The sequence below is a fragment of the Vicia villosa genome, linkage group LG1, assembly GCF_029867415.1.
Source record: "Vicia villosa cultivar HV-30 ecotype Madison, WI linkage group LG1, Vvil1.0, whole genome shotgun sequence".
Classification (NCBI taxonomy): domain Eukaryota; kingdom Viridiplantae; phylum Streptophyta; class Magnoliopsida; order Fabales; family Fabaceae; genus Vicia; species Vicia villosa.
In genome coordinates, this window is record NC_081180.1 from 185,713,363 (window position 1) to 185,785,451 (window position 72,089).

General features: G+C 37.8%; 4 protein-coding genes, 1 non-coding gene and 1 pseudogene across 5 annotated transcripts; 2 read left to right on the plus strand and 4 right to left on the minus strand.

The window, feature by feature from the left end:
- The first annotated feature begins 2,921 nt into the window (after positions 1 to 2,921).
- On the plus strand, positions 2,922 to 4,667 carry LOC131661106 (uncharacterized; annotated as a pseudogene).
- A 3,374-nt stretch (positions 4,668 to 8,041) lies between these two features.
- On the plus strand, positions 8,042 to 8,144 carry LOC131645295 (U6 spliceosomal RNA). The gene has a single exon (XR_009296926.1). It is a non-coding gene; the product is annotated as a U6 spliceosomal RNA (small nuclear RNA).
- Positions 8,145 to 11,358: 3,214 nt separating this feature from the next.
- Positions 11,359 to 14,999, minus strand: LOC131644734 (exocyst complex component EXO84B-like). Its single transcript, XM_058915308.1, has 7 exons — positions 14,549 to 14,999; positions 14,351 to 14,448; positions 13,253 to 14,276; positions 12,629 to 13,129; positions 12,343 to 12,525; positions 12,042 to 12,166; positions 11,359 to 11,862 (listed from the first exon to the last, which is right to left on the minus strand). The coding sequence occupies exons 1-7, from the start codon at positions 14,738 to 14,740 to the stop codon at positions 11,391 to 11,393; spliced, it is 2,595 nt and encodes an 864-aa protein (XP_058771291.1). The 5' UTR covers positions 14,741 to 14,999; the 3' UTR covers positions 11,359 to 11,390.
- Positions 15,000 to 19,294: 4,295 nt separating this feature from the next.
- Positions 19,295 to 23,036, minus strand: LOC131644735 (protein NPGR2-like). Its single transcript, XM_058915309.1, has 5 exons — positions 22,579 to 23,036; positions 22,245 to 22,497; positions 20,463 to 21,679; positions 20,198 to 20,351; positions 19,295 to 20,044 (listed from the first exon to the last, which is right to left on the minus strand). The coding sequence occupies exons 1-5, from the start codon at positions 22,774 to 22,776 to the stop codon at positions 19,725 to 19,727; spliced, it is 2,142 nt and encodes a 713-aa protein (XP_058771292.1). The 5' UTR covers positions 22,777 to 23,036; the 3' UTR covers positions 19,295 to 19,724.
- Positions 23,037 to 38,580: 15,544 nt separating this feature from the next.
- Positions 38,581 to 41,591, minus strand: LOC131661117 (uncharacterized). Its single transcript, XM_058930541.1, has 3 exons — positions 40,482 to 41,591; positions 39,204 to 40,358; positions 38,581 to 39,093 (listed from the first exon to the last, which is right to left on the minus strand). The coding sequence occupies exons 1-3, from the start codon at positions 41,589 to 41,591 to the stop codon at positions 38,581 to 38,583; spliced, it is 2,778 nt and encodes a 925-aa protein (XP_058786524.1).
- Positions 41,592 to 41,984: 393 nt separating this feature from the next.
- On the minus strand, positions 41,985 to 43,328 carry LOC131661125 (uncharacterized). The gene has a single exon (XM_058930554.1). It carries the CDS (start codon positions 43,326 to 43,328, stop codon positions 41,985 to 41,987), a length of 1,344 nt encoding a protein of 447 aa, XP_058786537.1.
- Positions 43,329 to 72,089: the final 28,761 nt, after the last annotated feature.

Consider the following 72,089-nt stretch of genomic DNA (forward strand, 5'->3'; position numbering starts at 1 on the left):
CCATTGTTGATAGTTGTATTAATTTACGTTGTGATTATGAAGTATATGTTATTATGTGCTTGAATGACATACTTGTAAACTTGAATACATTGTTATAGTTGATAGTTAACATTATTATTGTGATGCAAATTGCTTATATTGAGAAGTGGTGAATTGTGTATGATTTTATCTTTGCTATATGTATTATCATACTTTCCTTTATAATGTTTGATATCTCACCCCTTCTGCTGATGTTTCCCCTACCATGGGAAATGGGCAGGTACTCAAGTATAACTGTGGAAGTTTGTAGATTCATCGTATCTGGTTGGTGTGTCGCTCTGATACGTAGCACTCGGGGGTTGTCTATATTGTTGTTTCTATGTTGTTCATGTTTTAGTTGTTGAGTTCCAAATTGGATAATGAGAAGTACTATGATGTTTGAAGTTGTTTCCGATTAAATAAGATGATTTGTTTATAAATTCGAATGTTATGATTCCGCTGCATATTAAAATGAAGTTGGTTTGTCTAAGAGCTGTTATAAGTTGTTTTGTGCTTCTCTGAGATTAAAGTGCTATGTATCTGTTTATGAGTTGTTTATAGGAAGTAAATGTGATATCCCAAATGCTTGTTGATAGTTTTTAAAATACTCTGATTTCTCGCATGATATTTTTGGGTAGAATTTGGGGTGTTACATCCTCTACAAGCCACTTTGGAACATATTTTTCATTTGGGGCTTTTATCTTGATCATATCCCCTTTGACAAAAAACTGCTTTTGGAGGATGCCTGAAAAGGACCTGTAATCTTTTGCACTGTATCTCTCAAATGAATCATTTCTAGCCCTGGCTTGTGAGAGACAAATTTGTAGGTAATCCAATTTCCTTCAACATAGGCTTTGAGTGGGGAATTTTTGATGTTCCATGTGAAAGTTACGCCCAGTCAAAGTTGGGTTGACTTTCTCCTAAGAAACCCTAATTTGAACCTTTTTGTATTTGTTCATCTCTGAGTTTCTATTAATGGAATCATGATCAATCCTTGATCAAATGATAGTTATACTTCACATACTTGATGTTGACCAAAATTGGGAAGCTTTGACTATGGATCATCTTGGACTTTGGAGTGAGTGATCTTTGGGACTAAACCTTGAGCTTTGCATCATTGTGAATGGAATATGGGAGGGCAAATTTTGGGGTATGACAGCTGCATCCATAAAAGTTTCGGACAATGGCTTGCACTTCAGGGACTCAAATGCCCCATTATTAATGGCCATTTGAATGCTGATGGAGGCTACATGCTTATATGGATCCATGCACCCATCGAACTTAGCCAACAATGGAGGCTTAAAGTTCTCTTGGACGGGAACCTCCCATATATCGTCAGATAGTGGGTTGGGAATCCAATACTTCCATTTCATCCACCATATCAGTTTTATACTAGCGTTGGTGAATATGAAGAACATTATCTTTCAAGGTTTGGTTATGGCGACGGAGGTCGTCCATAGAAGCGAGCATCTCCAATATGAAACTTCCAACGCTGTCATATTCTTCGGTTGCCAGAGTAGTCGTATTCTTGTTCACCATGATGTGGGATAAATACAAAGACAATAATCTGGTTGAACGTTGTGAGGCTGGCCGAGGCCAATTTTATCGGGGAACCACAGTGGACGCCAATTGTACACTCAATATCATTATACTAATGTATTTATAGTTCTAGAAGTCTGAAACAGAGTATTCCAAGAATGTAGCAACCATTCTAGGAGTGAGTGGTTGATTCCTTGAAATTTAGAAAGTGAGGTTCAAGCGCTTCGTATACTTCATTTAGCGCTTCATAGGTTCTATTTAAAAGTGTTATTGATTTAGTATAAATTTTAAGAAAATGAAATATGGATATTTAAATGGTAATTTTCATATATTTAGTGGATTGGTCTTCATAAATTGCATTTCTTTAATATTTAAAATTTGTTTACATACAGTTTTGTTAGCATAGAATTAAAATTGAAGAGTGAAGAGTTGAACAAGGACATCTTCTACTACTCTGGTGGCGCGGGCATTGCTTCCGTTCTCCAGCTGAATGATTAAACATGTATGCTATAAAAGACCAAGATTGTGGTTATTATAAACAGAAGTAGGCATAAAATTAATGCCCACTCCTAAATCAAGCCTGCAATTCTCGAATTTACTATCCCCGATGGTACAAGAATAGCAAAAGTTCACAGATCCTTGCACTGTTGTGGCAAGACCTGAGTTAGAGCAGAAACAATTTCAGATGATGGATTGGGCTGAATGAAAGCAAAAATATTTCTTCCTAAGTTGACTTTATCATTTCCCTTTAACCTCCTCTTATGTGTAGACAAATCTTTCAGAAACTTTGTGTACTTCAGAACCTGTTTATTCACATCAAGAAGCAGAATGTTTATCACAACCTTTCAAAATACAATCGGTATCTCTCTTTCTTTGTCTCCCTTGTTAATCCTTTTATTTTTCAATACTCTATGTGGGAATGGGACTGGTGGTACATACTCATTTTCCTTATTTTTTCAGTTTCTACCACAATAGAAGAAGGTTCAGGTGAAGAAGATTCAGGTGTTGCCTCAAGATTTTTTTATATTTTTTTTGGGTCCGATTCTACAAATTTTTCGGATCTCAAGGAAATTGCACTCACATTAGGGTCTTTTGGATTCACAACTATTTGGGCAGGAGTTGGTTCGATCCTTGGGCTTGCTGCATGGCATTCATTGAAGTGGCAAGTTGTCCAATCTGTGTCTGCAAGGTCTGAATGCTAGAATCAGTTCTTTTTGGTAATGGAGAGTGTTGACATCAATTTGCTTGACAAGATCCTCTAATGAAGGTCCGAAAGGTGCAGGGGTTGTAACTTGGGGAGGGTTTTGTTGTTGGCTAGACTGCAGATTCCCATATCGAAGGTTCGAAGGGTTCATCCAATTGGGATGGTATTTGTTAGTGGACAGGTCAGGAGTGTTATACCTGTTATGATTGTTACCTTCATTGTAAAGGTTTGCAACATAAGCTTGAGGCAACTCAATGATAGACTCATCTTATAAAATAGGACATGTGTCGATCAGGTGCTCAGGCGAAGTATAAATACCACACAAGTTTGATGCTTGAGTCTTACCTACTGCCAAATGTTTCACTAAAGAAGTAAGCTCGTCAATTCTTGTTTCTAAAGCTTTGTTGGAAGAAAAAACCTGAATCTCATGCACACCCTTGGATTAGACATAATTGTTTTGAGTGTACTCTTTTACGTTTATTTTTCCATTATTGAGAATACATCAAATAGTTTTTTATCCATGGAAAATTCTATCTCTCTTCCGCTGACAGTTGTCAACACAAACCAATACCCAAGTCCCAAGATAACAGACAAGAGGTTATACAACAAATAACTCATTCAAAACCTTACCATAAAACCAGTGAAATAAAACCATGATTAAAGGGAAAAGAGTGTAATAGCATACAACAAACTTAAAAAATTTCATGACTACCAAAATCTAAAATGTCATGACTAACAAAATATAAGTTTAATTTTTCACGGGATAATGTTTGGAGATTTAAAAGATATAGTAACCTAGTGGGACCAATTTAATCTCCCGGTGAATTTTTATAATACGACATATGACATCCATGGAAAGCCATTGACCTCCAAATATATAGGAGGAGTATTTTGTTGTAAAAACAACTTCCAATGCAAATTGAAAAAAGGGTTTCAAGCACCAAGGAGAAAGCTTGCTCTAAAATACAAAATAACATGGGTTGATTGGGACAAACATCAAATTCCAATTAAATTCTATATATTAGATTCCACTGATCGAGTCATAATAAATGGTTCTGAAACAATCCATGATTGTATGGTAAATAAATTATTTAATTTTTTAATTTCGTGGTTTATTAAATTATCATGATCAAGATATAGCATATGTGATTTAGCTTAGTCATAATCAAAAAGAAGTTTAAGAAAACTCTTGTTATTATCATAATATACTAACAATCACTATTTTTGTGTACAATTAAACTCAACTGAGTTCTAAGGTCTTGTGATAATTGTTTTTAATTACCTTTTACATCCAGAGAAAATGATTAACAAATATTTTTTAATATGATACAGACTGAATATACTATTCTAGAAAATAAAAGCAGTGACCTTGTCCATGTTTAGAAAGCAAGCATCCCTATGAAAAAAGGTGATTATCTTTTATACGGCACTGCTCATGCACATACTGGTGTTGTTAATGCAACACTATATGGACAGGTAGAGCTGAATATAAATTTGATTGAGTTATATTAAAATTCATTATGTTGGCTTAACCTTTTTCTTAAATGATATTTATTTTTCATGATTTTGTAAATAGACAAATTAATCTTGTGATAATGTATGCATGACTACTATTTATTAAGTCATTTATTTTTTCGATTAATAAATTAGGATTGAAGGACATTATGTACATCAACACCAAGATACGGAACGGGAAATGAAGCAGGAAATGAGGAAGGATACGCTGTTGGAATGTCTGTATGTTATCCAAAACCAGGTTCAATCAAGATTAATGATGGGGAAATTGTGACAATGGAATCCAGATATAAAAAATGAATTTCTCACTGGAGCTATGGGGCATATGTACTTCTATTTGGCTGATCGACTACCACATACAACACATACATCATTTTCCTATGATGTGTAATTGTTTAATTTAGAGTTCTCTTTATGATATATATTTTATTAAATGTGGCTTGTTGGCACAAGGTGATAAAACATTCCTCAGTGGAGATTGGCTCTCGCGCTCAAAACCCTGTACTATTTTTCATGAGCCTCTCTAGACTTTTCCTTATGTTAATAAAATGCAATTTTCTCCATGCATTAAAGAGGAAATATAAAGTGTTCAATAAATGTAAAGAATAAAAAGGAGCATACCTTATATTTTCAAGATAAAAAACAAGTGAATTGAATTTTTTATGCAACTTTTATCCTTTTTCAATTATGATTTTACGATTAAATTCAAGATACACGTGCAAAAATGCATGTGGACAAATTCCCCATTAAAAACAAGATTACTCCAAGACCCCATCCTTATGTTGAGATACTTAATCATAATGGTGTTTGCTGAAACATTGTCAACCGTTATAGTCAAGATTTGACTCAACCCTTAACTTCTTAAGTAATCGTCAACATATTTCCCAATCAAGTGTCCCAAGTGCCCCGTGATTTGACAAAAGTTGATTATTTTTTATGCATCTTCCACTCACTGTCCACAAAATGTACGGTCAAACTCATGTAACTTAAGTTTTGAGTTGAAGTCTAAGTATCAGTGGTCAAACAAACTCTTCCACAATTTGACAAGATTTTTTTTTAATTTCTCCTTTTCTTCAAGGTAGAGCACCCAAATATCACGCCTCAATGTAGATCGTGATGGGATAAAAAAACCGAGGCTGCAAGGTGATTAATAGCTTTGTAAACATTTCATTCTCCACAAAACAAAATGGAAGCTCAGCACACACAAATTTTTTCACAAGTAGCGCTCGAAATTTCTCTTGATCAAATTTAGAATAGCTTGGCGAACAAACTACTTGCCCTTATGTAATGGTTTTTCTCTTTTTGGTTGCTAGGGTTGCTTGGGTTTTATCATGATCATAAGTAGTGCATCTACTTAGATGAGTCAGCATACCACTTGTTTCATTACTATACTTCCTTTTTGTAGCCCTTGTTGTAACTTTCATAGAGAGAAATAAGGAGTCGTGGCTTCATAGAGAATTATTCGGGAAGTCTCAGCTGACTGGAGATAATCTAGGGGAACTAGGCTTCGTGGACTTAAGCTTGAACGAACTGGCTTACGTGTAAAAACAGAATTCTGGAGAACAAAGTTGTGGCGGTGGCCACAACATGTGTGGCGAGGGCCACACTTACTTTTATACAAGGCGAGGGCCACAAAAGTAGTGGCGAGGGCCATAGTCTTCTGTATCGAAAATTTCTTATCTTTTCTGCCAGAATCCAATTTTTTCTCATTTCTTCGCCAATTCCTATTCTTTTCTCATGCATGCTTAGTGGAATGGAAATACCTGAAACACACTAGAAATACCAACATAATATAACACAAAGAACTAAAAACGGTAACATAAATCATGCAAGTAGAGTCGAATATGCGATGCAGTTTCGTGTTATCATGACACATATTGGTTCCTTTGCAAACTGTCTGCATCGAGAGTGTGCTTCTTTGCACCACGGGCCTTCTTCTCATCATTACTTTCCTCTCTCTTGATATAACATTATGCTCGTCTTACTACTTTAGCTAAGGACGTCACTATTCTTTGGGCGAAAGATTCGTTGAAGTGTCCTTCCCCGAGCCCGTTCTAAAATGTTGATATTAATATTTCCTTGTTTATATGTACTACCTGGATTGTTGCTTCGTTGAAGCGGGCGAGATACTCCCTCAATAACTCTGATGGGCCCTACCATATATTGAACAAATTGGTGGCAATCAGCTTCTGGTGCTTTCTTGCGCCGAATTAACGGACCAGCTTCTTCACCAGATCTTGATAACTGGCGATGGGGAGTCTGGGGATACCCACGTACCGTACTAAGGTTGCATTCCTAAAGGTGTCGGAAAAGCGCTTGCACTTCAGGGACTCAGGTGCCCAACTAATGATGGCCAACCTGAATGTTGATGGAGGCCACATGCTTATGTGGATCGTTGCACTAATCAAACTTAGCCAACAATGTCAACTTAAAGTTCTCTCGGATGCGCACCTCCCATATATCGTCTGATAGTGGGTCGGGAATCCAATACTTCCATTTCATCCACCATATCTGTTTCCTACTAGCGTTGCTGAATATGAAGAACATTATCTTTCAAGGTTCGGTTATGGCGACGAATGTCGTCCATAGCAGCGAGCATCTCTAGTAAGAAACTTTCCTCGTTGTTATATTATTTGTTGGCCAGAGTAGTCGTATTCTTGTTCATCATGACGTGGGATGAGTGCAAAGACAATAATCTGGTTGAACATTGTGAGGGTGGCCGATGCCAGTTTTACCGGGGAACCACGGTGGACGCTAATTGTACTCTCAGTATCATTATACTGATGTATTTATAGTTCTAAGAGTATTAAACAAAGTATTCCAAGAATGTAGCAACCATTATAGGAATGAGTGGTTGATTCCTTGAAATCTAGGAAGTGAGGTTAAATCGTTCCAACACATTTCACGCACGACCGCATGCTATGAGCGGATACGTTAAAATTAAGGCGAAATATTAGAACAACGAGCGTTCGATCCGAGAGAGGGACACTCGAACTAATGAAAAATGCGACTTGAGAAGGGTGGAGGGCTTGGAGTGTGCTTTTCGCCCGCCCTAGAGACCTCTTTCATTTATACCACTAAAATTTATAATAATTTTTAATGAACATTTTATTTTAAAAGTGTTATTGATTTAGTATAAATTTTAAGAATAAGAAATATGAATATTTAAATGATAATTGCCATATATTTAGTGTATTGGTCTTCATAAATTGCATTTCTTTAATTTTTTATATTTTGTTTACTTACAGTTTTGTTTTGTTAGTATAGAATTAAAATTAAAGAGTGGAGAGTTGAAATGAATGTCACGAAATTAAATGTTTGTTGATTTAGATTTTAACCAATTAAAAAAAAGAGTTTAATTGCTATGCACTATCAATGTAAAAAGTTTTACACCATCACTGCATATGATCATTCAAGTATATACATTTAAAAAATAAATAAATTAAAGTCAAACATTACTATTTATTAACGACTGTGATTAATTGATTGTGTAAAACTTATTTACACTTTACACTTGAGTGCATTCTAATTAATTGTTAAAAAAAATGTTGATAGTTTAATAAGTAAAATAGAGATAGTTTATAAATAAAAATAAAAAAATAAAAGAGTGAGGAAGAAACAAAACTTTAATTTTTTATTGGTTTTTGGGTATAGTTAGTGATTGTGATGGCAATGCATTGCACTTGAGTTGTATCAGAAGTCCCACACCGGTTACATTTGCAAGTTCTTTAGTGTTTATATAACACACACAATCCACTTTTTATTGTCCCTTCGGGGACATCCGATAAAATTGGAACGATACAGAGAAGATTAGCATGGCCCCTGCGCAAGGATGACACGCACAAATCGAGAAATGGTCCAAATTTTTTTTGATTCTTCGTTTTCGTTTTACCTTCTTCCTTTCATGTGATGATTCTTTTCGCTGCAGGTATTGATTTGTCTATTCTGTGAATTTTTGTCACTCTTCAAGCTTGCTTATATGTGGAAGGTAACATTAGGTTTAGGGTTGATCAAATTCTGAAAACTTATGTATTTATTTGCTTAACATTAGGTTTAGGTTTAGGTTGGTTGCAAAGTTTGTTTGGAAGGTAATGTAATTATCCCAAATAATTGATAACTTTTTTTTGTGACTAGTCTTGTAATCATTAGGTATACTAAGGTTGTATGCACTGAAAACTTTACTCTCAGTAATTTATTTCGTGATCACTGCATTTCATTATACACTTTTGTGTTTTCCTTTCTCCATGTTTGTTTCTCTCACTAGTTACTTACTAGTGCTTCTGCATATCCTTTACCTGATTTAATAGCTGTAGCTTGTTTTTCTGCAGGTTCGAAAGCACATCATCATCTTCAAGTCCTCTCAGCTTTTAAAGCCAATAATCCTCAAACCTTGTGTTACTTTTCATCTATGCTTTGGCATGCCCAATATAAACCAGATTGATGCCACCATAATCCACACTCCAATGCTCTTTCAATCTTTCTTTCAGGTATTATTACTTCTTCTTTTTTATCGCAGATAACTAACTCCCTAAAAACTTTTGATTACCAAAAACTATGAACAACACAACAAGTCATTAACACAATATCTGAAATTGTTGCATTATTAGGTATAAGGTCGGTTGTAACCTACTCCAAACTTGACATATTTTTAAGACTGTGAGCAATGAATGTGGTTCGCCCATCTTGTAGCGTTCTTACACATAAGATTACAAGGGATGGAATTCATGGATGCAGATTGATAAATAACCCAATTGGCGGTGGCTTGAGCTGAAACGAAATTTGTGTATAGAATCAGAAATGTGATCATTGCCACTTCTATCTGCATTTCATTTGATTTCTTTGTACACCATATTTCACTGACTAGTAGTGTTTCTCCATATCCTGTACATGATTCAATAATTGAGTCAACATCTCTCCAAACCTCATCTAGCTCACTACCTATTCGCAATTAGAATACTGCAGCATCTTAAAAACTCTCTCGCCAAAGGCCTTTTATATCCTGCATCTTCTGATTATATATTTTCTGTTGTTGCAGATTTTAATTGGGCTACTGTCCCTACTTTTAGAAAGTCTTATACTGGCTACTGTACCTTTATTGGATCATATCTAATCTCCTTGAAACCATTGAAGTAATCTACACTCTCTAGATAAAGTTAAAGAAGCTCAAAACTTGTCAACTCGAATGGCTCCAATTTCTATTTGGAGATTTCCGCATTACTTTCGACAAACCTACCTCCAACTTCTGCGACACCAAATCACCAGTCTCCAAGCTTTATCTCTCAGACATCCACAGTCCAGCTTGTGGGGAAGTATTATCATTAGATAAAAGAGATTTAGCATGGTAATCAATTTGATTTCTGTTGGTGTGTTTTGGTTATCATTCTTCTTTTCTCCTTTGTAATGTTCTCTCCAGCTCTGTGCTTAATAACACCACTGAATATTTTATCACAAATTTGATTAGGAAGTGCTTGCGGCTTTATTTTGAGTCAAACTTAGTTTTAACTAAAACCAACTGATACATACATAAGCGTGATCTAAAGAAACTGAGGATGTGTTTGGTGAATCTGGTTCTTCATCAGAACAACCTGATTATTTCCAGCAGACTTTCAGTGGCCGTGGCCGGACGGATTTCACACTATTACAAGTGTGTTCATTGACAGAGGTTTTTTCATTGTGATATTCTTAATACATGTATAACATATGTCTCTAACTCTAAGCAGGCCATTATAGAAGATAGTTCTTCTTTAGTTTCCCTTGAAATGGGAAGTCTAGTCATTAGTTGACTCAATGGCCTCTTCATTGAGTATACTATCATACTTGAAAGAGCCCTTACTTAAATTATGAAACAGATGCATTAACATGGAGCAAGATAGATAGTCTTAGAATCAAGTTAGCTCAGTCACTATCACAACAGGTTTCTACTTTATAGATGGTGATATGATTGGATCATTGATGTTAGCCACTACTACAACTATTCAAAAGCTGTTGGAGATTAAGAAAACAAGTTTACATCCAAATTAGTCTATATCTAGGACATATGCGTTAACACACATCCACACCAGATTCTTGATTTTGTGGACACTATACAGAGAGGCTAACCAGGTAGCTAATAGTTTAGCAAAGCATGGCTTGGGTTTGGACTCTAGTCTCAAATATTTTTTAGTTTGTTCCTGATTCTGCTTGATAATACCTGTTTCTGCATGAATGGCAACTTCTGACTAATTCTCCTCCATGTCTATGTTATCCTTTGAAGATTTCATGTCATCTTTTTGATACCTCAGTGAAAGTTGTCCAATTCTCATCAAATAGGCGTTTCGTGTATATTCCACATGTTGGAAAGCACAACATCATAGCCAATCTTTTAATGTCAATAATCCTCAAAGCTGGTGTTCCTTTGGCTGTATATTCAGGTATTGCTTATTTTCACAGATAACTCCCTGAAGACTTTTGATTACTATGAAATATGAACACAAGAAGCGGTTGAGACAATATTACAGTTCAATGGATTCTTTATGCAAGTTTTATTTAACTTTGCAGCATGATGAAAGCCTCCTATTAATATTTTAGAAACTGACACAGAAAAAAGTTGGTGCTACATGTGGAAGAATCGGTAAACCTGAGTGTTTTGAAATCCTCTACTCTAAGCAATACTTAAACTGTTAGAGACACCCCATAATTCAGTATCAATAACTAAGCAGGGGTAAAGCTTTTCGGCAGCTATTTGAAGTCTAGGGATACCTTTATTTTGAGGTGCACAACACCATTAACACTGTCATTTAAGAGATTGTTGATGGAAATATATGTTTGTAAGTAAGATTATGATACTTTCAAATGCTGAAAATACAAGTCAAAGTTTTCTAACAATTATTTTGGCTTGTGTTAGACTAGTCCTTGTTCTGCCAGAGGTATTGAGTTGTGAGATTAGATGTGATGCACATATCTTTATTAGCACGAAGGCATAAAATATATCAAATAGGCTTTAAACCAAAGTGAAAAACTAGATTTAACTTTAAAAAGTAGCTGAAATCTAATATTATATATATATATATATATATATATATATATATATATATATATATATATATATATATATATACACAATTATAGGTCACTTCTATGATTTTGAATCAGTTTGATCAGAATTCTGTCCTACCACACCCAATGAAGGCATGAGAGTCAATTCATCATTTCCTGCATCTGTTATCTTTTCAACATCAGTATTCTCTAATTGCACATAGCTGATACTAAGTTGTCTCATATTTACTTTCTCTATATCAACACAATCTCTTTCTGCTAAGGATCCCTCCCTAGAACTAAATGTTGATGAATAATCTGTTTCTGCATCAATAGCAACTTCTGACTCATGCTCCTCCGACTCTACTTTATCCTCCAAAGAATTTTTATCATCTACCTCTGAAAAATTACACTCATATGTGGATTGCTTAATTTGGTCTTTGTGTTCATGCAACTCGTCTTTGATGGTATGTATAGGCTCTTTTGGGTGTAAACTTGTTTCCTCAGTCTCCAATAGATTTTGAATTGTTTTTGTAGCAATATCTATAGCCCAATCATCACTATCTGCATCTCTGAAATTAGTCATGTAGAATATGCTTTGAGATTATGATCAAACTGTTAACAGAACTAAGACTCATGATTTTAAAAACCAAACCGGACGGTTTAAGAACCAAGACTTGCCAGTTCGGTTCTTAAAACAATACTAAGAATAAAAAGAAATTCTGAAATTAGAAAGCGTATTATGCATTACTTGAAAGGGTCAAGTCCAGCTGAGTTAAAGGTTGATTTCATGACAGTTAGAAGGAGCAAAGGATCAGTGGAGAAGTATCCGCCATACATTCCAATTTCCACTAGGAATTGCACATCCAAAATAAACTGCTCAAGGAATAAAGATACAGAATCACTTTAGATAGATAAAATCATGAATATTTGCACCAAATCATTTAGCTATATGAATTTGATCACACATTGTGCAAATTAGTTGCAATGTTGCTTTTAATCTGTCATAATGAAGGCCAAAAGAATAGACAGACGTTCGGAAAATTAGAAACCTGTTTGGCCTCATTAGTTTGTAAGAGAACATGCTCTTCTGGTGTTTCATCGATCTCTTTGTTCTTCGAAACCAAAATAAACATACACACCATCACCTCCCTCAGTAATTCCATCAACCAATTCACTTCAAGCACATTTTCTTCTTCAAGTTTTTCAATTTTCCTCAGTTCTAGAAATAAAACCTGTCCATGACAGAGAAAATCAGAAGCATATATGGATGCAAAATCAGAAGCAACTATTTGCTCACAGGTATTTGCTCCATCTTTTTATTTGTGGAAACTATACCTGAAATATTGCAGAGGGCATTGGATTGTGGATTGTGTTAGCATCAAACTGGTCATTGTAGTGAATAGCTGAAAATATTTCATGGTTGCTGTAAGTAGACAGCATTCTGAGAATTAATTGCTGGCAGAACACATTTCTTAACTTAATGGAGCTCTCTTCGATAAATAACAGGAAATCATCAAGTTCTTGATGCCGATGAACACCTGAATGGTTCTTCACTACTTGTGGATCCATGTGGTTACTGCTTCTGCTGCTAAAGATACCTTTAACCATAGTAGAGAGAAACTGCACTAATGTTGACAAATTAGCCAATATAGAAACCTGTTGTGTCAGTGACTCAGCTAACTTGATTCTAGGACTATCTTGCTCCATTTCATTTGTTTCATAAGTAAGGGCGCTTTCAAGTATGATAATATACTCAGTGAAGAGGTTCTTGAGTCCACTAGTGACGAGATTTTCCATTTCAAGGGTAACTAATGGAGAAATATCCTCTGCAATCGCCTGATTAGAGACACTCAAATGTGTTATGTACTAATACTAGTATTGTGAACACGTGCAATGCACGAGGATACATTTTTCAAAAGAATTTATGTTAGTTACACAATATATGGTCATTGAACAAACCTGCAATAGTGTCTGAACCTTCCTGCCACTGGAAGTTAGCATGCAATAATCAGGTTGTTCTGTCGAAGATCCATCTCCACCAAACACTCGAGACACAATGTAATTCTCTAAAATCCAAGAATCATTTACTGAGAATATAGGAATCACTTTCTTAAAGTGGTTTATGTGTGTATTCAAAACCTCTTCCATGCAAGGGTAGAGATGCTCTACCAGGTATGGCAGCAGCACTAGTTTCTGGTTTTTACCGAGTAAAGAACAATACGAAAATGCAAATTTCGCAGCCTTTATGGCGGAGGACAATCCAACACTAGCTTCTGATGTGCATTTAACAAATTTATCAAAACAGTTAATAAATGACATTGTTTCTTCATATGACCATAACACAAGTTCTGAGGCATAAGGAGAAGTTTCTCCGCATAACATCTCAAAGCTCTTAGCCGCTTGTGAGATCATCGAAAACACAAACTTTGCTAGCTTTCTGATATATATCTCATTTAACAATGAAGTTGACCACTGCAGATTATTTGTTCCAGTTACAATACGCAGATGGTAATATTTAAGCAATAGATGAATAGCAAGTTGAGTATCACCAAGCCTGCAAAGTGTAGTTAGTGCACTTTTTAGTTCGGGCCCTTCTATTCTTTTATTCTCAACTATCTGTATCAACTCTTGTATAATCACGGACTTTTTCTCCGAAATCATCGTGTTATATAACTGTATCTCATCATAACTATTAGAGAGGGCTTCATCTTCATATACAGATTCTAGAACTTTAAGGGCTTCATCTACTTTGTTTTCTGACATAAGAATATCCAGCTTTTCTGAAACATCATTGATATGAGCTTCTAACTCGCTCGGCGGGGATGGTACAACAAAATCTAAAGATTCTTCCATGGTTAAGTTTATAGACAATATCTTAGGATATATGCGATCTTTAAGATCCTTGACCAACATTTGATGTGATAAAAAGTGGTTTTCTAGTTGCAGAAGCTCATTTTCCACTCCTGTCACTTCCTCTAGTATTCTACACATATGAGGGAGAAAATAATAAGCTAAATTTTGTAAAAATAGATTATAGAACTTAATAAATTACCTTACCTAAGGAATGATGAATAGTTAGCACATATATTTTTGTGTAAATCCAAATTTGCTGCTTCCTTGAGTTCTTGAAGTTCATCACACAAATGTTTGATGCCCTATCATATCATGAAGTCAAAACATATGATGAAACATGTTGCAGTGATGAATGTCATGAAAATATAAAATGAATTGAAGAGAGTGTGTGAATGGAAGTACCCTTCCAGTGATGGATTCAATATCAAGTTTTGCATTCTCGTCCGGCTGATTGGAGATGATAGAATTAGAGAGTGAGACGACGGAAACAACGTCGTCTGAGCTCGGCTCGGAAGAGTGTATCGAGTTTCGAGAGACCGGGAGTGAGTGGTCTCGGAAACGGAACTTGGTAGCAGAAGAAGATTCCATTTGCATATTGGTAATGAAGTGATGAAACAAATTTGTTCATTCATTAATATATAGTTTTTTTTATGATACTAGGTTGTTTTGGACATGGGAATTTCCGCTGAGGCTTAGTCGTTTATTCATCTAGAACAATGGTTGTGAAACCTGCTTCATTGATATGTTCGCCAATAAACTGTGTTTTTGTTTTTTGATTCCACAGAATCTGCTTCGGCCTCTACCACTGTTATTGTTCTTTGTTTTATTTTACGTTGCATTTTGTACTCTAGTCATGCGTCTGTCTCATTGTTTGTCTGCATGAGGATATATGGAATGTTTGATAAGTTAGTCCGAAGAAACTTCAGAAGATTTTCTGCTAGAGTAAATCAGCATTTTTGTCGTTTACCAACAAAATATCAACTTTTTTTCCTTGTAAATTTGTGGTGTTAGTTCGTAAATTAACTTATCCGTCCTAGATAGTTGTGAAAATTTTAAAGGGTTAATACCTATTTTTCCAGTCATATAAGACTCGTTTGAAAAATCTTCCTGTATAAAAAAAGGTTGCATGAATTTCCTCATATTAAATTTTGTAAAATTTTTATTTTCAAAACCAACCTTGACACTTGAAAGACTCTAACATTTTGAACCATGTAAATTATTATTTTAGTAAAACCAACATTGCCCGTCATATTGCAGAAGGTTTAAAATGACATAATCTTCAAGTTTATAGGGTTTAAAATGACCAAATCTTCAAATGGCAAGATTGGTTTTAAAAACAAATTTTTTATAAGGTTTAAAACGAGAAATTCTTCAAATGGTAAAGAAATTCATGCAACTTTTTTTTGCAGGAGATTTTCAAACGAGCAGATTTTTCAAAAGAGCCCTATATGACAAGGAGAAATAGGTATTAACCCAATTTTAAATTATTCTCATTCATTACACACCTAAGATTTTTTTAAAAAAAAAAATCAAATCACTTATAGGGGATAGAAATATCTGAACTTACAAAAAAAAAAAAATCTTTGAGTAACAACTAATACGCAGCAAAATTTAGCAATTGAAAGCTTGTAAAAACAATAAATTATTACTGCCAGGAACCTTTGGAACTAATGATAAAAAAATTCGGTCATCAAGACAAAAGAAATAGTTTTATTATGAGGTTAAAATTGAAAAAGAATTACAAGTGTGAATAGTGTGAGAAAGTCCCGTATTAGTTAAAAACGTGGAAACTTAGTAATTATAAATGAGAGAACTCACACACCTATCACCGTAAAATTTTGGGTCAGTATCTGGTGTGTCTCTCACAAAATATGTTGCTCTTAAAAAAAGATACCTCAAATTAAAAGGCTTCCTCGTGTTGATCCTCTCAAATTGTCCCAACAGAAAATAGTGTCAACAATCATACAAAACAACAAAGAGCAGGAAAAGAATGAGAAAACAAAAAATTCTCAAAAATCTGATGCAATGCGAATGTAATATCTTTATTCTTAGACCTTATCTCGACGAATGCAATGGTGAAAATGTAGCACCATGTCTTAAGAATCTCAAGCATAAACATTAGTCTGATCCAACGATTAACAAATTTGGAATATTTATTTTTCTTAGGCTATTTTGAGAAAAACAAGAATGAATTTTTTCACTAGTAATTGGTTCTCTCTCTCCACACAGAGAGAATGACTCTTTATTTAGGATAAGTGAGACACATATGAGCTAACAAATTTAGATCTTTATTTACATAGGAAGGGAGCTCTCTGTCACACCTATGCGAAGGTAATCACTAAAACGGTGATATCACAACAAGTTTCAAATTCACTTTTGGTAGCGCTTTAGTCATCATAACAAAACCATTATCCTCGCTATGAATTTAAGCTCACGCCAATAACTTAGCATCCAATACATCATGTATCCAATGATATCTTATATCAATTTGTTTGGGACCACTATGAAACCTTGATTTTCATCTCATAATTCCCATGCAAATTTAATCAAGTAGCCCAAAGTTGACTTTCCGAAATCAATATCTTTATTCATATCTCAGTCGGACTAGTCCACCAAAATAGGATCCAACACCGGATCCAGCTCCCGCTCCCTCACCAAGCTGAACCACGACTCTGATACCACTGTTGGTGAGTCCGCAAGAGTCGAAAGCACCAACGGGACCAATGCTTCAGGATAATAAGAGAGGGAAACACCACATTTCAACCCAAACTGAGGTTCATGGGATCACCGCCATTTAATATGGAACTTCCCTTAGATTCAGAGTTCTCACTGAGCACTATGAGATTTGCAGGATGCAGATAACTACCAAAGGAATGAATGACATTCAATAATTATAGTCTACTATCTTTGTGTGAGATAAGACGTCGCCTACAATGTTGCCATTGGATATATCTATAAAATTTGCATATCCATCTCCTAAGTTGGCCATTTTGAAGAAGAAAGAGAAGGAAACAACACCAGTAAACAAGAGAGATAGAAATGGTATCTAGAAAAACTTGAGATATAAAGATAAGGAGGATATGATGAAATATCACTAAAAAACGCGAGAGATCAAGTGAATTGAAAATTTTGGAAAAGAAAACAAACTAGTAGAACAAGATATCCTCGAAGCTCGTGGAAGGAAGATCGGAGTTGGTGAGACAGAGAGAGAGAGAGAGAGAGAGAGAGAGAGAGAGAGAGAGAGAGAGAGAGAGAGAGAGAGAGAGAGAGAGAGAGAGAGAGAGAGAGAGAGAGAGAGAGAGAGAATAGACACTTGGTGAGAGAGAGAGAGAGAGAATAGACACTCTGTACAAAGAGTGAAAATGCAACCTGAAAGAAGAAATAACTTTTATATAATGGAGCATGGTAGGGAAATCGACGGTCCAAAACAAAGAAAGGTAGGAAGACGAAAAGTCGACAAATGAATTCACCTAGAGATCACAGCGACACTCGAGTGCACTTAAGCACCCTAAAGTGCAACCTCACATCCTACCTAAAACCAGATGTAAGAATGATCCTAGGTAGGGTGTGAGGTTGCACTTTAGGGTGCTTAAGTGCTAATTTTCAAGGTCACTTACTCCCTTTCGCCAAACCTCTTCCACTTCTACAAAGCAAGAGTTTGTCGTGAAGACCGCGGTAGCGACCTCGTACTCTAAAATCTTCACATTACTATGTAATTAAAGAATTTGGGGACAATTGTTCTAGACCGTAGACCGGTTATAGGCCCAATGAAGGAGATGCTCAATCACAAGAAGATCCAGTTTTGTAGTGCACCCATTAAGGTGCTAAAGATCCCGTACACCTGCAATCATGAGACCTCCATCCAATCTTTTCATCTAGATGATCGCCCATTGTTACATATAATCAGACGGTCCCCGCATCGCATGACGTGAAACAATAAGCATTAGGTGGTTCTATCTGCAATTCTTATACATTACTTAACGTTTATATGTATATTCTCATCATTACTCATTTTACCATCTCTCTCCCATTTAACTTACAAGAATATTTGAGTAATAATTTTAAAAAATAGTACATTCTATATCATATCTCATATCCAAAATAGACCATAGACAACATCATTTGTTTTTCCTGTTTAATTGATATTTATGGTTGATTATGTCGTGTATGTGGTGGCAACTGACAGCATTAGTGGCGTAGTGATAAGGTTAGAAGTGCAAGCGATAAAAGGTGCTATTTTCTTCCTGCTCAAAGTTCACGGATCCTTACCTTTCAAGAACCGATCTCAAAGTATATTATTTTTTGATTCTCTACAAAACAAATTTCAAACGTAAGTTATACATTCAATTGTTTTGAAGAATCTAAAATAAGATTTTATTCTTTTTCTATATGGAATAGTTTTTTCAAAACACACCAGGAATCTTCAAACTCTTGGAAGAGATTGTTTCCGTACAAAAGAACAATTATTATAAATAAAAATACAAGAATGTCAAAACATATTCTTAATAATCCAAAAACCACACCCTGTCTTCTTTTTCCCTTTGCTTCTTTTGTCACATCACTATTCATATTGTAAGAAGAAAAATCAACTTTGCATTTGTTTTGGCCTGAAATTGTTCCGAGTGATATTATTCGCACTACTGAGTATATTCTTGATTCAACAGATAAAGTAATAAATCAATCAAACTTCATCATGGTCACAATAGACTTCTACCATTGTCTTAATGCCAAATATATTGTAAAGTAAGACACTTTTTTATATTTGAAAATGAAAATGAAACAATTCTAGAAGTTTAATTTTTTTGTTTAATAGTATAATGATCGGATTTTATCATTTCAAAATGAATAAGTGAAATATCATAGAATTCGCATCTTAACCGACATGAGTTTGAAAAAAAGGACACAAATTGTATAATTATTAAAATATTAATTTCACTTTATGCTTGATGGTAAGTTCAAGGGGGGAAAACATTAGAGTAGGGAAAAGTAGTTCTGGAAAATTCATCACAGAACAGTCATACTGTATGGTCCATATAAGCCATGTGGACCTAAAACTCTGTAATTGTTCCAATATTTATGAGAAATGCATGAAAATAGGAGCACATTTTTTATATGAATATATTTTTTCTTGCTAAAAATTTTAATGAGTACCTACTTTTCTTCACTTATTAAATTATTTCAAGTTTGCTCTGTCTTCCATCAAATAAATAGTTAAACTTGTCATTGTTAATTGGTAATACTTCTCTTTCATGCCACCTTTGAAGCCTTTAGTTTACCTTGATATCATGTAATGGGACCACAATCATGCAATTTTGATGGAAAGTTATAGTTGCAATTTGCTTTTCTATTACTTTAAATATTCCACAAACAAAATTTTATATTTCTTTGGCACTTATATAAAATTGTTTGCTTAAAAATATTTGACAAATGCTATGGTGGACCACCTTATTATTTTTCTCCTTTTTTTTTGTTTTCTAGATTGACTTTTGATAATTATACATGAATATACTTGATGTAAATTAAATGGTGACATCACAAAACTGCTTGTTTAATCCACCTTGAGGTTTTTTAGAATCTGTCATCTGAAAGGTTCAAGTGGAGCAGATTCTTCAAGAGACTGTGCTGCTTGAAAACATTCTGCAGCTTCAACCAATGATGATATTGTACCCTCAGCTTTGTGAAAGAGACCAAGATTATACCAAGCAGAAGCATTCAATCTATCGTGTCGTAGTGCATCCGTCAAAAAACTTCTGACTGCGGGATTTGATTTATTACTGCAATGTCGAAGTACTTTAGCAGTGGAGATTAAGCTCAGAACATGGCCAGGGTCAATGTTTAAAGCATCACCAAAAGCTTTTAGAGCTTCTTTGTAAAGGCCCTTTGCTTCATACATTATACCTGTATAATTTGAAGAGAACGGTTAAGAGACCGAAAAAGTAATTAAACATTAAGAATGGTTTCTATATTAAGCGGCCAATTATTTCAAGTGATAATAATCTGTTAGTATCATTTCAATCTCAAAAAGAAAAATTAAATGGAGTATATGTTTACCTAGAGCATGACATCTAGAAGCAGAGTATGGTTTGATGGCCTTAGATTTTGAAAGACATGTCTCTGCATCATGCCATTGGGACAGACTGATATATACATGAGCAAGATCATGCCATATTTCCACTTCCAAGTTCCTAGCACGATCTCGGTTGTCCTATCACAAATAGTATTAATAAAAGCGTAAGTACTAGAACACAAAAAATAATACCTTTAACGATTATATAACTTCTTCCAGGAATAAGACGAGGTGGTTAGAACAACAAACCTTATATAACTTCTTCCAAGAACCAAAACTCTTTCTTTGAATTTGAAGAACTGCAAGAAGCTGAGTATATGTCTCAATGGCATTCTTTAACTGGTTCTGTGCAATTTGAATTTTAGCTTTTGTTCGCAACAAATCACCTTGATCCCATTTCCCAGTCTGATCCAAAGCAGCGTTAATAATAGATTCCGCATCCAAGAACTGTTTTTTAGCAGATAATATCCGTGCCAATAGTAACCATCCTTTAACATTAGAACCACCTTCCAGTTTTACGACGTACTTTGCATAATGAAGCGCGTCATCCAACTTCCTTTGTTCTGCATATTCTAGGCTAAGATGGTATAGTACTAACGGGTCTATCATTCTGGTCATTCTACCAGCAGTTTCCAAGGCTTGAAGTGCCTCAGATTGCCTCTCAAACTTCTCAGAATCAGAAACGGCCAATTTCGAATGTGCCGATAATGAAACACCAAGATATAATTTGGCAACATTTTCTAACTGCGTACATTTTCCATCTAAGCTCTCGACCGCTCTCTGAGCAAAGCTTACCCCTTCTTCTGCAAGCGGAGGATTCTCACAACAAATCTTAGAAGCCATTAACAAACCAGGAACATGTTTTGGCCTTTCTCTACCATGCAACAATTTTCCTAGTAGATCAAGTGCCGTTGTGTCCTTATCTGCCCCATAATAACAAAGAGCTAGATCATAGAATCTTTCACTTCGATGAATAGTCCCGGGGAGCAATTCTTCCAAATGATCGGCTAAACTTGATAGGCCTCCCGAAATAGACAGTGCAAACGAAAGGTGGTCCAAAATTGAAGGATCCCACTCAATTCTATTGAGAGAGACTTTTCTTAGCAAAATCATTAAAAGAAGTATGGCCTCTTCTATGTTGTTTCCTGGTACAAACGAGCCGTCCATTTGGGAACGCAGATTAGGGGGCATTACTTCTCCTCCACTATATAGAAGAAAAACAACAAATTCCTTTTGAATCTTAGCTGTAGTCCCTGCATCAAGATTCCATTGATAAAGGAGTGCTCTCCGGTAAGACAAAGTAGCTTCGCGCGGACAATCAGCAAGCTTCCACAACTCCGGAAGCAGCTCGACTGCCTTGCTCACGGTCTCCTGCAATTTACATTCAGCACCAAAGTTATCAGGCAAGCCTTCAGGTAATGAAGATTCCACTATGTCCATAATAACTTTGCAAGATTGAGCAGCTTCTGCAAGAATGATTGGAACTATTAGATTACACTTTGACTAATGTCCTACTGTAATTGAAACCAATTTTATAATAACTTATGCATACTTTTCTGCGCTGGTCTTATGCAACAAAATAGATAGTATTCAAAAGAAATTTCATAACCTAAAGACACATAGCAGTTGAAATCAAATACATATACTAAGGGTTTGTTTGGACAAACAACTTAGCTAAGTTATTATAGCATAAGCACTTATCCTGTAAGTGCTTATGTATAATTAAAAAACGATAAATAAAGTCAATATGTTTTCACATAAGTTATAAGTTGTTTTTATAATCTACCTTGGAGAGCTTATGAAAATACTGAAAACAATTTATGGATATGTCATACAATGATTCCATAAGCTCTTCCAAACAGTGTCCCAGGCGTTTGCCTTAGCATACAAGTTCAAATAAGTCAATCCAAACAGACTCTAATTATACTTGTAAAATAATGTGGATCACAGGTGAAAGATCTACCATTGCACAGGCTAAAAATGTTGCGAAATTAAGCGCAAAACTAAGAATCAAACAACCAAAAAGGTTACCTTTAAACCTCTCAAGAGCCTGCAAAGATTTAGTTTTTAGGAAAAGTGCTTCCAACAATAATCCAACAGAATGTATAGACATTTCCGGTTCACCATGATTATGAGAATGCCTCTTTCGCCGTTCTCCATTTCTCGAAAGCGCGATTTTGATCTTCGGAGTCACAACAGCTATATCTATTCCCTCAAATACATGTAAAGCAGCTACTAGATTTCCTTTCTGATACTCATATCTCCCTAACAGCGCTCTAGCTTCCTGCACAATACATACATAATTACATAACTTTCACTTCAAATTTCAACAGTAACTATAATTTAGAAGAGGTTATGAATGAACCTCGTAGTTCAATACGCCACTCTCGCGTAAAGATAATTCAGCTTCTTCTATATTGCCGGTGTCGGGTTTGAGATCGAGTTTTCCAGGAAGGAAAGAATGGCCGCTTGCTGAGAAGAAGTCGTTGGTTACAAGCGATTGAGAGGAAGGGTATGTTTCATCTGTTGGCCCCAATTGGTCACCTGAGCGTAGGAACTTCATTGTTGTATGAGGAAAAATTGAAGAGAGTTGAGAATTGGGAAGTGTTAAACCCTAGAAATGGAGGGAGGGGAATGAGAGTGAAGTGGGAGAGAGATCTAAGGTGATGGCAATGGCGGAAGGTGCGCACGGATGAGATTGGTTGGGGGTTTTGTTTGGTTTGGTTTTGTTAAGTGTTAAGTGTGTTGTCGTGGAGTGGGGTCCGGTGGGTGATTTTAATTAACTGCTGACGGGGACGGGATGAGTTTTGACGTTGGTGTGTGGACTGTATGGTGGCTGGATGTCATTAAAATTAAAACGGTTTTCATTGACTACATTGAATCACACGTTTCACGCCTACCACTTCATCCATCTACTTCAAGCCTCCAACGAATTTCATCTCCATTTTTTTTTAGATTTATAATTTATATATTTTTGAGACAGATTTCACTAGTTCATTACTCCCTCCGATCTTTTTTTTTTTGACAGAAATTAAATGATATTCATTCATTCAAATCGATAGAGTACATCGTTGCAATACAAATTCAAAATCGCCAAAAACAAAAAGGATGAATCTGCGAACAAATCCACAGCATCCATGTTAATAGCATAAAACGGCAAATTGCATATGCCTACAAATATTAATGTATTGACTGTATTGAGATGTCTGAAATATTCATGCTTCCGGATCTGTAGCGTTGACGGCACCAAAGTCATTGATTGAATCTGCACTAGATCGAAACTAATCTTTCAACCTGAAACAAATGAACGCCGCACAAAAAACGGAAAAACAAAATACCCGCACAAAGACGAGATCACAAACGATGATCCACGAAATCACAAAAAAGACAAAAAAAAAAAGGTGTGAAAATCACTTATTTAAGTAATAGATAAACAAAAACGATTTGGAGGGGTGATTTTGGATCAAAATTGATCCTAAATCACCCCTCTTTGAGAGAGAGGAAGAAAAAAAGAAGAAAAGTGACGGCTAGGGTAGAAGAGGAGGAGTAAATAATGTATAAGAAAAAATTCTCTTTTTAGATACATTGAATAAATAATGTATCTAAAAAACATAATGTCTAGATACATTATTTATTCAATGTATTTAAAAAGAGAATCTTTTCTTATAAATTGGACAAGAAGTAGTATTATTTTTGTTCTGCTTCAAAAGAGTGGTTCTACATGTGGAAATCGTCTCTTGTTTATCGTGAAATTTCAAACTAGATTTCTCTTTTTATTTTTGTTGTGTTGCCCCACTCGCTAAATCGGTCCTCAGCCTCACATTTGATGAGCCATTTCCTTCACTCAAAATAAGTATTTTGGCTCTGGTGACTCCTCTAGTTGATGCATCTTGCCATATCCTGACCTCTCAACTAGTTAGACAAGCAAATTTTTAAGTCATGTCGTCGTTTCAACAATAATTCCAAGTTCAAACGTCCAAGAAACGGTTGGGTGCAAGTATGCTTATGAATGGGTGGAATGTTGGATTTATAAGAGAGATGACTCATTTACCTAACACCTTAAGGTTTTGGGTTGAGATGTAGTGTCTCCCTCTCTTGTGATCCTAGAGCATTGGTCCCGTTGGTACTCCCGACTCTCCCGAACTCCAACAAAAACCACCACTTGCAGCACAATTGCAACTGTCAGAATAAAAAATGTCTCAAAACCTCCAACGGCTGCAGACTGCCCTCAGAATGAGAGTTGAGAACAAACTCGTTACAAATATCTATAACCTGCTACATCAAAATAACACACACCTCCTCAACGAGACTCCTTCTTATAGAAAGAACCAACAAAGGGCTCTTACACATATCACTACTCAACTTGAGGTGTTATAATACAATGCAATATTCCAATTTTTCCCGTCTAAGGTGAACCACTAACTAAGTGGTTGATGGTGGACCATGATTCCTAGCCACTAGATTAAATGGTTCTTAAGAGCTTTATGATGGATTGACCAAATCAAATTCTTTTATCTTCTCAATTGTATCCTCTCTAATGAAGTTCACCATTAGTACAGTTTCTCCTTCCTCTTTTATGATTGTCTTTCTTATTCCACTTCTACTTAGATGTTGTCATTTCTCATCATTAAATTTAAAAGATAAAATTTATTTATGTAAGATTTTATTGGATGGAGAACTGTTATACGAGATATTGAATTCACGGGATAGAAATTGACAATATTTTAACTTCGTAAATTGAATTGAACCAACCAAAAAGTTATACTCCATTTCGCTTAAAAGTATATGATTGAAAACACTTTACAACTTCAATTCTTTTCCATATGTCTTTAAAAGTATACTGCAAAAAAGTCTACCATTTTCCTTATATACAAATAATTCAAAATCGATTAACTATCGCTAATTAATTCCTTGTTGTGCTATTGTGAAATGTATTTCTTATTCATCCATTTCTCCACCGTATTATTCAACATCATTGCCGCTGCAACGAAACCCTTTAACTTTTAATTGAAACGCAGTAAAAAAAATTGTTCAATTCAAATTAGGTGGTTGAGTTATAATACTGCCAATTTCTATCCCATGACTTCAATTTCTCATATAACCATTATCCATCCAATAAAATCTTACATAAATAAATCTTATCATTCAAACTTGATGAATGGGAAATGGTGACAGTAAAGGAGAAATGGAATAAAGAAAGAAAGTCATAGAAGAGGAAGGAGAAATTACTTTGGTGTGGTCAACCCATCATAAATCTCATGAGAATTATTTAATCTAATTGCTAGGAATTATGGTCCACCATTAACCACTTAGTTGACGGTTCACCTTAGACTTCACCCATGCTTATTATCCATAAATTTATTTATTAGTGGTAAATCCATAAATTTATTTATTAGTGGTAAAACATTAGGTTAGAAGACCTTAGTTAAGATTATGATTAGAAGTGGTGGCATCTTTGTGATAACGGCTTAAGTATAAGGAAAAATTGGTCATGTATTTTAAGTTAAGATTTTTAAAAAAAATATCACTCTTTTCATTTCTTCTCCTTGTTGCAAGTAAAAATTAAGATAAAGTATAAAAGGGAGAGAAAATTAGCTTGTGGTGGAGGGAAAGGAAAGAGGAAGAAGAGTACTTCTAGACCATTTCATCCATCTTGCATGTGTGGTTTTAAGTATCTTAAAGGAGAATCAAATTTATTTGATCACAAGCTTCAAGATTTCATCACCATCATTTCCTATTCATTACCCGATTTAGGTTATATTAGAAAGGTAGGGTTCATAGATAGATGAGATAGCTCTCTAGAGCTAAATGCATGCTCGGGGTTTTGAGGATTTCACTCTTATATCTTGCTTGTGTTGCATAAAATTTGTTTGATTGTATGATAATTGTGTGCTAGATGAAACTACTATGTTTTGTTGATGGTTGTGTTATTTATGCATTGATAAATACATGGTTGGAGGTGTGAAAGTCGGTGGATTTGCGAATTATGTAGAAAATGGGAATCAAAATTTATCCAAGGAAAACCAGAGTTTCTCACGAACAGTCAGTGGGTAAAAACCCAAAAAAAGAAGAAAAGCCAAAACAGTTGTGTCGGCTGGTACATGACAATGCTATTGGACTCGAGTTTTTATACTATGAGGTGTTCCCTAAGTGCAACACACCTGTGTTGAGCAACACAGGACACCCGTGTTGACCCCAGTCAAAGAGAAACTTCCCCGTGTTAGGTGAAAAAAATGCGATAGAAACGATTTAGAGGGGGTGAATAGACCCTTTAAAAAATTATTCGACTAATTCTCCCAAATGAATTATTAGAGGTTTTTCAAAAGTGTGCACAGAAGATTCAAAGCGAAAAATAGAAAGATTATGCTTTATGCTTTTATTGGAATTTCGATCATGTCGACAAATACATAATTCACTAAACTAACAAATTATTCAAGAATGAATAATTGAATGATTGTATATTACATGAGATGTGTCATATATGATATTTCAATTATGATCATATTGTAACAATACTAAGTTTCAAGAATTCAATCAGCACTAAAGCTCAATTAAGTACTAATTCTAACAAAACCTAACCTTACATCATAAATCGCTACCAATTGAATTGAATGATAAAATATGCTAAGAATTGAAAATCTAAGCATGCAATATCATACAAAATATTAAATGCAAGAGTTAGAGAGAGAAAGTACACCGGAATATATAGTGGTTCGGCGTTTGTCCTTGTTTTGCCTACTCCATTCTTCAATGGTTTCCCATTGGAACCTGCTTTGTTCCTTTTTATTCTAACAGATATTGCAAGATTTCACACAGTCACAAATCCACAACAATTCTTAGAAAGGGATTGAAACCACATATACATATATATATATATATATATATATATATATATATATATATATATATTCATGCATCATTTTAAAGGGATTGAAACCAAAAATATACAAAGAGATTTTTATCATCTTCATCCTCTCTCATTGCATACATACAATAACTACACATAATCATTTTTTATGTGTGATCAAGAGATAGTTTGATAAGGTCCAATTAGGTGTGTTATAATCAATTGAGTTAGAGATTCTCTAGGGGTTTCAATATATATCCGTTTAGGGTTTTCCTCCAAGATCAATGACTGATTTGGGGGTTTGCATAAGTCTTTGCAATATGAATTCAGCCGAGTGAAAGCTTTGAAGAATGGGGGTTCTATCGAAGGAGTAACGGTAAACGCATGATCAATTGAAATATTTGGGACAAGATTGCGCAATTTGGATATAGTCGAGTGAAAGCTTTAAAGAAAGAAATTTCTATCAAAGAAGGAACGGTAACCGGAGGATCATCTTGGTAATCTTGGGTCACAATATTTTGTAATTTGGATTCAGCCGAGTGAATGGTTCAAAGAAAAGGAGTTTATCGAAGGATTACCGGTAACCAGAGGGTCAAATTGGAAGTATTCAGTTACTTGATCGAGCTCAAGATCAAGGAAATAGAAGAAGATATAATGAACATCAAACACAGGGTTTGGAGGGTTGGATTGATATTTTTTCTCTTGTAAACTACATTTGTTGAGGTTAATTTTATTATCTTAATTCCTTTGGAATTTGGGAAAGACATACCCATAGCGAGGCTGATGGAGAAACTGCCTAAACAAATCCCTCTCTCTCTCTCTCTCTCTCTCTCTCTCTCTCTCTCTCTCTCTCTCTCTTGTTTACTTGCAAATTGGGAAACCATTGATTATAAATAGAGATGATTTCTTTGTCTAATACTTACTATTTTTTTGTTGAGTTGATTGCAATCTATGTGATTGTAATTGGTTTCTCATATCAACAAAATCAAAGAAAAATCTGATTTGAATTGATTTCACGCCAAGTGTTTGACAAATTGCTTAAGTCAATTTTTGTTTGTTATTTCATTGGAAATCGGTTACTATTGTGTGGTTTTATTCAAATGTTGCTGCTAAAATATATTGATTTAGTTTCTCATCTAACGTAAACGTTCTATAAGGTTTTGTGCATATCTGATCTTCTCGATAACGGTTTTACGCATAGTCAAACATTTTCAAACATAATTTTAAACAAGAAAATTTTATTTGCCATCTATTCACCCCCTCTAGATCGTAGCCTATCGTCTAACAAGTGGTGTCATGAGTGTAACACCCCATACATAACTGACTAGTATATTATGCATGAAACGTTAAAATTGATATTGAGTATATACAAAAGCCATAGTTATAGAAATATCCATATAAAATACAACATGAAATCCTATTAAGAATTACAAAACATGTGTCTTCAATGGATCTGCACAGCGGAAAGATGAGATCAGACGAGGTCTCCGAGCCGTCATCACTTCCAAATCTTCAGTCCAAACCTGCTACTGACCAAACGCTACTAAACTGCACCTGAAAAATGTAAGTTGATTGGGGTAAGATTACTAAATCTCAGTGAGTCCTCCTATCCTATGGGTCCACTCGGTTCTACAGGGTACATGCATCAACAAAACCGAATCCACCATTGATCCGGGGTTTATCCTCACATCCGGTACAAGTACGGAGAAAACACATGAATCGTCCACCATAGGAGTCATCATATCACAAGTACACAAATAGTATAACAAACACGTATGCAGACCCATACCCATGTACGGGGAATCCAGAAGTACGTTAATACCACTACTAAGTTACTAACACACCCTCGGTGGGTTCACCCATGCCTATTTGTCAAGAGACTTGCACAAGCACCCTGCAAGAATGATTAAATGGGTTCGCACAAGCCTACATGGCTGCGAGATGACCTTGCCTAAGAGGCAACACCGTCCCATTAACCATCTGTACGCACGTGGTGTTAACGGCAAGTGCAACACGCCGTCTCGACGCATGAGCCCATCCGGGTAGGAACCTAATGATGTAGCCTACATGGCATCACTAGAGATGGTAGCCTAATGTCAAGTTCAACTAGGGTTCTAAGGGCAAATTAGTGCTTCACGACACTACATGGTAGCCTAATGTCTCCTCGATCATGTTCAAGGGCCATCAGAACCAACCAAAGTGTCACACTAACGGTGGCCACCATATCAACCATATCGGGACGAGCCGTACAGTCTCCTTGGTCTATTGCCACATACCTAAGGTACACTAGATCCGGGTGTAGGATCTTTCACACAAGTAAACCCAAACAATACCCTTAAAAATAAAGCACGCAAAACAAACAATTGAAAACATTTATAATGAACTAAAGCCCTAAGGTAAACCCCTCTTAAAAATATTCCCCAGCAGAGTCGCCAGTTCTGTAACTCGGTGAACTGACTTTTTATTTAAGTAAGCAACAATGTTGCGGTGAAGCATGAGTCGCCACCGACTTTTATTTTGTCCAATGTTAGGAAGGGTAAAAAGTACAGAAAAAGACCCTTTTTTTTAAAAGAAACGGGCTCGGGGGGTAAGTTATGAAAAGGGAAGGTGAAAGCACCCTTTTCATCCGTAGTTTTCTACGGGCTCTTAACTTGCTTAGCTCATGTTTTGTTTGTTTTGAATTGAAGAGGGACATAAGGACTTTAGCGTAAATGCGTAGCCTTCGCCTTTGAAAAAAGTTTTTGAAAAGATGTTTTTTATTGAGCTAGGCAGGTTACGAGAACTACCCTAATTAACTGGTCTTTTTCTATGCTTTTTACGATTCCCAGGATTATCCATACTATATAGAAGTAGGAAATCCTTGTTATATTGGACGTACGGGTCATCGAAGGGTCATCGAGGTCGTTTGAAGGCAACAAGTAGAGGAACCTTAGCATTTTAGCGGGACTATCATCATTTTCCGAAGGGACTCCGAGGGACAAGATCTTTTCTATGATGATTTTACTCGAGGGTCATTGTTTTGCTAAGATACCTCTACATTCGAGGGACACGACCATTTTAATCGAAGGCAACCAAGAGGGGCGTACCCTAAGGGTGAGTGCGTGCAAAGTGTGTTTGATTCGATTATAGTTTATCTTGTATTTTTAGTGAGCTAACGTTTGATTTTATCTTGCCATACACACCCTAATTAGCATACATCTAAGCAATATATATAATAGAAAAATACAGAAATTAAAAATGCGGGAAAATAAAGAGTTTCATTATATATTTACATTCGACCTATATACATTCTAATAGCATAATAAAAATCGAAAAAAACTAATAATCACGCGTCATACAAGGGATTTGAGATGGGAGAAGAATCGAGGGTAAAAGATTAGAGTCGGAATAAAATCAAATTTTAACGGAGATTAATTGAAAACCTAGATTAATCTAATTATCTATTCAAACTAAATCTAAATTAAATTATACTAAGAAATAATTAATTAAGTTTAAATCCTAAATCTAATTATTTAATTTAAAATTAATTTAAACCTTCCTTATTAAATCAATTGAGAAAAAAAAACTTAATAAAAATGATTAGTAAAAAAAAACCTAAGTTCTAATCATTTATCTTATTTTTTATTTAGATTAATTTTGATTAAAAAAAATGCCTTGTATGCTAAAAGGTTAAAAATCCAAAAAAATAAATGGCATTTGGCATGGCTGGGGGTTGAACCCAGGATCTGGGAGTAACTGGCAAAACGCGCTGACCACTGCGCTGTGTTCATTGGTCTGTTAACCTGTCAAACAAAAAAATATAAGTTTCAAAACGTGTGCCCAATGGTCTTTCAAACCGTAGTCAAACGTTGGGCCCCATTTATTGGAAAGAACGAATCAGTGTTGGAGAGAGATTGAGCGTTTGTTGACTAGCGAATGAGAAAGGCCCACGCGTATGGTCAGGTCCAAGGTACTATTCATTGTCTTCAACCTTTGGACCTGCGGTTTTACCTGCGGAAATAGCCATGGGTTTACCTGCGGTTTTTTCTGCACATTCTGCAAAATTTAAAAACTCAATAAAGTGACATTAACAAAATAACATAGATGCCCAGATCCCCTTAAAAACACGCCAGGAGTTCAAATATGGTGTCGCTTTCGTCTAAAAATGGCTATATCGTGGGGAACGAAACCGAACACCATGCGTGCCCTAGTCATGGTACTTTGCGATTTAAGCTCTCAAGCTTTGTTTTGATAGTCCAACCCTGCGCTAAATACTACCAGGAGCTTATTCATGCGGTTAGATCTCATTAAAACACAATAATATTAGAGATACGAAATAACAAAAAAAAATGCATGAATATATGAATCATAAAGTACGAGTTCATGGCATGGTTATGTACTATATGATCCGTTCAGACTTACTCTCCAACACCTTGTGAGTTAAATGGAACAAGAATTCGATCTATTGAATGGCTATGTGGAGAACTTTCGGCTTGCCCTAGTTTTTGAAACTTTGGAAATTTGGAAATCGTTTTTTTGAGGCCAAGGATCCGTGTCCCAAGAGGCTGCACGAGTTATGAATATATAGTGGACCAAATTAGGGTTGAAAAAAGATGGAAAGAATCATTGTCATCAAAGTGTGGAAATGTCATGATTTCTTTCCAAAACATTTTTTGAAAACTTTCCAAAATTCCAAGATCTTGTCTCAAACCTTCCTTTTATATTTTCACACGACTTTTGCACACATGTGGGGCCTTTAAATATTTGGAAATCACACATATGTTCTTTTTACCATTAAGTTATGATTTTAATTCTTTTAAAATTGAATTTAAATTAATAAAACCAAAAATTAATAGAATAAGACCATAGAATAAATGAAAATTGATCCATGGGCCTCTTATGAAGATGCATTTTCGTGGTCAGCTATGAAGTATAGGCCCATTGCTAAAAAAAACAGAATTTCTCAATTGTGGCTTTATGCATTTCTCGAACTTTGCCCAACTTGCACCAATCGTATTTCCCTCATTTTTTATCACATGAAGGTGTTCTTGTACATTTTAGAAAGCTCAAAGAGTCTTCTAAAAGATACTTTTGGTTTCACCTTCATTGAACTTACCATGTTCATTTACCATCCTTTGAGAAAAAACGTCTTTTTTGCGATCTTTTAGGAGGACCCGTAATGTTTTGGCTTATATCTTCCAAATGAAGCAATTTTGGACTTGGCATGTGAGAGCCAAAGTTGTAGAGAATTCAATTTCCTTCAAATTGAGCTTTGGATGGGAAATTTTTGATGCTCCATGTGAAAGTTATGGCCGGTCAAAGTTCAGTTGACTTTCTTCTAGAAAACCCTAATTTAGGAATTTTAGGTTTTGTTGATTTTTGAACTTTCCTTGATGAATCATGATCAATACTTGATCAAATGATGAATAACACTTCATAATGAGGATGCTGACCAAAAATCAGAAGTTTTGACTGTGATTTGACCATAGTTTGACTTTTAGGTCAACTAGGCGATTATTGATCGTTTGGGCCATTGAATGAGCAATCTTTGGAATCAAGGCTTGAAACTTGGTATGGGATCTCTTTGAAGCATATAAGAATCCACGAAGTCCACTTGAGGTGTCAGAAGCTGACTTTTCTTTGAGAAGGACAAAACCCTAGTTTGAAGGGTAGTTGATTTAGGAGAGTATATACTCAGTCGAGTATTGAGACTTTGATATTCAAATGATCTTGAGTGGGCAAATTTTGGGGTATGACAGCTGCCCCTGTTCAATCTTCTTAAATCTGAGGATGTAGAGTGGTTTTTATACCAGTCGAAATCCGAAGATGGAAGGGGATTGAACACCAGAATACCAAGAAATTTGCCCTTGCGGATGCAGGGATTTTTAGTGGAGATGGGCTTAGAGATGCCATCTAGCTGAGTGAGGGGTCATGCTTCCCAGGGTGTGTATGTGATAGATCTTCAGAATGTTTAAGGTTCAAGCTTCCAAACATATATCTGGGATAGAGATTCATAGATGTTCAAGGTTCGAGCCTCCGAAACATCTAACACAGAATTCAGATCATTCGGGGTTCAAGCTTCCGAAACATATCTGTTGTAAAATTCAGATCATTCGGGGTTCAAGCTTCCGAAACATATCTGCCGTAGATTTCAGAACATCCGGGGGTCATGCTTCCGGAACATTTCTATCGTAGATTTCAGATTATCCGGGGTTCAAGCTTCCAGAACATATCTGTTGTAAAATTCAGATCATTCGGGGTTCAAGCTTCCGAAACATATCTGCCGTAGATTTCAGAACATCCGGGGGTCGTGTTTCCGGAACGTTTCTGTCGTAGATTTCAGATTATCCGGGGTTCAAGCTTCCGGAACATATCTGTTGTAAAATTCAGATCATTCGGGGTTCAAGCTTCCGAAACATATCTGCCGTAGATTTCAGAACATCCGGAGGTCATGCTTCCGGAACGTTTCTGTCGTAGATTTCAGATTATCCGGGGTTCAAGCTTCCGGAACATATCTGTTGTAAAATTCAGATCATTCGGGGTTCAAGCTTCCGAAACATATCTGCCGTAGATTTCAGAACATCCGGGGGTCATGCTTCCGGAACGTTTCTGTCGTAGATTTCAGATTATCCGGGGTTCAAGCTTCCGGAACATATCTGTTGAGAATCTGGGGTTCAAGCTTCCAGACTGTATATTTGATAGACACTGGTTTTTGTTGATACTTTTTCTTTGGCCAGCTGGTCAACCTGAAAGGTAAAGTTAGTTTTATGCGATGACATGATGTATGTATTGCATTGTAGTATGAAACTCTCAAAATAAATGAGAATTTTCGCATGCTATGTTTGTGTTTGCTATGATAAAGCATATGATGCATGGAAGTAGATGCATGATGTATGGGTATGTTTATGTAGATGCTTGTTGATAACTCTGCATAGTAGCTTTTCGCAGGAAAATAAATCCCCATTTGTTGTCAGAGATGTTAACAATATGATTGTATGGCGAATTTCTTGTCTTTTTGTGCCAGAACATCTGGTTGGAGATTTTTATTTGTACTTGAGGCGTACATCTTTGTAGGAGAATGATGCTTTCTTTGAGAAATGCTTTGTGGGGATACTTCCATACTATTGACTATGGGAGGACACCTGGATGATTTTGATATTACTCTATTGTTTTTCCTGTTTCCTGTAAATGTAGGAATACTCTGGCAAGCGCTAGTCATGTTCAAAATGCATATGTTCATTCAAAATTATCATTGGACGCTTGCATACTCAAAACAGAGAAAGTAAAAAAGTAAACTTGAAGTAATTTTGTATTGATTTGGAAAAGTGCCATAACAGGCGAATTAGTACAAGGAGACAGAATTCCTAGTAAGAGGAAATTGTCGTGCAATTTTTTGAAAGGAAGTACAAAGAGAATAAAGAAAAAACAGCTATGTGGAAGTGATCTCATTGGGTTTCGACTCAGCTATTGCCATTATGCCTTCGAATATCTCATCCCTTGCTTGTTTGGAAAAGACAATTGCATTGATTAGTGCCTTTTGAACTTGATCTTGGTAACAGAGTTAATTGGAGATTGATGAGTGATGATCCAATGGGACATAGTCATACGCTTTAATCCCTAACTTTTGCCTAGACTGCCTTTTCAGGTTTTCAGCCTACCGGGATACCCTTTTTTGCCCAAGCCGCCCTTTCAGGTTTTCGACTTGCCGGGTGTACAATTTTTTATATTTATATCCCTAATTTTTGCCCGAACCCTTTTGGTTCGTCAGGATGCCCTTATTTTTGCCTAGGTATGTCAACCTAGCGGGTCTATTTTATGCGTAGTATTTTTTGACTATGTCCGCATTCACAGGGTGCGGGAAGTCCTCGCCATCCATTGTGGTGAGCATCATGGCTCCGCCGGAGAATATCTTCTTAATCACAAATGGTCCTTCATACGTTGGAGTCCACTTGCCCCTGGGATCACCTTGTGGAAGAATAATGCGCTTTATTACTAAGTCACCAGTCTGGTATGCCTGGTGCCTGACCTTTTTGTTAAATGCTTTGATCATACGTTTCTGATATAATTGTCCATGACATACAGCCGCGAGCCTCTTCTCATCAATCAAGTTTATCTGGTCTAGTCGAGTCTGGATCCACTCGTCTTCGCCCAAATCTGCCTCTTTCATAATTCTCAGGGAAGGAATCTGAACTTCGATAGGCAAGACCGCCTCCATACCATAAACCAATGAGAAAGGAGTTGCCCCAGTTGAGGTACGTGCAAAAGTACGATAACCATGAAGAGCAAATGGTAACATCTCATGCCAATCTTTGTATGTCACCGTCATCTTCTGTACAATCTTCTTTATATTTTTGTTGGCGGCTTCCACTGCGCCATTCATCTTTGGTCTGTATGGAGAAGAATTGTGGTGTTTAATTTTGAACTGTATGCAGAGCTCGGTGATCATTTTGTTGTTCAGATTGGTACCATTATCTGTAATAATCCTTTCAGGGATGCCATACCGACAGATGAGATTATGCTTGATGAATCGAGCCACAACATTCTTGGTTACTGAAGCAAATGAGGCCGCTTCCACCCACTTTGTGAAATAATCAATAGCCACGAGGATAAAGCGATGCCCATTGGAAGCGGTAGGCTTGATTTCCCCGATCATATCAATGCCCCACATTGCAAAAGGCCAAGGAGCAGTCAAGACATTTAGTGGAACTGGAGGTACGTGCACTTTATCAGCGTAAATTTGACACTTATGACAAGTCCTGGAATGATGGTGACAATCAGTCTCCATGGTAGACCAGTAATAGCCTGCTCTCAAAATCTTTTTAGCCATAGTATGCCCGCTGGAATGAGTTCCGAAAACACCATCGTGCATGTCTTCCATTATTTCTTCTGCTTCCTTCTTGTTCACACAACGAAGCAAAGTTGAGTCATGATTGCGTTTGTATAAGATCCCATTACTCAGGAAGAATTTGGCCGAGAACCTTCTTAAAAACTTCCTATCATTGATGGATGCCCCTTCAGGATATTCCTGGGCTTCAAGATATCTTTTCACTTCATAGAACCAAGGTTTCTCGTCTGCTCCTTCTGTAACAACCTCGCAACAATGTGCTGGTTCATCCAATCTTTCAATAATGATCAGGGGTGCCTCATTGTCCCACCTAACTATGAACATAGATGACATGGTAGCTAGCGCGTCTGCCAATTGATTCTCCTCTCGTGGAATATGCTCAAAAGTAATCTCTTCAAAATAAGGGATCAAAGTTAACACGTATTCCTTGTAAGGGATGAGATTAGGATGCTTCGTGTCCCACTCTCCTTTGACCTGACTTATTACCAAGGCTGAGTCTCCATACACTTCTAGAAATTTGATTCTCAAGTCGATTGCGGCTTTGAGACCCATGATGCACGCTTCATATTCGGCCATATTGTTGGTGCAGTCGAAGCATAGTCTAGCAGTGAATGGTGTATGTCCACCTTCAGGAGAAATAATTACAGCGCCGATACCATTGCCAAGTGCATTCGAAGCTCCATCAAAAACCATAGTCCATCGGGATCCTGGTTCAGGTCCTTCATCCGGACCAGGCTTTTCATAGTCGGTAACAAGCATGATATCTTCATCTGGAAATTCAAAGTTCATGGACTGATAGTCATCTACCGCTTGATGAGCCAAATGATCCGCTAGTACACTTCCTTTAATTGCCTTCTGTGTAGTATACTGAATGTCGTACTCTGTCAATATCATTTGCCATCTTGCTATTCGTCCAGAGAGAGCGGGCTTCTCGAAAACATACTTGATGGGATCCATTTTAGAGATCAATAAAGTAGTATGGTTCAACATATACTGTCTTAGTCGGCGAGCAGCCCATGCCAAAGCACAACAAGTTTTCTCGAGCAGTGAGTATCTTGTTTCACAGTCGGTAAACTTTTTGCTAAGGTAGTATATTGCATGCTCTTTTCGACCAGACTCGTCATGTTGCCCCAGTACACACCCCATTGAATTCTCTAACACTGTCAGGTACATTATCAGAGGTCTTCCATCGATTGGTGGCATCAGAACTGGAGGTTCTTGAAGGTACTCTTTGATTTCGTCAAAAGCTAACTGACACTCGTCATTCCATCTTACCACTTGATCTTTCCTCAATAGTTTGAAGATTGGTACACAAGTAGTTGTCAGGTGGGAAATAAACCTTGCAATATAATTCAAACGTCCCAGGAAACCCCGGACTTCCTTCTCAGTACGTGGTGCAGGCATTTCTTGAATAGCTTTAACTTTGGCCGGGTCAACTTCAATACCTTTACTGCTGACGATGAACCCTAGGAGCTTACCGGATCTTGCCCCAAAAGTGCACTTGTTCGGATTCAATCTCAATTTGTACTTCTTTAACCTGTCAAAAAGCTTTTGCAAATGGATGAGGTGTTCTTCTTCAGTGTCAGATTTTGCGATCATATCATCCACATACACTTCTATTTCTTGGTGAATCATATCGTGGAACAAAGCTACCATTGCACGCTGATATGTTGCCCCTGCGTTCTTCAAACCGAAAGGCATTACCTTGTAACAAAAAGTCCCCCAAGGTGTTGTGAATGTTGTCTTCTCCATGTCTTCTGGTGCCATCTTGATCTGATTGTAACCGGAGAAGCCATCCATGAAAGAGAACACTTTGCATTGTGCGGTACTGTCCACCAGTGTATCAATGTGAGGTAGCGGAAAATCATCCTTTGGACTTGCTCGATTCAGATCTCTATAGTCAACACACATCCTGACTTTCCCATCCTTTTTAGGCACTGGCACAATATTAGCGATCCATGGTGGATAACTCACTACTTTTAGAAACCCAGCATTGAACTGTTTCTCAACTTCGTCTTTGATCTTTTTGGCCATATCAGGTCTACTTCTTCGTAGTTTCTGCTTCACCGGAGGACTGTCTTCCTTGATTGGTAAGCGGTGCACCACAATATCAGTATCAAGACCAGGCATATCTTCGTAAGACCAAGCGAAAATCTCAACATAGTCTCGTAACATCTGGATTAGTCTCTGTTTGACACTGTCTTCCAATCCAGCGCCTACCTTGACTTCTTTCTTTTCTTCGTCAGTACCAAGATTCACAACTTCAATCGGCTCTTCGTGCGGCTGTATAGTTTTTCCTTCTTGCTCTAGCAGTCTGGCAAGCTCTCTAGGCACCTCACAGTCTTCCTCGCCTTCGTCCTCAGCTTGGTAGATCGGATTATCAAAGTCATAACAGGCAGTAGCAGAGTCGTTATCAATGGGATCCAGAGTGGATGTGAATCTGCAGTGTATTATGTGGGTGTGTGTAAGAACACATAGCTTTAACAATATGACAAAAGAAAACAAAAACATAGAGCGCAATATTTGAATATGAAACGTCCAATGATTTACTTGAATGAAAATATGATTATGACATGACAAACCCTAACAAATGGACCAACTATGCCCCGGGCAAGGCATATGGCTTTGAAATTTATTGTTTGAATTACATAACCGAAACTTGGACTAGAAAACAATAAAAACAGGAAAAATTGCAATTACTCCTGGTTGAAGGAGATAGAGGTAACATCTTCGGTCTTCCAGTTGTTCAGCCCATGATCAGGTGTCGGGAAGATCCACTTGTCTAGATTGCAGTTGCTCTCCCCATCTTCCAAGGCATTGACTCCTTTGCTGACGAAATGAGACATTAACCCTCCAGGACGAGTGTAACGATTATTCTTCTGAGTTCCAGCAGGACAACCTAAGCCAAGCTTGTCAGATTTATACGGGACATCAATGAGTTGGCCCCAAACAGTACAACCACCTTCTTCAACTACAGCCTTAGCATCCTTCAGAGAAGCCATTGTTGAAGGGATCCAGGTAACTTTAGGAACAGTAGGAGTGTGCTTGGCGGTAGAGACAACTTGAGGAACCAATTCAAAAGTCTGGCAAGGAGTCTCGATGAATTCGCCGTTCACTTCGATATACTTGTACTCATTCACACAGCTAACCACATACTCTTCTTCCCCATGCACAGTGACGATCTTGCCATTTGCAAGGTACTTCAACTTCTGGTGCAAAGTAGATGTCACAGCACCTGCCCCATGTATCCACGGACGCCCGAATAGGCGGGGTGGATATCCATCACATAGAACAAGGAGTTGAAAGTTTGAGAACCCACTCTGATTGGGAGCTCAACCTCTCCATAGACTGTACTCTTCGACCCATCGAAAGCCTTTACCACCACATTACTGGGCATTAGCACTATCCCTTCGGAATCAAGTCTATCCAGCACCGATTTAGGCAATACATTCAGCGAGGAGCCATTATCCACCAGCACATGGGACAAAGTAGTACCCTTACACTCAATGGAGATGTGCAAGGATTTGTTATGACTCTTTCCAGCAGGAGTCAGATCAGCATCAGAAAACCCCAAGTAATTGTTCGTTGTCAAACTTGCAACGCAGTTCTCAAATTGATTAACAGAAATCTCCTGTGGCACGTGCGCCGCTTTTAGAAACTTCATCAAAGCCTTAGCATGGGCCTCAGAACAAGTTAACAATGATAGCATGGATATCTTGGAGGAAGTGTGCCCCAACTGCTCGATCACATCGTAATCACTCTTCCGGATGATCTTCAGAATTTCATCCATTTCCTTCTGAGAGACTTCTTCAGCAGTAGCTTCTACCGGTGTCTGAACTGGCTCCAGCATTGACCTTTTCCCTCGCATATCAGCAGTTGAATCAGGAACAGGGACTTGAGTTGAGGTATTGGCACCGGGGGAGATTTCTGGAGAGAAAATTCTTCCACTTCTTGTAACCTTACTGGTCCCTACAATATTGTCGATGTCGGGACTAGGAACTTTGACAGGCTCATCATTCAGGGCTTCTTGTTTCACACCATGAATATACACATCATTACCATAGCTCCAAGGGACAGCCTTGTCAGAGGAGTACGGGATAGGACCAGGCTTGGTAATGATCAAGGGAGCTACCTTGGGCTCAGCAGTGATCCTTATGGGGGCCTTGGTAGGGATTCTGATAGGAGTCTTGGAAATTACGGACACGTCTTCAATTTTCAAGTTCTGGGCTAGATCTTCACATAATTTTTCCACAGAAGGCACCTTTTCAAACATGATCTTTCGATTATCCATCAGGCATTGAATACCAATCTTCAACCTTGTACAACCATTTGGTTGAGACGAGCAGTCATAACAGTCTTCAATGCAACCCGGAAATAAACCGGCTTGCAACAGCTTCTTCTTGATAAGAGGGAGTGGAGTAGTCAGACTCATCACATTAGTAACATAGGATTCTTTATCAACAGCTTTGTCATGCTTCGGCATAGGAGCAGTAATAACATTGGGAGTTTCTGGAGGATCGAACTCGATTTCTCCTGCGTCAATCATGTCTTGGATTTTGTGTTTCAATGTCCAACAGTTGTTGGTGTCATGCCCCACGCAGTCAGAATGGTAAGCACATCTTGCGTTGGGATCATAGCGAGGAGAAGATGTATTGATGTTTGGTGGAGCTATTGGCGCAAGTAACTTTGCCTTCAGCAAGTGTTGCCATGCTTGATTCAAAGACATATTGATCTTTGTAAAGTTTCTTCTAGGCGCGTCTTGTCTACGCTGGTATCCCTGTTGTTGATTTTGTCGAGGTGTTGGTGTAGAGATTAAGACAGCCCCGACAGAATGGCTACTGTCATTTCTGTTGCGACCCCTCTGACTGTGCACAGCATTAGCTTCAGTCTTTCCACTATAAGGCTTCTTCGTAACACCAGAAGAGGTGGCCACCTGAATTTTCCCACTTCGGATGCCACTTTCAACACGTTCACCAGTCAATATCAAATCAGTAAAACCAGCTGATGAGCTTCCCAGCAAATAACTATAAAATGGACCAGTCAAAGTACCCATGAACATATCTACCAGCTCCCTATCTGTTAGAGAAGGTTGAACTATGCCAGCCAAGTCTCTCCACTTTTGAGCATACTCCTTGAAACTTTCTCTTGGACCCATGGACATGTTCTGCAATTGTGTACGAGTCGGTGCGAGATCAGAGTTATATTGGTATTGCTTGTAGAAAGCAACAACCAAGTCCTCCCAAGTACGGATATTGGTACTCTCCAGCTGATAGTACCATTCGAGTTGAGTTCCTGTCAAACTCTCTTGGAACAAATGGATCAACAACATCTTGTCAGCAGTGTGAGGTTGGATCTTCCTCACATATGACTTTAGGTGCAGTTTCGGACAAGAGACTCCATCATACTTCGCAAAGGTCAGAGTTTTGAACTTTGGAGGAATCACAACTCCTGAGATGAGCCCTAGTTCCTCAAAGTCTAACCCTGGGATCTTCTGGATTTCTACAGCCTTCATTCGTTCCTCCAACTGTCTGTACTTATCTTCTGGATACTCTTCATCATCATAGTACTCTTCTTCTTCTTCATCTTGCTTGACAGAACCATTGCTCTTCTGATCAGTCTTACCACTAACATTGTCATCTTGCTCAGTCTCTTCTGGGATATCGACTTCTTTGGCCTTTTTGAGAGGGCCTCGGAATCTTCTTCCCATGTTGAAAACGCCCACAGGCTTCTTAGTCTTCTTCTCATTCTTAGTAAGGAGGGTCTTCAGCTCTTCCTGCCCTTTAGCCAGACTCAAGATCAGGGCTTGGAACTCAGCATTCTGTGCTTGCAGATCCTTAACTGATTGCTCGAGAGGATTCATTTTCTTAGCTGAAATAAACAGCGAGAATATGAGTGTCTTGTTAGAGAAACCTGTTATGCAATGTTTATGAATGGTATGCTTATGTTTATGCAATGCTTTCAAGGACCTTGAAATTTAAACTTGTTTAAACCAACAAAAAAGAAACTTTCATTAAAAAAAAACATAAAACTGTTTGCCATTTTAGGCTTTACAAATAAGGAAACTGAAATAGCAAAAACAAAAGCATAAAAAAGAAAGTCTTCAAGTCTCCCATGGACGCTTTCGCTTTGCACCAAGGAACGTGTTGATGCTTTGCTCGTCCTGAAGTTGCTTTGTGAGCTCTAATACTTTCCTCTCTTTGGCGCGAAATTGAGCTTCAAAGGTGTCCCTTTCTTCCTTCAACTGGATCCAAGATCTCTTCAGCTCCTCAAGATCGGTAGGCATGTCTGGATGAAGAATAACCTGAGGGACATCTCCCTCAAATTCAGGCTCAATAATCACAGGTCTGACAGCAGGGTATGGCATAATAAACTTTTGAGCACGAGTGCGCACCCATTTGAGGTAAGGCTCAAGAGGAATAGAGTTTTTCTGGCCCAACTCCTTGCTATCATACTTATATACTTTGTCCCACGCACGTATGAAACTTCGTCGGTAATTCTGAGGATCGTCTTCATAATCAAACGCATAACCCTTGATGATCATGTCATGAGGACCATTTCTTCGAGCATAACCAAACTGACGCAAAGCTAATGAAGGATTGTAAGTGATACCTCCCCTAATGCCAAGGAGTGGCACGTTAGGGAATTCCCCACAGCGATCGATAATAGTGAAATCCTTGTCAGATCGAGTGCACCAATGAATATCCGAATGAGAGAGTGACATCATCCTTTGTGACCATTGCATCCTTTGTTCATTCCTCAATACCGATCGGGGAAGGTGCGAAATAAACCACCTAGAAAGTAAAGGTATGCAGCACATGAGAGTTCCTCGTTTCTTGTTGGTACGAGTGTAAAGCGAATGTAAAATGTCTCCGAGTAAGGTAGGTACCGGGTTGCGAGCTAGAAATATTGTGATAGCATGCATATCAACGAACTGGTCAGGATTAGGGAATAGTACTAACCCGTAGATTAATAAAGCTAACACATCTTCAAAAGCTTGATAACTCATGGCCTTTAGGAATGATCGAGCCTTCTTCAATAGGAATTTGGCGAGAAAGCCTTCGACTCCACTCTTTGTTTCCCAATTAGAGTCAACTTCTGATTTTTCTATATGTAGCGCGCTTGCCATGACTTCAGGTTTTGGAACGTCCTCCAAACCTGTGAAGGGCAACTGATCTCGGATGGGTAAGCAAAGCAACTCAGAAAATTCTTCCAGGGTAGGCACCAACTGATAGTCGGGAAAAGTGAAACAACGATGCACAGGATCGAAGAACTGGAATAAGACCCTCATCATATCTTCTTCAAAATCTGAGGAGACCAATCTGAGTAGGCAACCATGTCTTTCAGCGAATCGGGAATTTTTGGGGACTTCTGAGACTAATTCTTTAAGCTCGGGAGGTATGCTCACAAAGTTGATCTTGATGAACTTTCTAGTAATGGGAGCCATAACCTACAAAATAGAACAAAGATAAATTCCTTGGTCCTTGAAACAGTTAGTAAAGATGCTATGTTATGATGTCATGATGTTATGATGTCAGATAGATAACAAACACAAGCAAGTCACACAAGAGCCTTAGGTTTGAAGGCGTGCATGAAGTTTGTAGGTAACTACCCTCCCCACTGACGTTTAGTTGGTTCAACCTGTCCTAGAATAGTAACCGGGTTCTATGGTGCTCATCTCGACGATCGTTCTCGAAAGCATTATCTCAGTCAGCGCTCGAGTGGCTGACCGAAAACATCTTGAAAGATTGATCTCAATGAGTGTAGCTTCGAGTATCAACCAGCTTCGGTCAAGGTCCAAAGCCGACCATCTCGCTACTTCTTAATAGGCCAAAGTCAAGTTCAACTAGGGTTCTAAGGGCAAATTAGTGCTTCACGACACTACATGGTAGCCTAATGTCTCCTCGATCATGTTCAAGGGCCATCAGAACCAACCAAAGTGTCACACTAACGGTGGCCACCATATCAACCATATCGGGACGAGCCGTACAGTCTCCTTGGTCTATTGCCACATACCTAAGGTACACTAGATCCGGGTGTAGGATCTTTCACACAAGTAAACCCAAACAATACCCTTAAAAATAAAGCACGCAAAACAAACAATTGAAAACATTTATAATGAACTAAAGCCCTAAGGTAAACCCCTCTTAAAAATATTCCCCAGCAGAGTCGCCAGTTCTGTAACTCGGTGAACTGACTTTTTATTTAAGTAAGCAACAATGTTGCGGTGAAGCGTGAGTCGCCACCGACTTTTATTTTGTCCAATGTTAGGAAGGGTAAAAAGTACAGAAAAAGACCCTTTTTTTTAAAAGAAACGGGCTCGGGGGTAAGTTATGAAAAGGGAAGGTGCAAGCACCCTTTTCATCCGTAGTTTTCTACGGGCTCTTAACTTGCTTAGCTCATGTTTTGTTTGTTTTGAATTGAAGAGGGACATAAGGACTTTAGCGTAAATGCGTAGCCTTCGCCTTTGAAAAAAGTTTTTGAAAAGATGTTTTTTATTGAGCTAGGCAGGTTACGAGAACTACCCTAATTAACTGGTCTTTTTCTATGCTTTTTACGATTCCCAGGATTATCCATACTATATAGAAGTAGGAAATCCTTGTTATATTGGACGTACGGGTCATCGAAGGGTCATCGAGGTCGTTTGAAGGCAACAAGTAGAGGAACCTTAGCATTTTAGCGGGACTATCATCATTTTCCGAAGGGACTCCGAGGGACAAGATCTTTTCTATGATGATTTTACTCGAGGGTCATTGTTTTGCTAAGATACCTCTACATTCGAGGGACACGACCATTTTAATCGAAGGCAACCAAGAGGGGCGTACCCTAAGGGTGAGTGCGTGCAAAGTGTGTTTGATTCGATTATAGTTTATCTTGTATTTTTAGTGAGCTAACGTTTGATTTTATCTTGCCATACACACCCTAATTAGCATACATCTAAGCAATATATATAATAGAAAAATACAGAAATTAAAAATGCGGGAAAATAAAGAGTTTCATTATATATTTACATTCGACCTATATACATTCTAATAGCATAATAAAAATCGAAAAAAACTAATAATCACGCGTCATACAAGGGATTTGAGATGGGAGAAGAATCGAGGGTAAAAGATTAGAGTCGGAATAAAATCAAATTTTAACGGAGATTAATTGAAAACCTAGATTAATCTAATTATCTATTCAAACTAAATCTAAATTAAATTATACTAAGAAATAATTAATTAAGTTTAAATCCTAAATCTAATTATTTAATTTAAAATTAATTTAAACCTTCCTTATTAAATCAATTGAGAAAAAAAAACTTAATAAAAATGATTAGTAAAAAAAAACCTAAGTTCTAATCATTTATCTTATTTTTTATTTAGATTAATTTTGATTAAAAAAAATGCCTTGTATGCTAAAAGGTTAAAAATCCAAAAAAATAAATGGCATTTGTCATGGCTGGGGGTTGAACCCAGGATCTGGGAGTAACTGGCAAAACGCGCTGACCACTGCGCTGTGTTCATTGGTCTGTTAACCTGTCAAACAAAAAAATATAAGTTTCAAAACGTGTGCCCAATGGTCTTTCAAACCGTAGTCAAACGCTGGGCCCCATTTATTGGAAAGAACGAATCAGTGTTGGAGAGAGATTGAGCGTTTGTTGACTAGCGAATGAGAAAGGCCCACGCGTATGGTCAGGTCCAAGGTACTATTCATTGTCTTCAACCTTTGGACCTGCGGTTTTACCTGCGGAAATAGCCATGGGTTTACCTGCGGTTTTTTCTGCACATTCTGCAAAATTTAAAAACTCAATAAAGTGACATTAACAAAATAACATAGATGCCCAGATCCCCTTAAAAACACGCCAGGAGTTCAAATATGGTGTCGCTTTCGTCTAAAAATGGCTATATCGTGGGGAACGAAACCGAACACCATGCGTGCCCTAGTCATGGTACTTTGCGATTTAAGCTCTCAAGCTTTGTTTTGATAGTCCAACCCTGCGCTAAATACTACCAGGAGCTTATTCATGCGGTTAGATCTCATTAAAACACAATAATATTAGAGATACGAAATAACAAAAAAAAATGCATGAATATATGAATCATAAAGTACGAGTTCATGGCATGGTTATGTACTATATGATCCGTTCAGACTTACTCTCCAACACCTTGTGAGTTAAATGGAACAAGAATTCGATCTATTGAATGGCTATGTGGAGAACTTTCGGCTTGCCCTAGTTTTTGAAACTTTGGAAATTTGGAAATCGTTTTTTTGAGGCCAAGGATCCATGTCCCAAGAGGCTGCACGAGTTATGAATATATAGTGGACCAAATTAGGGTTGAAAAAAGATGGAAAGAATCATTGTCATCAAAGTGTGGAAATGTCATGATTTCTTTCCAAAACATTTTTTGAAAACTTTCCAAAATTCCAAGATCTTGTCTCAAACCTTCCTTTTATATTTTCACACGACTTTTGCACACATGTGGGGCCTTTAAATATTTGGAAATCACACATATGTTCTTTTTACCATTAAGTTATGATTTTAATTCTTTTAAAATTGAATTTAAATTAATAAAACCAAAAATTAATAGAATAAGACCATAGAATAAATGAAAATTGATCCATGGGCCTCTTATGAAGATGCATTTTCGTGGTCAACTATGAAGTATAGGCCCATTGCTAAAAAAAACAGAATTTCTCAATTGTGGCTTTATGCATTTCTCGAACTTTGCCCAACTTGCACCAATCGTATTTCCCTCATTTTTTATCACATGAAGGTGTTCTTGTACATTTTAGAAAGCTCAAAGAGTCTTCTAAAAGATACTTTTGGTTTCACCTTCATTGAACTTACCATGTTCATTTACCATCCTTTGAGAAAAAACGTCTTTTTTGCGATCTTTTAGGAGGACCCGTAATGTTTTGGCTTATATCTTCCAAATGAAGCAATTTTGGACTTGGCATGTGAGAGCCAAAGTTGTAGAGAATTCAATTTCCTTCAAATTGAGCTTTGAATGGGAAATTTTTGATGCTCCATGTGAAAGTTATGGCCGGTCAAAGTTCAGTTGACTTTCTTCTAGAAAACCCTAATTTAGGAATTTTAGGTTTTGTTGATTTTTGAACTTTCCTTGATGAATCATGATCAATACTTGATCAAATGATGAATAACACTTCATAATGAGGATGCTGACCAAAAATCAGAAGTTTTGACTGTGATTTGACCATAGTTTGACTTTTAGGTCAACTAGGCGATTATTGATCGTTTGGGCCATTGAATGAGCAATCTTTGGAATCAAGGCTTGAAACTTGGTATGGGATCTCTTTGAAGCATATAAGAATCCACGAAGTCCACTTGAGGTGTCAGAAGCTGACTTTTCTTTGAGAAGGACAAAACCCTAGTTTGAAGGGTAGTTGATTTAGGAGAGTATATACTCAGTCGAGTATTGAGACTTTGATATTCAAATGATCTTGAGTGGGCAAATTTTGGGGTATGACACACACATTCAGCATAACTGACACAACTTCAAGCTCGCTTTTCTCCTTCAAAACAAAAGCTATGAACGCGAACCATATATGCAAATCGAAGAGAATTTCGTTAGCTTTCCAACGAGACCAGAACCGTTACGATCGGAGTTGCGAGCAGAGAGTTATACCTGATTTAGTGGGAGCTGCACCATTGTTGCGAAAATGCACTTACTTCATGAGTTCTTCTTCCTTTCTTGTTTTCAAATTCTGATTTGCAAGCCAAACAACCCCCTAAGTTCATGCAATTAAATCTAATGTCCTTTATGTCCACATGCAAGCATTAGATAAGTCCATTATGTTCATTCCAATTACTTCTCTTAAAATATTTTCAAGGGAAAGAATGTTACTCACCTTTGTCCTTAGATAATCTCACTACTCTGTCCGAGGATCATTTGGTACAAAGAAACATAATCTGTCAAATTACTTGCGTCCCACTATACATGATCAGAAACTCTAATCCTCACGCAACCCATCTCTGCAGATACTTCGTCTTAGCATACCCCGGAAAAGATTCTTCCACTTATGTCGATATCCTTCATTTCACTCTCTGGTGTGTTCACCCTCGTTCAACAAACATTACTGATTCACTCAGCTCCTTGAATTACCTCCCACTTGAGAATTACCGCCACAACGTCGCTTCTGCTATAACACTTCAAGTTATTCTCCACTCGAGTCCATACAATGTCATTAGGTGATCTCCAAATTCCTTGGCCTTAACCTCTGGTTCCCAAAGTCTTAGGATGATTGTCCCAAATTTACCTTTACTTATACAACTGAATCTCCTTACTTTAACCCTTACTCCAGTTTAGACATAACAACTGTCACCGTAAACCGCGAAGGTGCAATCATCTTGTAACTATAGCCTTGACATTCGACAACTTTGAACAAGATTCTACTGATAAGACGCAAAATTCAACAACTGACATGTAACCATTGTACCAGTCTTCCTGTACAATCATAGTACACAAGGCATAACCATAAAGAACTTACGCCAACTGAATGTCCTCTCTAGCCTTCAGCATTTCGACGGTCTGATACTCAGTCCAATCCTTGTGACTTGCAAGCTAAACTGATGACCTACGAACATCGGACCGCATGCCATCCACAAAAATGTATTCCCAAGCTTGTCCATTGACAACACCTCTCGAGTTATGGTGATCCTTGAGAGACTAGAACGAACGAAACGCTGCTTCGACAATTTCCCTTAGGAAGATACTTTCATCCCAACATAAAATCCTACAAATAGTCTGTTCGTTCCTACCTCTGACTTATCTGATTCTTCCTCGATCCGCTGCGCTACTCTGATTCCAACAATTCACACACCTTGAAATCCTCTGAGTCGCGTTATATCCATAATCCACTTAGTTTCAATACTTCACTAAGCTTTACCCAATCCTCGAATAACAACAGTCCTTCCTCAAGATTCATGCAACACACCGCATGATAAGACGTCAGGCACATTTGTCGCCAACTACCACTCGAGGTTGAGTACTCCCCAAAATCAAGTCTCTACTTACTCTGCCATTCCATACAGTTCATCTACCACAACTTAGGCACACGTTTCTGTTTCAGGACATTGAAAACCAAATGCTCATTGACTTAGAAATCGTCCTTCATTACTGATTCTCATAGTGTATAACCGTTATGTCTGTCATTCCAACAAATCTTGTTGCTCAACCGGTATATCAAACCCTTCACGATGTACTGCAGCTCATGATAACTCTAGCAGTTCTACACAACTTTTACCCAACCATACACCTTCATTCTCTTAGCGTAGTATCACCTTTGATAACTCGTGCGACTTACTGATATAACAATACTCCCATAGCCACACTCCATTCTCACAGTCATCTCATGTTTGTTCCACCTCTGAACTAAACTGACTTCCTCGGCGGCTGCATCCTTCATTGCGGTGCTTCTAACAGTCAGAGTGTAGCCACAATGCAAGAAATTGCACTTTGCACTTCGAACATCTCTCTTATAAACTCCTTAGCAGTTCTCAAACCAAAATGTCCATGCTTTACCAAGATTAACACTTCTCCACTCAGAGTATCTAGTAATACCTTACCAGACACATCACACATCGAGCCGATCCAAGATACAATTCAAATATTCCATCACCGGTCGCCAATGGTACATGATAGCCACTCACCATGTTGACCAGGATATCATGACCGCACATGAGTCCCACTCTAGACACTCATGCAAAATTGCCAACTTAACACTTCACGAAACGAGAACGTCCCCAAGGTACAATCTGATACTAACTCACGCGATCACGATCACTCAGAGTCTCCATAAGTGTAGTATTGGATCTTGATCCATTTCACCATCGTCTGCCTAGTTATTCCTCTACTATCGAGCGCGACATATGGATCCTCATCCCACATATCTTATGAGAGTCTGGATCTGCGTCTCATGAGTATCACATCAGAATTCTACCTTGAGCTTCGGATCACCCTTGTCCCACACACGTCGGAAAAAGGATGACTCACGCATCTTGTGCACGATAGCGATACTGTGGCATTATACCCGTTTGGTAGTACCAACATGGTGGTCCAACTCAGAGACCATGTATCCAGGTAACCTACCTCTGTGGCGTATAACGATATCCACATGTATCCTAAAGTCACAACCGACAAGTGTCTGAACAGACCTCCAATAGGTTCATCGTTCCTCAAGTCTTTTGAATCAAACTCCTCAGGATGCTAAAACCTAAGAGTGCTACACATCAAGGTTACTTACTCGGAAAGCCAAAACGCCAAGTACGAAGATTTGAAGTTCAACTTCGGATTACCATGCAGTGCGCGTACCCACTCGTCCCACGCATGCATGAGATTCCAAGGATAATTCAGTCCAGATAGGAATACTATGGTTCCTAACAACCAACTCAAATGCGATCATCCTACTGACGTTCCAGATAGATCTTAGTTCTTACTCGCCTGAATGCCCAATGCCAAGCGTAGTTCTATGGCTTCACTCGGGGTCAGACGAACAACAACTAACAAGAACTTAGGTCACTGCATTTCACGCTTCTACATCATTTCATATTCCATCTAGCGTAGTTCTAGAACTTAAATATAAAATGATGAGAATAGAAATACACATCCTCTTCTGTCGACCGAATATTCAAGCCTCACCCAATCGTAAGCTACCACGCTCGTACATTCCACCAACCCTTACTAGGAAACTACTCTCGCTTAGGGTGCTTCAAGTTGGATCAGGATCTAATACTCCGTCCATCCAACTATTGTCCGTACCAGCGCAATCAGAAAGGTCTAACTCTTCTATCCGCATTTCCAGGGGTCATTCTGTCCTATCAGCTCACCCGTCATACTTAACACCGGCAACATCATCAGTACTGAATCCTACTAATTCCCAGCTCAACACCTTCGGAGAAACTCACTTACAAGGCTCCTACTCAATCCTATTTGGATTTTCCTTGCTATTACCAAGACTTAGAGAAATTTCACTTCGTCCAATCAAAATCCTGGGGGTTCTAGCTGTCTCAATCCACACCTTGGTAGTTCGGGTATTACTTCTTTGCGTCAAACGCTCCTCTTAATCCTGACAACTCCAATATTCCTTCTATTTACGTCGTCCAATAAATCCAGCTTCCATATACAATCCACCACCCAACCGATCCTTTCTACTTGGGTTCACGACACTACAGGTTTACGAGTCCTCGTGGCGGCTCTGCCGTAATCCTACTGTCTCACACTGAGTCGATGAGTTGATCAAGTTCAACAACAAAATGAGATATCAGTAAAATCAGGCTGGCAACGCACACTTGAGAGGAGGAAAAAGAATTGCTAGTGATGTCTCATGGCTCGGCCGAGAATCGACCTGCTCTGATACCAACTGTAACACCCCATACATAACTGACTAGTATATTATGCATGAAACGTTAAAATTGATATTGAGTACATACAAAATCCATAGTTATAGAAAGATCCATATAAAATACAACATGAAATCCTATTAAGAATTACAAAACATGTGTCTTCAATGTATCTGCACGGCGGAAAGATGAGATCAGACGAGGTCTCCGAGCCGTCATCACTTCCAAGTCTTCAGTCCAAACCTGCTACTGACCAAACGCTACTAAACTGCACCTGAAAAATATAAGTTGATTGGGGTGAGATTACTAAATCTCAGTGAGTCCTCCTATCCTATGGGTCCACTCGGTTCTACAGGGTACATGCATTAACAAAACCGAATCCACCATTGATCCGGGGTTTATCCTCACATCCGGTACAAGTACGGAGAAAACACATGAATCGTCCACCATAGGAGTCATCATATCACAAGTACACAAATAATATAACAAACATGTATGCAGACCCATACCCATGTACGGGGAATCCAGAAGTACGTTAATACCACTACTAAGTTACTAACACACCCTCGGTGGGTTCACCCATGCCTATTTGTCAAGGGACTTGCATAAGCACCCCGCAAGAATGATTAAATGGGTTCGCACAAGCCTACATGGCTGCGAGATGACCTTGCCTAAGAGGCGACACCGTCCCATTAACCATCTGTACGCACGTGGTGTTAACGGCAAGGGTAACACGCCGTCTCGACGCATGAGCCCATCCGGGTAGGAACCTAATGATGTAGCCTACATGGCATCACTAGAGATGGTTTACCTGTTATGCGTAGGCTTACTTAGCCGCATAACGCCATCATACCGAGCACGCGAGTGTGTACACAGCAAGTGAGTAAAATGCCTCCAGACCCTCACAAGCACACTGCAACAGTAGTTCAGGTATGTGCCTCTGGGATCCATGATCAGGGCAGTCCCACGGACAACTCAAGGACCCACGGTCCGAATCGTAACTTAGTACCTGGTCTACTTCGATTCAGCACACACACATATCAATCGCCAAAACACGCAAGCACACAATCCCAATTGTTTAACCAAAACAACAGGCATTAATAGAATGTTCATATCTCAACATAAAGCATAACGATATAATGCATTAATTAATGATCCACATATTGAGAATCAACACATCCATGACCATATACAACATTAGCATGTTCAAATACAATTTAAACAAGTCTCACACGACTAAGGAGGCGTTCGGTTCTCTATTCGGAACGGAACTGCTCTCGGGGAAATTAGTAACGTAAAATCTCGCCCGACGAGGTTCACTAAGTGGGGTTCCAATATTATTAAATCAAACATTCTGATTTGGGGACCAATTTTATTAGAAAGTACAAGTTACTAGCTTTCCAACGATATAAAGTTTGCGCGAAACGGACTTCACCGCAAAAGTTATGAATTTTCGAAGTTTTGGAAAATCTGCCCCAAAAAGTGATCTAACGGGTTACATGAATCATGTAACCGGTTACATGACCCAAAAAATGCGTTTTTCATCCTTTTTCACACATGTAACCGGTTACATCAACCATGTAACCGGTTACATGACTGACAGTCCCAAAAATTCTGCATTTTAAAGCTTCTAAATCCATTCCCACTTTAATTAAAACCAATCCAACATGCTATAACATTCTAAATCACAATTCTACCTACACATATCAGAATTTAGCAAGTAAAGAAACATTGATTATCAACATACAATTAGAATTACTCATCAAAAGCATACTAGCATCAAGGTTCATTAATTATCTCTCAAAATCCCAAAACCCCAAATATAACCCTTGCATGCAAATTTCCCAAGTTTCTATCTAAAGGACTCACCTTGCATCAATGGAGCTTTGGATGATGAACATGCTGCAATTGAGCTCCTAACTTGACCAAAACTCCAACTCCAAACTCATCAAACCTGTATCCCTCCATTCACACATTCAGCATAACTGACACAACTTCAAGTTCGCTTTTCTCCTTCAAAACAGAAGCTATGAACGTGAACCATATGTGCAAATCAAAGAGAATTTCGTTAGCTTTCCAACGAGACCAGAACCGTTACGATCGGAGTTACGAGCATAGAGTTATACCTGATTTAGTGGGAGCTGCACCATTGTTGCGAAAATGCACTTGCTTCATGAGTTCTTCTTCCTTTCTTGTTTTCAAATTCTGATTTGCAAGCCAAACAACCCCCTAAGTTCATGCAATTAAATCTAATGTCCTTTATGTCCACATGCAAGCATTAGATAAGTCCATTATGTTCATTCCAATTACTTCTCTTAAAATATTTTCAATTACAATATATATCTCACACTTAAAGATATAAATATAGGGATGTTACAATGAGCATCATTTTATCTTCTACATAATCTTCTTCAAAATGTAACAGTCAGGCTTGTTGAGCAAATGCCCATATGTCATAGTGAATGCTGAGACATCGTGTCCAGCATGTGTCCCTTATGAAGTTCAATACAACTTAAGCAAGCTAGATCAACTTGAACACTTCTCCATATTGTTGTTTTGCAAAATACAGTCAATCCAAAGAACCAATTCATAAAGAAAAGAATGAACATTTTATAAGTGAGAGAACTCACACACCTATCACCTTAAGGTTTTAGATAGACAAGTAGTGAGCCTCTCACAAAGTGTGTCCCAAGTATAATATACTCCCTCGTTGACCCACTTCCGAGAAACCCCCTCCCGAGAAAGGGTTGACCCCCTTCGAGTTATCTTCAACAGTGGTATCGAGAAAGAGACCTGCTTACTTGTACTTGAAGAAAGACAACGAATACAAGTGAATGTGGAATAGTCCGGATTATATATATATATATATATATATATATATATATATATATATATATATATATATATTAAATTTGTTATATCATAATATATATTTACTAAAATTTGAAATTTATTAATCAAATTTTAATATTTAAGGTACCAAAATAGTTTTAGAAAAAATACATTATAAAGTCAAAATAATATAAACTGTTCACATATTTGTGAAATATTTGTGATAAGTGTATAAAATGAGATACTATACTTTGTAAAAAAATGAGATACTATACTTTGTAAAAAAAGTCTTTAGAATTACATTGGGAAACTGCATAAATTTTTCTCTATTTCTATTTTTTTTAATATTAATTGAAATGAAAATTAAATATATTTATTAAAAATATAAAAAAATTCGTTAATAATTGTACATAAAACATGCACATTAATTATATTATTAATTTTGTTTTAATAAATAAATAAATAAAATTAACCAAAAACAAATATGGTCCTTATTAGCTTAAAAAAATGTTCACACTTAAAAATTTTATGAACACAACTTCAAGATTATGAATATTGAATAACCATATTCCATAAAAAAATAAAGAATCGTCAAGAGGTTGAAAATGATCAACATGAAAACACTTTTGATATGATGATTAAGGTCTATGATAACTAAAAGGTTTTTTCTTTGGCCACCTCCCTATGGGGGTCACCCCCAGCGAAAATCCCAAAATACCCCTGCTTCGGAAATGAAATTCCGAAGCGCTTTTTTATTTTAAAAATTTTCCTTAATTCGGAAGTGCATCTCCGAAAACACCCCATGGGGGGTACCTTCGGAGATGAACTTCCGAAAACACCTCATGGGGGTGTCTTCGGAAATGAACTTCCGAATTATGCAGAAACTGTGTTTTTTTTTAATGTTTTTTCATAACAGTCTCGCATTTTAATTAAACGCAAACGCCAAATAAAATAAGCAATAGATAAACTGAAAATACTAATATGATAAATAAACAAAAAAAAATACTAATCCGATGAAAATAATATATACAATCCGAAAATAATAATAATACTGTGCAGAATATACAATCCAAAATCAAAAAATAAATAAATCCGACCACTACTGGGTGTGCCTAACCCTCTCACCCTGGGCCCTCCTCTGCCGCCTGTACCCCGCCGCACGGCCCGCATCAGTGACGATCATCTCCATCACGGCGACTGCCTCTGGACCGCCCTGATCAACGATACCTCGATCCAACGCGTCCCGCCCAAGCATCGATATTCGCTGGCAGATCGGCATGAGATCAATGGCGTGATCATCCTCGGCCTGCTGGTTCTCCAGGATCTCCTCGTGTGCTGGCCTAGGAGCGCCGGGAATGTCGGGTCTCAGAAGAGGATGTGACACCCGGTAGAACCATGTGACGTATCCCTCCTCACTGTGCCAGTCCTGGGTGACCCGAGTGAGACGGTACTCCAGCGGTACCACATGATCCTCCCAATGCTCCCATATGGCAGTGAGCTGCACTCGGGTCACAGTGTCGAGAGCAGCCTCAAAGGGTGACCTGGGGATCCGCTGCACGAATCCGAACTGACGCATGCACCGCTCAGGGAGATATCGAACCATGATGCCGGTCCCGCATGCCAACCAGCCTGAATATAGAGCAATGCCGTTGTCATACCCCAAAATTTGCCCATACTATTTCTCTTGTTCAAACTTAAGTCAAGGTACAAAGCTCCAAAACACCCTCTCCTAAGCATGGTTCAAGAACTAGGGTTTTGTTGTCCTGAGAGAAAATCAATAGATCAAAGGCTCCAAGGAATTCCATATGGTCTATGATACTCCACAATACCTCCATGACAAATTTCAGGTCTTGATTCAAAAGATTGATCACTCAATTGCTCAAAAAGTCAACAGTCGACTGGTGTGACCTAAAAGTCAACTGTGGTCAAAATACATTCAAAACTCCTGATTTTTTTGTCAACATCCTCATATTGAAGTATCATTCACCATTTGATCAAGGATTGATCATGGTTCATCAAGAAAAGATCAGAAATCAACAAATCCAAAAGTTTATAAATTAGGGTTTTCATAGAAGAAAGTCAACTGAACTTTGACCAGACATAACTTTCACATGGAACATCATAAATTTTCCATCCAAAGCTTAATTTGAAGGAAATTGAATTCTCTACAACTTTGTCTCTCACATGCCAAGTCTAGAAATGCACCATTTAAGAGATATGGATCAAAACATTATAGGTCCTTCTAAAGGTCAACAAAAAGTCCTTTTTTCTCAAAGAGTGGTACATGAACATGGTAAAATCAATTGAGATGAAACCAAAAGGATGTTTGAGAGGACACCTTGAGCTCTCTAAAATGGTCAAGAACACTTTGATAGGGTTAAAATTGAGAGAGATACATATGGTTAAAGTTGGGCAAAATTGAGAAAAATGCATGGAGTGCAAAGTGAATAATTTTGATCTTTTGGACTCATGGGCTTAAGTTTTGGTTCTTAAACTTGATCCATAGACCATCCATGACCCATAATCCCTTATGTCCATTTTTATTATTCTTATTTATTTTTATTTTGAATTTAATCACTTAAATTCAATTTAAATTAAATAAAATAATGGAAATAATCAAAGATTTGCATGGGATTATATTTCTATCAAATATGGAGAAATATATTTAGGAAAAATCAAGGAAAATTCGTGGAGAGAGAAAGAGATATGATTGGAACCAAAAATATCAAATTTTGCATGATTTGTTCAATCAAATATTTCTCATTCAATCATGGATCTTTTGGATTTCTTTTTGACCTAAATCCTCCTCTATATAAAGACAACAATAAATCAGAAATAGGGGACGAGAAGACAGGCCATATCATTAGGGTTTGAAACTAAAATTTTCATTCAAAGTTGCACCATCGAAATTTTATGTTGCAGTCCGCCTCAAGCAATTCCAATCCTGCTATTATATTCCTGGGATAAAGTAAAGCAAGATTGGATCAATTCCCATGGCTAACACACGATGAATCACTCCATGCACGAATCTCGTTTCATAAATTTTTAATTATCGTGTTTTTAATTATATGGTGTTTCAATTGAAACTAACGTGACTAATGTACTGTTGAGGCTCGTTAGCGCAGGTTAAGTTCATCTTTTGCAAGTTTTAGTGGCTGAATCATGAAGCACCATGGCTAGGGCTTTGAATTCGTGAAGCTTCGTTTAGAATGACACAGGCGGTTTCAGACCACGAAAAGCGTCCCATCGGATTCGTAATACCCTAAATATGTTATCTGGGCACTTTTTTTTCATTGATCGTTTGATTTTTGCAGGTTGTGGTTTCTCCGGAATTTGCTATGGAAAAGAATAGCAGAAGTCGTAGCTAAAACGCGCCAAAACCGTAGCTAATAGTTCTACAATTTTGTTGCTGAAGAAGATGACATGCATGGGCTTCCACGCGCACCCTCATTGGATGGTCAGCCTTGGCAGCATATCTCTCACTCTCTCCAGACGCGTGTAGCCACGCCATAGGCCAGTCAAAATTCTGAGTCTCTCTCTCTGCATGCTATTGGCTTAATTGTGACGCCAGGGCCCACTTCAGATAAAGTTTACTTGACTTTTCCATTCACCCACATATTTTTATATTTATTTTATGCAATGCGTGTTATTAATGAATAATAGACACAGCTCACTTGGCAAGGGATGTTCTTGGCAACCTTCAGAGCCCAGGTTCGAAACTGGCTAGAGACGTTAATTTTTACCATTTGCAAACTTTACCGATCCATTGCAGCGCAATACATTGAGACCACGCTGCACCTTCAACGTCCACCATCAGATCAACGCCAGCATTCAATCGAACGTCCCCAATGTGAATCTCCATGATGCACCCTCAGAATCCTACCCACACTGGATCAGAGCTAAGTATTCTCTAATTGTTTTTATTATTTATTATACAACTTCTATTTTATATTCATTCCTCTTTTAGTCTATTTTATTATCAATAGTTTTTTTATTAACACTTATTACATAAAATCATATAATTATTCTATAATTATTTTATTTTTATTTTTTTTTAAATCAAAAACCCGATTTTTCTTATAACATTAAAAATAGTTGTTTTTTTAGTTTTTAATAATTATTTTAGGGTAACCATAATTTTTTGGGCTAATTAAATGTTTTTATGCCTTAAGACTCTGATTTTATCATGGTCACTGATCATTGGTATTGGTAGGTGTTATCAATTAACGCATTTCTAAGCCTTATAACCCTTGTGGGTCATAATAAGTTTTCTTAAAAAACCTGTTAAGTTCAGGGGTAGGGTTTGTAAACTTTTTCAGGGTTTGTAGATCATTCATGCACTAAAAACCTCTTCTCTTCTTTGCGCAAATTTTCAGGATTTCCTTTATTTCTTCAGCCACGCGCTTCACCTGACCAAAAGCTAAGTTTTCTAAGTTTTTATATATTTATTTTTATTTTTAATTACATAATTCCTCTTTTATTATCAATGTCTTGTATTTGCCACAAAAAGTTTTCTACCTTTCTCTTCTTCATTTTTCAGGGTTAGCCAAGATCTTCCGACTACGCGCCAGGGCAATTGAAAAGCTAAGTTCTGATCCTTCTTTTTTCATTATTTAAATTATTTTACCTTTTATTTTAATTTTTGCCTAGAGGTTAAATTGAGGTTTATTTTCAATGCCAAGGAATTCTCCATACACTCATCCCCTATTATTTTCATTTTAATTTTCAGAGTCAATCAAGGGTTCTAGGAAGATCAAAGCGTTCAAGGATGTTTAAAACTAATTGTTGATCCCTCTTATTTTTCCGTCTTTTAATTTCCCCCGCCCCGCAGGTGTTTATTGTAATAGCGTAGGATTTTTATCTTTCCGCCTTTAATTTCCGTATGATTTTAACTGCGTGGTTAGTAATCTTAGGGAGTGCAAGCCTTTAACAGAAATAGATAACTAATTATAAGATAAATAACTGAATTGAACCCACGTGATTGATGCACCCACACACCTTTAGGGTAATCCCTCTTGTTGCCTTATACTGTTGCCTTAATTGTTGCCTGTTGCCTCTAAGTGTACTAAATAGTCAAGTCCCTCGATTCCGAGGATACCTAAAGCAATGTTGTCTGTCGCCTTCAAAGTTATAGAAACTCCCTCGAGGTTGCCTTATAAAGAATAATTGTCCCAATTGCTAAGGTATCCTCGCATGATGCCTAAATTATTAAATGACTATTTTATCCTTCCCTTAGACTACCTGCCCTCTTTATGGCAAGGGACAGTCTTATGGCGAAAGATACTTCTCTCGATGACCCGCACATCCAATTGAAAGACTTCCTGTCCTCTCATGGTATGGATAGATCCTTTCAAACAAAAGACTTAAAGAACACGAAAGACAAACTTAGGGTAGGTAGTTCTTAATTGCTTGCTCTAAATTCAAATTACTTTTCACACCTCTCTTTTCAAATACTTTCAAAACAAGGCTACGCTTATTTACAAGGTAAAGTTCTTATTCGAATTTCTATTCACACCCTACTTTTCAAACATTTCAAAACAAACAAGTGAGCTAAGCAATTAAGAGCCCATGGATAACCATGGATGCAAAGGGTGCCTAACACCTTCCCTTTGTATAACCTACCCCCCGAACTCAAAATCTTTCAAAGGTCTTTCCTGTTCTTTTTGCCTTTCCAAATTGGATAAAATAAAAGTCGGTGGCGACTCATGCTTAACCGCGACATTTCGATTATAAAAGTCAGTTCACCGTATTACAGAACTGGCGACTCTGCTGTGGATGCTTTCGAATAAAAGAGGGGTTACCTTAGAGCTAGGATCACTTTAAATTTGTTTGAATTGTTTGCTTTATCTTTAAAGGTTGTTTTGGGTATTCTACTGTGTGAAAGATCCTACACCCAGATCTAGTGTACCTTAGGTATGTGGCATGAGACCAGGGAGGCTGTACGACATGTATCGTTATGGTTGAACTGGTGGCCACCGTTAGTGTGACGCTTTGGTTTGTCCTGATGGCCCTTGAATATGATCGAGGAGACATTTGGCTACCGCGTGGTGTCACAAGAACTAATTCGCCCTTAGAACCTTAGTTGAACTTGACTTTGGCCTATAGGAAGTAGCGAGATAGCTGGCTTTGGATTCTTGACTGAAGCCGGTTGATACTCGATGCTACACTCATTGAGATTGGACTCTAGGGATGCTTTTGGCTGGCCGATCGAGTGCCATGTTGAGACAATGCCCGCGAGAAAGATCAGGTATATGAGCACCATAGAACCCGGTTACTATTATAGGATAGGTTGAATCAACTTAACTTCAGTGGGGAGGGTACTTACCTATGAACTTCACGCAAGCCTTTAAACCTAAGGACACTTGTGTGACTTGTCTGTGCTTGCTACTAACCCTTTGGTTTTCTTGCAGGTTTTTCTTGTAGGATTTGTTTGTCCTTATCACCTTACGTTTTGCCTGATGCATTGCATCTGCATAACATCATGACATCATGACATCATAACACTACATGTTTACTAACCCTTTCAAGGATCTTAGGGATTTAGGGCTCACAATTTCAGGTACTCTTATCAAGGACCGAATTCCTAATCAAGGGGCAAGAGGATTTATTTTCCTCTGGCCACATACCTTCCAATTCAGAGACTTAGTACCTATCAAGGGGCAAGATGATTTATTTTCCTCTAGCCATACTCAGAAGTATCCCGAATCAGAGGCTATGACCCACTGGATATGGTGAGCTTGATTCTCAAAGAAAGACATTCAAAGACAAAAGTCAAAATTCTTCAGACAAAGACGCGACCAAACCATTTTCTAATGTTGCTAACTAAATTCCTAAAGATCCTTGAAAAGATTGCATTTGCATTCATAACATCACATAAAACTAACTTTTCCTTTCAGGTCGACCAACTGGTCAGAAAAATACCATCAACAAATCAATCCTAATCAGATGAACATTCTGGAAGCTCGACCCCAGACTTCTAAAACATTCCAATCAGATGAACATTCTGGAAGCTTGACCCCCAGACTTCTGAAACATTCCAATCAGATATACATTCCGGAAGCTCGAACCCTGGACATTCTGAAAGTTCCAATCAGATGAACATTCTGGAAGCTTGACCCCCAGACTTCTGAAACATTCCAATCAGATATACATTCCGGAAGCTCGAACCCTGGACATTCTGAAAGTTCCAATCAGATGAACATTTTGGAAGCTTGACCCCCAGACTTCTGAAACATTCCAATCAGATATACATTCCGGAAGCTCGAACCCTGGACATTCTGAAAGTTCCAATCAGATGAACATTCTGGAAGCTTGACCCCCAGACTTCTGAAACATTCCAATCAGATATACATTCCGGAATCTCGAACCCCGGACATTCTGAAACATTCTTATCAGATACACATTCCGGAAGCTCGAACTCCGGATACTCTGAATCTCTACACCAGTTCCACAACAACGACGCAAGTCAGATGCACCTAAGAGTCAATTCACCAAAATCAATATGTCGTCGTCTCAAACATTACAACATCTGTTGGAGATCAGATTGATTACTCTGAGGGATGCTCCTAAGAATTCTAACACCTCTGGCTATAAACTCAATGCGAGGTGCGCGTACCATTCCAACATTCCTGGACATTACACAAACAATTGCTGGACATTGAAGAATAAGATTCAAGATCTGATCAATGACGGAGAAATCAAATTCAACCCTCCTGAAACTCCTGTGGTGATCACCGCTCCTATGCCTAGTCATGACAAGACTGATTGACGTCTAGACGGACGAACTTTTGGATCATTAGATCTACTTTCATTTGCAAGTTTCTTTTCTGTTTGTTTAAACATTCGACTTATGATAGACATTATCTGTTTTAATAATCATCATCAGTGCATTGCATATGTTTGTCTTGAATAATTTATTTCGCTATCACTCGTCTTAAATTGTGTATTTACTTTGCATATGTTTTGTGTTTATTCAACTCCTGCTAAGCTGTAAGCCTTTTGAGGGAGGATGACGAAAACGATACCGCAACTTCATACAGTATGCTTTTGAGTGGACTATGTTGATGATGTACAGGCATTGTTTCAATTCCTAAACAGTGGAGATATAAGGATGTTAACCCCTCGTCAACCCCTCTTGAGCCTAAGAAGTAGAAGTTTCTTTCTTGTACTAATTAAAACCCTTGATCATAACCTGGGGCAGGGTAGTTCTCAGTTAATCTGGCTGTGCATTCTATTTTAAAGAGAATAATTCAGTACACCTTTCAACAAAGGTTTCAAGCACAAGCGTTCATCCGCATTCATCAAAGAAGTGTTGGAGATGTCAATCATAAGCCAATGATGGTTCATCAATCATTAAGCAAGGCAGTCAATATCTTTCAAAAAAGGAAAAAATGAAAAAAAACATACAAGGAAAAGCCTGCTAAGTCAAAAATCAAAAGGATGACTTAGGCAAAAATCAAGGCATCCCGTTGACTGTAAGCTCAAAATATACAGTTCAGGAAAAAGTTAGGGATATCAAAAAGATGAAAAAAGAAAAGTCAATAAATTCCTGAACAACACAATGTTGTGACTACTAAAAGGAAGAAATGACTGTTATTTCTAAAGTTCTCTTTGCTTGTGAACCATCATCATTATGAAAGGTGCAAATCCAAAAGTCTCTTGGAACCTGAATGCATAAGTTGAATTAACTGAGCTTACGACTGAAGATCATCACGAAGAGGGATGGGTATAATCAAATCTTGAGCCATTATCCTTTGTTTCTTAAACCGTGAACCAAGCCACGTTACAACCCTTGAAAGTCCTAACTGAAGCATGGTTAGTTCGAAAGCATACTGTCACCAAAAGGTATCCTGACTCCTTAAGGTTTACCAAAAACGCTGAGTTGATATTTCATTTTACAAAACATCATGTTTTTACAAATATCACGCTGTTACATCTCATGTTTTAAATGTTTTCAAAAACTCAAGACAGACATATGCATGGTATCTCATGAATTTATTATTAAACAAATTCTGCTACATAATTTCAAATGTTAGCAACAGAAAGAATTTGCACAAGGTATGACTAATGACTCAAAGTTATCCCGGCTAACAAAGATTACTCCAAAGAAGTAATGCCTCCTACGTATACAAGGGGCATGACATGTTTTGCCCAATCAATCTGGGGCAATTAAGTCAAGATTCTGAGAATCTCTCAAAAGCCAAACAATTAGAGGCATGCACCCAAGTGGGTCTGAAGCCATCGCTCGATCAGTCAGGGGCATCATCCTGAGTTTACGATTACTAGGGGCATGTCGCCCATAGGGCACATCTCATAAAGTCCTCGCAAGGCGAATCTTGTCAAAGTCTCTACTATCAGGGGCAAATCTATGCAAGTCCAGTTTGACATCTTGATCAATACTCAGCGGTGTGTCCTAATCAAATCCAGGAATGGTAGTTACTATAATACTGGGGGCAATGTTCAAGGCATCCATGCCTTCCCACAGCTCCGAGTTCACAAGATCATATCCCCACAGAGCAATTCTCAAGAGGATATCTTCAAACATACTCGCCCCGACAAAGACATGACTCCCCAACAGAGTTTACATCTTCAACAATACCGGTTCTCCAACACTTTGCCCTTCTCCAACATGGTGTATGAATACCTTTAATCCCCAATCAGGGTACATCAAGTTACTGATCGTCCCCAAGCAGAAATCATAGATCCCCAGCTGAGCATCCTTAAGATAGGATCAAACATCAAAATTACAATGACACGGAGATCCACCTTCTCAATCAAGATGTGTCAAATAGCATAAATCATAGTCATACGTCATAAATCATAAACATATTCATACAATTGCATACATGTTCATACATAATACATAATGCATCGCGACAAATACGTACATAACATGCAAGGTTCTCATTTATTTTGAGAATCCTGTCACATAAACACATTACATGCATCATGACATGGCATAAAAAAACTAACTTTGTTTTTTCAGGTTACAGCTGCAGTCAAATAAACAACTTCAAAACCTTTCAGATCTAAGTCAATACCTTGGACAGTTCCTTAATGATCTACTTTCGGATCTAAGTCGATACCTTGGACGGTTCCTTAATGATCTACCTTCGGATCTAAGTCGATACCTTTGACGGTTCCTTAATGATCTACCCTTAGATCTAAGTCGATACCTTGGACGGTTCCTTAATGATACACCTTTGGATCTAAGTCGATACCTTAGACGGTTCCTTAATGATCTACCTTCGGATCTAAGTCGATACCTTGGATCTAAGTCGATACCTTGGACGGTTCCTTAATGATCTACCTTTAGATCTAATTCGATACCTTGGACGGTTCCTTAATGATCTACCTTCGGATCTAAGTCGATACCTTAGACGGTTCCTTAATGATCTGCCTTCAGATTTAAGTCGATACCTCGGACGGTTCCTTAAACAATCAACTTTCAAAATCTAAAAGCGGTAACCTCGGGCGGTTCCGTAACGATCATCTTTCCAAGATCTAATTCAGTTACTACGAATGGTGCTGACACGATCAACCTATGAGGATTTAATTCTACCACCACGAACGGTGATGACACGATCATTCTCAAAGATCTAATTCAGCTACTACGAATGGTACTGACACGGCCGACTCTCAGAGATCTAAATCCATCATCACGAACAGTGTGGACACGATCAACTATTTTCAAAGTCTAATTCAGTTACTACGAACGGGGCTGACACGACAAGAGATCTAATTCTACCATCACGAACGGTGTAGACACGATCATCTTTCCAATATCTAATTCATCTACTACGAACAATAATGACACGATCAACATTCAAATACTTCTCAACATAGAGGATCTAGTCTAACGCACGACTCATCCTTCAGCCTAACGCACGGTTTTCCAGACATCTACAGATGCAAATTGGATTCAGTCTAACGCATGACTCATCCTAAGTATATTCTTCAGATACGATCTAACGTACGGCGTATTCTGACTCTCAAGTCTATCAAACTGGATGGCATCTTCAAGCCCATCTCAATCATACATCTTTTCCAAACACCTGGATGGCATCTCTAAGCCCATCTCCGACAAAGGTCCCTGCTTCAGCTAGGGCAAATTCTTGGGTATTCTAGTGTTCAATCCTCTTCTACCTTCAGATTCCGACTGGAACACAAGCCAATATACATCTTCAGGTTTAAGAAAATTGAACAGGGGCAGCTGTCATACACCAAAATTTGCCCATACTATTTCTCTTGTTCAAACTTAAGTCAAGGTACAAAGCTCCAAAACACCCTCTCCTAAGCATGGTTCAAGAACTAGGGTTTTGTTGTCCTGAGAGAAAATCAATAGATCAAAGGCTCCAAGGAATTCCATATGGTCTATGATACTCCATAATACCTCCATGACAAATTTCAGGTCTTGATTCAAAAGATTGATCACTCAATTGCTCAAAAAGTCAACAGTCGACTGGTGTGACCTAAAAGTCAACTGTGGTCAAAATACATTCAAAACTCCTGATTTTTTTGTCAACATCCTCATATTGAAGTATCATTCACCATTTGATCAAGGATTGATCATGGTTCATCAAGAAAAGATCAGAAATCAACAAATCCAAAAGTTTATAAATTAGGGTTTTCATAGAAGAAAGTCAACTGAACTTTGACCAGACATAACTTTCACATGGAACATCATAAATTTTCCATCCAAAGCTTAATTTGAAGGAAATTGAATTCTCTACAACTTTGTCTCTCACATGCCAAGTCTAGAAATGCACCATTTAAGAGATATGGATCAAAACATTATAGGTCCTTCTAAAGGTCAACAAAAAGTCCTTTTTTCTCAAAGAGTGGTACATGAACATGGTAAAATCAATTGAGATGAAACCAAAAGGATGTTTGAGAGGACACCTTGAGCTCTCTAAAATGGTCAAGAACACTTTGATAGGGTTAAAATTGAGAGAGATACATATGGTTAAAGTTGGGCAAAATTGAGAAAAATGCATGGAGTGCAAAGTGAATAATTTTGATCTTTTGGACTCATGGGCTTAAGTTTTGGTTCTTAAACTTGATCCATAGACCATCCATGACCCATAATCCCTTATGTCCATTTTTATTATTCTTATTTATTTTTATTTTGAATTTAATCACTTAAATTCAATTTAAATTAAATAAAATAATGGAAATAATCAAAGATTTGCATGGGATTATATTTCTATCAAATATGGAGAAATATATTTAGGAAAAATCAAGGAAAATTCGTGGAGAGAGAAAGAGATATGATTGGAACCAAAAATATCAAATTTTGCATGATTTGTTCAATCAAATATTTCTCATTCAATCATGGATCTTTTGGATTTCTTTTTGACCTAAATCCTCCTCTATATAAAGACAACAATAAATCAGAAATAGGGGACGAGAAGACAGGCCATATCATTAGGGTTTGAAACTAAAATTTTCATTCAAAGTTGCACCATCGAAATTTTATGTTGCAGTCCGCCTCAAGCAATTCCAATCCTGCTATTATATTCCTGGGATAAAGTAAAGCAAGATTGGATCAATTCCCATGGCTAACACACGATGAATCACTCCATGCATGAATCTCGTTTCATAAATTTTTAATTATCGTGTTTTTAATTATATGGTGTTTCAATTGAAACTAACGTGACTAATGTACTGTTGAGGCTCGTTAGCGCAGGTTAAGTTCATCTTTTGCAAGTTTTAGTGGCTGAATCATGAAGCACCATGGCTAGGGCTTTGAATTCGTGAAGCTTCGTTTAGAATGACACAGGCGGTTTCAGACCACGAAAAGCGTCCCATCGGATTCGTAATACCCTAAATATGTTATCTGGGCACTTTTTTTTCATTGATCGTTTGATTTTTGCAGGTTGTGGTTTCTCCGGAATTTGCTATGGAAAAGAATAGCAGAAGTCGTAGCTAAAACGCGCCAAAACCGTAGCTAATAGTTCTGCAATTTTGTTGCTGAAGAAGATGACATGCATGGGCTTCCACGCGCACCCTCATTGGATGGTCAGCCTTGGCAGCATATCTCTCACTCTCTCCAGACGCGTGTAGCCACGCCATAGGCCAGTCAAAATTCTGAGTCTCTCTCTCTGCATGCTATTGGCTTAATTGTGACGCCAGGGCCCACTTCAGATAAAGTTTACTTGACTTTTCCATTCACCCACATATTTTTATATTTATTTTATGCAATGCGTGTTATTAATGAATAATAGACACAGCTCACTTGGCAAGGGATGTTCTTGGCAACCTTCAGAGCCCAGGTTCGAAACTGGCTAGAGACGTTAATTTTTACCATTTGCAAACTTTACCGATCCATTGCAGCGCAATACATTGAGACCACGCTGCACCTTCAACGTCCACCATCAGATCAACGCCAGCATTCAATCGAACGTCCCCAATGTGAATCTCCATGATGCACCCTCAGAATCCTACCCACACTGGATCAGAGCTAAGTATTCTCTAATTGTTTTTATTATTTATTATACAACTTCTATTTTATATTCATTCCTCTTTTAGTCTATTTTATTATCAATAGTTTTTTTATTAACACTTATTACATAAAATCATATAATTATTCTATAATTATTTTATTTTTATTTTTTTTTAAATCAAAAACCCGATTTTTCTTATAACATTAAAAATAGTTGTTTTTTTAGTTTTTAATAATTATTTTAGGGTAACCATAATTTTTTGGGCTAATTAAATGTTTTTATGCCTTAAGACTCTGATTTTATCATGGTCACTGATCATTGGTATTGGTAGGTGTTATCAATTAACGCATTTCTAAGCCTTATAACCCTTGTGGGTCATAATAAGTTTTCTTAAAAAACCTGTTAAGTTCAGGGGTAGGGTTTGTAAACTTTTTCAGGGTTTGTAGATCATTCATGCACTAAAAACCTCTTCTCTTCTTTGCGCAAATTTTCAGGATTTCCTTTATTTCTTCAGCCACGCGCTTCACCCGACCAAAAGCTAAGTTTTCTAAGTTTTTATATATTTATTTTTATTTTTAATTACATAATTCCTCTTTTATTATCAATGTCTTGTATTTGCCACAAAAAGTTTTCTACCTTTCTCTTCTTCATTTTTCAGGGTTAGCCAAGATCTTCCGACTACGCGCCAGGGCAATTGAAAAGCTAAGTTCTGATCCTTCTTTTTTCATTATTTAAATTATTTTACCTTTTATTTTAATTTTTGCCTAGAGGTTAAATTGAGGTTTATTTTCAATGCCAAGGAATTCTCCATACACTCATCCCCTATTATTTTCATTTTAATTTTCAGAGTCAATCAAGGGTTCTAGGAAGATCAAAGCGTTCAAGGATGTTTAAAACTAATTGTTGATCCCTCTTATTTTTCCGTCTTTTAATTTCCCCCGCCCCGCAGGTGTTTATTGTAATAGCGTAGGATTTTTATCTTTCCGCCTTTAATTTCCGTATGATTTTAACTGCGTGGTTAGTAATCTTAGGGAGTGCAAGCCTTTAACAGAAATAGATAACTAATTATAAGATAAATAACTGAATTGAACCCACGTGATTGATGCACCCACACACCTTTAGGGTAATCCCTCTTGTTGCCTTATACTGTTGCCTTAATTGTTGCCTGTTGCCTCTAAGTGTACTAAATAGTCAAGTCCCTCGATTCCGAGGATACCTAAAGCAATGTTGTCTGTCGCCTTCAAAGTTATAGAAACTCCCTCGAGGTTGCCTTATAAAGAATAATTGTCCCAATTGCTAAGGTATCCTCGCATGATGCCTAAATTATTAAATGACTATTTTATCCTTCCCTTAGACTACCTGCCCTCTTTATGGCAAGGGACAGTCTTATGGCGAAAGATACTTCTCTCGATGACCCGCACATCCAATTGAAAGACTTCCTGCCCTCTCATGGTATGGATAGATCCTTTCACACAAAAGACTTAAAGAACACGAAAGACAAACTTAGGGTAGGTAGTTCTTAATTGCTTGCTCTAAATTCAAATTACTTTTCACACCTCTCTTTTCAAATACTTTCAAAACAAGGCTACGCTTATTTACAAGCTAAAGTTCTTATTCGAATTTCTATTCACACCCTACTTTTCAAACATTTCAAAACAAACAAGTGAGCTAAGCAATTAAGAGCCCATGGATAACCATGGATGCAAAGGGTGCCTAACACCTTCCCTTTGTATAACCTACCCCCCGAACTCAAAATCTTTCAAAGGTCTTTCCTGTTCTTTTTGCCTTTCCTAATTGGATAAAATAAAAGTCGGTGGCGACTCATGCTTAACCGCGACATTTCGATTATAAAAGTCAGTTCACCGTATTACAGCCGTCAAAGGGGACAATCTGAGCGTAGTCGACGAACGGCCTCCAGGTGACGTCGTCGTGCATCGTGCGGTCCAAGTACAGACGGTATGGTCCCACCGCATCGTTCCCCCTCTGGAGAGCGTATCTGGTGGCCCTGGGCATGGCGTCCACGTACGCAGGATCTATGTGAAAGCCGTGGATGCGGGAGAAGTAGGAGATGATCCAGCTCTGAAACAGAAACACGATAATGTAATAAAATTAAATACGAAACATATATAAATAAATAAATATGATAATGTATTAAAATAAAACATACCGTAAGCAGTGTGCAGGATCCGACCAACTGCCTCGTCCTCCAGTTGGAGGCCTCATTCAGCTTCTGGTAGAGATATGCCAGAGTAGATGACCCCCAGTTCCACTGGTGAACGGTATCCAGGTCCATGAAATAGCGGAGGTAGGCCATGTCGACGTACCTGGCACTCTTGTCCACAAAGCATGCAGCGCCTACCACATGCATGTACCAGCACCGGAGAGCGCAGCCGCAGTGGTACTCCCTGAATAGGTCGTTATCCTCCTGCTCGGCCTCGGCCGCCGCGTCCAGGTGGAACTCAAAATAGATGCTCAGTGTAGTGAACCGGACATGAGGCCCACAAGTCGTGACGCACTCAAAGTGAGCAACCTCGTGCGGCAGGCCCAAATAGTGCATCATCCACTCAATGGCCTCGACCCTCTGGATCCTGGAGTGGTCCAACAGCGGCCCCCTAATAGGCAGGTGGAGAAGACACTGGACGTCATGCAAGGTGATCGTCAACTCCCCCACCGGCAAGTGGAAAGAAGACGTCTTCTTGTGCCAGCGCTCCACAAATGCCCCCTGCATGCCGGTGCTGATGGTGGTGTACCCGGTCATGCAGAGCCCGCAAAGCCCTGAACCTCGCACATGGTCGTTAAACCACTGAGCTGCTGGTTTAAACAGACCGAAAATCTTCCTGGAGTGGTTCACCATTTTCAATGGCTCTCTCTCCTGTTACAAAAAAAAACAAATTAGCGAGAAATAAACGGTAAAATTATAAAAAATGGTGACAAATAAACGGCTAAGTTAAAAAAATACCTCTCCCTCCCAGATCCGCCGAGCGACGTGATCCTGGTAGTGAATCAGCAGGGAAGTGTCAAAAGGCCCTCCCGGATAGCTATCCACCTCCTACTCCTCCTGCTCCTCCTCCTCCCAGACTGGAGGGTCAACATCCGGTATGACCTCCTCCTCCTCATCCTCCTCCTCTCGCTGGCAGGAAGAAGATACCCGAGCCAGCCTACTCCTAGAGCCTTGTCATACTCCAAAATTTGCCTTCCATATTCCATTTACAATGATTCAAAGTTCAAGGTTCAGTTCCAAAGATTCCTCACTCAAAAGTTCAGATGATTCACAGTCAACTGGTTTGACCTAAAAGTCAACCATAATCAGAGTATAGTCAAAGCCTCCCAAATTTTGGTCAACATCAAGTATGTGAAGCATAACTATCATTTGATCAAGGATTGATCATGATTCCATTAATATAAACTCAGAGATGAACAAATATAAAAAGGTTCAAATTAGGGTTTCTTAGGAGAAAGTCAACACAACTTTGACTGGGCATAACTTTCACATGGAACATCAAAAATGCCCCACTCAAAGCCTATTTTTAAGGAAATTGGATTCCCTACAACTTTGTCTCTCACATGCCAGGGCTAGAAATGCTTCATTTGAGAGGTATGGTGCAAAAGATTACAAGTCATTTTCAGGCATCCTTCAAAACCAATTTTTTGTCAAAGAGGATATGATCAAGATAAAAGCTCCAAATGAAAAATATGTTCCAAAGTGGCTTGTAGAGGACACTTTGAGGTTTCCAAAAAGTATTAGAACTCCCTCATAGCTTAACAATTGAGTGAGATATGCTTGATCAAAGTTGGGTGATTTTGGAGGACCAAATGTGAAAAAAGAAGGTTCAAATTGAGAAATTTTGCAAATGGGCCTATGGTTTTATGTTACAAACTTGGTCCACAAGCCATTAGCATGCCCAAGACACATGCCACAAAATTAAATATTTTTATTTGATTTAATATGATTTTTATTTCATTTTTTAATGATTTAATTAAAAGGAAAATCAAATATTTTGTTAAAAGGTGCATATTGATCACATTCAATCAGCATTTATGCCAAAAATACAATATATTTTCGTGACAAGTTGATTGGGAAAGGTTAATACAAAATTGGACCAAAGTAGAAGGTTTGGATAAAAGATTAAAAACCAATTTTCTCAAAATATCAAGATTGGATTCAAAGGGCTTTTGGAGATTGTTTTTTAACCTAAATGAGTCCTCTATAAGTAGAGGACATTGGACACACGAATGAGGGGGGAGGATTCTGGACAGTGGCATAAGGACAAGAACCAAAAAATTCTCAAGAAACTCACATTCGATTTTTGCAAATTAGGAGGATTCAAGAAGATTCAAAGGTTGCAGAAGCTTCCTCAAGATACTCTGATTCTATTTGGATCATCACGCGGCCTCAGCAACCCCAGAATAACCTCCAATTGACAAAGGTATGTTGTTCTGAACATTGGATCGATTAGTACAATTTGTGCATCTTCATGCTAAATTGAATGTGTATTATGATTCATGTGGTTATTATAAACGTTTCTGGATCATTATATTGAAGTTTAGGTGGTTGGAACTCATTTGGCCATTAACGTCCGTTTTT

What these genes read in the sequence shown, in the direction of transcription:
- LOC131644734 (XM_058915308.1), bottom strand. Translation starts at nt 14,740, where the DNA reads ATGCAAATGGAATCTTCTTCTGCTACCAAGTTCCGTTTCCGAGACCAC. An exon ending in AACTATTCATCATTCCTTAG is followed by an intron (nt 14,277 to 14,350) that starts GTAAGGTAATTT and finishes TCATATGTGTAG; the next exon opens with AATACTAGAGGAAGTGACAG. An exon ending in AAACTAATGAGGCCAAACAG is followed by an intron (nt 12,167 to 12,342) that starts GTTTCTAATTTT and finishes TTCCTTGAGCAG; the next exon opens with TTTATTTTGGATGTGCAATT.
- LOC131644735 (XM_058915309.1), bottom strand. Translation starts at nt 22,776, where the DNA reads ATGAAGTTCCTACGCTCAGGTGACCAATTGGGGCCAACAGATGAAACA. An exon ending in CTTGGAAGAAGTTATATAAG is followed by an intron (nt 20,352 to 20,462) that starts GTTTGTTGTTCT and finishes TATTTGTGATAG; the next exon opens with GACAACCGAGATCGTGCTAG. An exon ending in TTCTAGATGTCATGCTCTAG is followed by an intron (nt 20,045 to 20,197) that starts GTAAACATATAC and finishes CAAATTATACAG; the next exon opens with GTATAATGTATGAAGCAAAG.
- LOC131661117 (XM_058930541.1), bottom strand. Translation starts at nt 41,591, where the DNA reads ATGGGAAGAAGATTCCGAGGCCCTCTCAAAAAGGCCAAAGAAGTCGAT. An exon ending in GTGCTTACCATTCTGACTGC is followed by an intron (nt 40,359 to 40,481) that starts GTGGGGCATGAC and finishes CCTATGCCGAAG; the next exon opens with CATGACAAAGCTGTTGATAA. An exon ending in AGGTTGAGCTCCCAATCAGA is followed by an intron (nt 39,094 to 39,203) that starts GTGGGTTCTCAA and finishes ACTTTGCACCAG; the next exon opens with AAGTTGAAGTACCTTGCAAA.
- LOC131661125 (XM_058930554.1), bottom strand. Translation starts at nt 43,328, where the DNA reads ATGGCTCCCATTACTAGAAAGTTCATCAAGATCAACTTTGTGAGCATA.